The sequence below is a fragment of the Prosopis cineraria genome, unplaced genomic scaffold, assembly GCF_029017545.1.
Source record: "Prosopis cineraria cultivar Desert tree isolate PC_DT_omini unplaced genomic scaffold, ASM2901754v1 PC5, whole genome shotgun sequence".
NCBI lineage: Eukaryota > Viridiplantae > Streptophyta > Magnoliopsida > Fabales > Fabaceae > Prosopis > Prosopis cineraria.
This window is the reverse complement of record NW_026555336.1, coordinates 2,488,204-2,552,644: the sequence shown is the minus strand read 5'-3', so window position 1 is coordinate 2,552,644 and position 64,441 is coordinate 2,488,204. Positions and strand designations below refer to the sequence as shown.

General features: G+C 31.7%; 5 protein-coding genes, 1 long non-coding RNA gene and 1 other non-coding gene across 11 annotated transcripts; 3 read left to right on the top strand and 4 right to left on the bottom strand.

Annotated features, from left to right (window-relative positions):
• Positions 1–8,617: 8,617 nt before the first annotated feature.
• Positions 8,618–8,689, bottom strand: TRNAW-CCA (transfer RNA tryptophan (anticodon CCA)). Its single transcript has one exon. It is a non-coding gene; the product is annotated as a tRNA-Trp (tRNA).
• A 1,660-nt stretch (positions 8,690–10,349) lies between these two features.
• Positions 10,350–12,324, bottom strand: LOC129310696 (uncharacterized). Its single transcript, XR_008593171.1, has 3 exons — positions 12,190–12,324; positions 10,852–10,977; positions 10,350–10,753 (listed from the first exon to the last, which is right to left on the bottom strand). It is a non-coding gene; the product is annotated as an uncharacterized LOC129310696 (long non-coding RNA).
• A 6,955-nt stretch (positions 12,325–19,279) lies between these two features.
• On the top strand, positions 19,280–23,285 carry LOC129311436 (L-ascorbate oxidase homolog). The gene is made up of 9 exons (XM_054953765.1): positions 19,280–19,430; positions 19,557–19,706; positions 19,823–19,932; positions 20,522–20,792; positions 21,050–21,146; positions 21,251–21,596; positions 22,220–22,585; positions 22,682–22,760; positions 22,854–23,285. The coding sequence occupies exons 2-9, from the start codon at positions 19,563–19,565 to the stop codon at positions 23,055–23,057; spliced, it is 1,617 nt and encodes a 538-aa protein (XP_054809740.1). The 5' UTR covers positions 19,280–19,430; positions 19,557–19,562; the 3' UTR covers positions 23,058–23,285.
• Positions 23,286–26,171: 2,886 nt separating this feature from the next.
• Positions 26,172–32,691, top strand: LOC129311077 (SNF1-related protein kinase catalytic subunit alpha KIN10-like). Of its 5 annotated transcripts, none has more exons than XM_054953047.1 (11): positions 26,176–26,469; positions 27,712–27,909; positions 28,185–28,369; positions 28,449–28,631; positions 28,754–28,885; positions 29,522–29,707; positions 30,400–30,489; positions 30,558–30,641; positions 30,951–31,091; positions 31,392–31,625; positions 32,094–32,691. In XM_054953047.1, exons 2-11 carry the CDS (start codon positions 27,720–27,722, stop codon positions 32,205–32,207), a joined length of 1,539 nt encoding a protein of 512 aa, XP_054809022.1. In that variant the 5' UTR covers positions 26,176–26,469; positions 27,712–27,719; the 3' UTR covers positions 32,208–32,691. The 5 variants fall into 5 exon arrangements, with proteins under 5 accessions (XP_054809024.1, XP_054809023.1, XP_054809022.1 ...); XM_054953045.1 differs by having other exon boundaries at positions 27,653–27,909; XM_054953046.1 differs by having other exon boundaries at positions 26,178–26,469; positions 27,653–27,909; positions 31,395–31,625.
• Positions 32,692–32,820: 129 nt separating this feature from the next.
• Positions 32,821–34,907, bottom strand: LOC129311078 (ethylene-responsive transcription factor ERN1-like). The gene has a single exon (XM_054953050.1). It carries the CDS (start codon positions 34,524–34,526, stop codon positions 33,345–33,347), a length of 1,182 nt encoding a protein of 393 aa, XP_054809025.1. The 5' UTR covers positions 34,527–34,907; the 3' UTR covers positions 32,821–33,344.
• A 12,590-nt stretch (positions 34,908–47,497) lies between these two features.
• On the top strand, positions 47,498–50,795 carry LOC129311778 (L-ascorbate oxidase homolog). Its single transcript, XM_054954237.1, has 7 exons — positions 47,498–47,588; positions 47,814–48,001; positions 48,100–48,209; positions 48,318–49,034; positions 49,690–50,061; positions 50,172–50,250; positions 50,334–50,795. The coding sequence occupies exons 2-7, from the start codon at positions 47,858–47,860 to the stop codon at positions 50,529–50,531; spliced, it is 1,620 nt and encodes a 539-aa protein (XP_054810212.1). The 5' UTR covers positions 47,498–47,588; positions 47,814–47,857; the 3' UTR covers positions 50,532–50,795.
• Positions 50,796–51,937: 1,142 nt separating this feature from the next.
• Positions 51,938–53,495, bottom strand: LOC129311539 (dof zinc finger protein DOF1.4-like). The gene has a single exon (XM_054953874.1). It carries the CDS (start codon positions 53,307–53,309, stop codon positions 52,254–52,256), a length of 1,056 nt encoding a protein of 351 aa, XP_054809849.1. The 5' UTR covers positions 53,310–53,495; the 3' UTR covers positions 51,938–52,253.
• Positions 53,496–64,441: the final 10,946 nt, after the last annotated feature.

The following is a 64,441-nucleotide window of genomic DNA, read 5'->3' as shown; positions in this document are numbered from 1 at the left end:
AGCAAAATTTAATTATTATTGAGGTTGATTTTATGATGTTATTATTTTTTATTATACTTAAATTTATTTTTTTATACTTAATGTTACATGTAATAATTTTTTTAAAATTTTAAATATATTTTTAAATTAAAATGAAAAAAAAAGGTTGTAGCTTCAAGATCGAACTATGCAAAATGGAACCTTGAAACGTTATCAAACTTAAAAAAGCCAGCCCATCTAAATTCTAACCTTTTAGAGTCTAATCAACCCTAATTGATAGTTCTAATAAACATCAAGTGAATAACAAATTTTCTTTGGCTCACAATTATTTTTTCCTATCACCTTTGGTGTTCAAAGTAACATTTTTTAACCATATTTTAAAAATAAAATTAAAAAATAAAAATGATTTAATAGTTATTTAACAAAATTGAAAAACTCTTACCTTTCTCATGAACTTATTACTTTAAGATAAAATTAATTATTTGATCATTGTAGTTTTGACCTAATTGTAACTTAGTCTCTGAACTTTATCTCCTACAATTTAGTCCCTGAAATTTTAACCTTTTTAATATTAGTCCCTATATTTTAAAAAATAAAATTATAAAGATTAAAATTATTTTAAACTTTCAATATTTATAATATTTATAAAGATTAAAGGGTTTAATAAATTAAAATATTAGTAATAAATTTTAAAATATTTTTAATCTTTATAATTTTATTTTTTAAAATATAGGGACTAATATTTAAAAAATTAAAACTTCAGGAACTAAATTGTAAAAGGCAAAGTTTAGAAATTGATTTACAACTGGGACAAAATTTTAGAGACTGAGTTATAATGAGTCAAAATTTAAGAATTGAGTTATAATTAAGTCAAAACTAGAATGACTAAATGATTAATTTTTTCTTACTTTAATTAACATATAGCATTCAAAACTAGACCAAATTGAGTTAAATAAATGATGTGCCTGAAATTAGTACCTATAACCGCAAGTGGATGGGTCTAATAGTAATACAATGGTGAGTCTAAGATCGTTCCACAAAAATTCCAAAAATGAATGCTAAGCACTCTATAAACCAAACTTATTCAAGTCAAGGGAGTAAATTTTGAGAGCGTGCTTAGAACAAATAATTGTGAGGTTTACAATTAAAGAAAGCTCAATCAACAAACGAACTTAAGGGAACCAATTGGGGAGTGTTCTAGTGTTTTAATATGCTAATTGCTTCACAACGCTCTCTTTATTGTTTTAATTATTTTGAAATTTAGTTTTGAAAATTAGTAATTCTAAATGATAAGAGTATCTTTGGTTACTAAAGATTCTTATTGAGCCAAACAAAGCAAATTATTATCTTAATTAATTAACTACATTAGAGACCAAAAACCATGAGGATTAACTATGTTCATTAGATATATTATTGTTATAATAGCAAAATTAGCTAGACTAATCATAGGTGTAACATTGCTCTTACCAAACCACAATTAACTCCTAAGATATAGATTATCACAAGACCACCCCTTAATTATTAAGTTTGTAAAATTTACATATGAGGGATCCCAACATTTTAAAAGCATTCAAATCATCCCATTAAGAATTTATAACAGCAAATCAAAGTTAGAAAAGTTTATGCAAGCTTGGGAATCTGAATTATACATAAAAATTTGCTAAAAGGTTTAAAAATCATTATTTCAATCATTATTTCATCATAACATAAAGGCATCGCGGTGCATTACACAAATTTAACAGCAACAAAGTTGTCACATGATAGCTCCTGGGGTGAACTTCTAGTGCTCCCCATTTCTCCATCTAATATTTGATTGAGGTGATTTAGGTGTCGATAAAGATTTTTCTTTGAGCTCTAACTAATGGCACTAATTTCACAGTCAAATCACCTTTTAATTAAAAGTTAAACACTAATTTCCAAACGTACTCTATTTCACAATACCATACAACTTGGGTGTCCATTACATAATTTAAGTACCAATAACTTACATCAATCCTTAGATCACACTCAATGGATTATAACAGATTCACTCAACACACCACAACAAATTATTCACGCATATATCACATTTTCAACACTCAAACCCCCGATCACAAAAATATAAGAAAGAATTAATTTCTCATAAATCATCACATAACTCATAATACTCTTAAGCTCCATTTGGTATAATGGAAGAATTTTTGATAGAATTAAAATTGGAATTAGAATCATAATTGAAAATAAAATTAAAATAAAATTAAGTTTTAAAAATGTGTTTAGTATAGATATAAAATCTTGATATAATTTTAATAAATATATGTACTTAAAATAGGAAAAGACTAAAGTAACCTTTTTAATTTTTTTTAAAAAGCCCTCCCCATTTATCAAGCCCAACAACTCGTCATTGACAACCCCAACACCATCTCCTAGATCAACATCACTAGCATCTTCTCTATCAATAGCTGCGGCAATACCAACTCTAATGGTTACTTTTAGTCTCAAACTTTGAAGACCTATAACATGTTCGGCCATTTTCTCTTCTTCTCATCATCATCATCTCTCTCTCCCGTCTCAGTTTCGCCTACTCCTCGACTTTGAAATCATTAAAAGTTATAATAGAGGTGTTGAGCACCGCCGTTGCACCAACTCTAATGATCACACTCAGTTTCAAACTCAGAAAACCCAAAACGTGTTCAACCATTCTCTCTTTTTCTCAGCATCATCTCTCTTCCCTGTCATAGTTTCCCCTACTCCTACGTTAATGTTGAAATCATTATAAGATGTAGTAGATGTGTCGAGCTCCACTGTTGTATCCTTCCTGGGGGTTGGTTGTTTCCTCATACTGTGATAGCTACGATAATGGCCTATGGGTAGGGGGCGTCGATAGGTGAGGTGAGAGGGCAACAATAGGGGCAAAAGTGGAGAGAGAAAATAATTTCATGGAATCCAACTAATTTCATAGCTATCATCATGGAATCCAACTCTAGCCTTTTTCATGGAATTAGAATTCTTGAGAATCTTGATTCTGGGCTACCAAACATGCTCACATGTGGAATCCAATTCCAATTTCATTTCCAAGATTAAGATTCCTATATACCAAACGGGCCTTACATTTACACATCTCCCTACTTGCACTGATATTTTAGCCCTATGTAAACTCTATAACCACAACCCATATAACTTAAGACACAAAATACACATTTAAAGTAGTTTCACAATTAGTGCAAGTAGTCAAAACTATATGATACCTTAGTTGGCAACTTATTAACAAAAATACACATAAATAAAACTACGAGGCCTACTAGTAGGATTTCAATAGAATCTTATGCCTATAGTCATTTTTCTTGATCCTGATTGATGGGCTAGTCCCTCTAATATTAATAAGAGATGAGTGAGTACAATCACTCAATAACTAAAGTTATTCTAGCCTATATAAATATATGTCAACTAATTATAGATGCAAATAACAATTTTCACTATTTTCATTAGATGATTTGCTTTTCAAAACTTTGCCATGACCAAAATACTAACAATCATGTGGTCGAGCACAAGCATATAACAATTTTCCTCAAAGATAAACATCAAAATACATGAAGGGTCACAATATTAATAACCATGTACCCTTATCAAATCACATCAGACTACAATAATAACAATTATGTGGCTGGAATATGAAATGCATGATCAATGCCATCCTTATACTCTCTTAATACTTTCAATATGAAATTGATGGCTATATAGTGGGCTACATCCATGAACTCAGACTACTTAAGCCTTCTAATTTCAAGAAGCTTCCTGGCCAAGGCTATTATATTCACTTGTGAGTCATGATTTTCTTAAATACTAACAACCATAGGTTGTTGTACCCCTAATATAGTCCCCTTCTGAACTGGTAGGGATTAGTTAAGTTTGAGTCTCTCAAAAATAAGTAGGGCGGTCCCTTAACAATTATGGGACACTGATTATCTCTCGATTTCAACGGTTAGCAGTTTGGCTAGCTTTCATTCCAGTGGTAAGCTACCAAAACCACAAAGATTTATAACATCAACTCCTTTTCTTACAGGAAAACTCCCACATTATATGATCATTCTATGCACAATTATTCAACAGGTGGCGTGCACATTCACAATCATTCAATAACATGCAAAACTCTCAAATCATTTTCATGTGCATCCTCAAACACTTCTACAATCATTCACCACAACATTTACATGTGTGCATACATATATAAACACTTAAACAATCATTCTCACACACATCATTCCTTTAATCTCAACATATCACATGTTTATTTATATTATCACAATTTGCATCAAATATAGATTTACAATCATTTAGTTTTTAAGCCATTCCTTTCAATATATAATCAACTAACAAACAAATGCATAAACAAAATTTTTTGTAATTACATCAAACTTTTAAGAGATTAAAGATTTAACTCTCAATTACAAATATCTCTAAAGCTCAGGTTAGCTTGAATGGTGCCAATTTTGATTAGTATATAATTTAACCATTAGGGTTATCATCAATATCCTTATTTAGGTAAGTTTCAACACTTAAACTTAACCCTTCTAACTCACACAAAATACAATCTCTCCTTTTCAAGCACACCCATAAGGTCTATTAACTTCCTTTAACTCATCTTATCATCAATAAATCATTAAACCACCATTAATGGCCATTCAAAATCTCCCACAACCTCATTTATGACAATTTTTAGATAATTAATGCTCCTACCAATAGAATACTTATGAAATCATTAATATTATATTTAAAAAGCCTAAACAACTTTTATTAATTCTATTTAAGTCAATGTGTTCAGACTTATAACCTCTATGGATTAAAAATCACCATCTCAACATAAACCTTAACTCAAATCTAGAGAAAATGGAAGGAGCATAGAAGTAAAAGGCATAAGGGATGATAAGTGACAATTTTATATATTTTTATCCTTTTAATTTAGACTTTTAAATATTTAATTTAGGCTAATTGAGTTTAATTAGATATTATTTTATTTTTTTAGCCAATATTCAGTTTTAAAATTTTAACAAACTAAATCTGTGATTTCAAAATATAATTATATCTTTAATATTTTGCACAATTGCTATTTAATTTTATTTTATTTGTGCAAATATTTTAGATTCAATTAAAAAAATATTGATAGAGAGTATTTTGGATGAAAAGAATATGGGTATGCTTGAACATTAAATCAAGAATCAAATTTTAGAAATTTTGTTTAAATTTATTTTGGATTGTTCAGTGTAGTTTTTAATTAGGGTTATTTAGAATAGTTTTATCTTTTTTTAAATAAATTATGAGGTTTTACTCGAAAAGAAAGGAGACGCAAGACCTTATGTATGTATGTATGTATGAATGGATGACTTTTAGGGCAGAGAATTGGAAAAAGACAGCGCGACCATCATAGAGATAAAAGGAATGGAGGGGCTGTGACGATCGTCGTCTTTTTTTGTTCTCCAATTCTTTTAGGATGTGTTTGGTTGGGGGGAAAACCTTCCCTCCCCTCCTCTTAAACTAAACAGACCCTTAGGCGATAGCTTCTCTTTTTATTGTCTTATGCTGTTTGATTTTTAATTTTATGAATAACTAACTTTTTAATGTAATCAATCACAAAATATGATCTTAAATTTTAATTAGAGTCTTTAATATTTAGGAAAAATTTTATTTTAATTTTATTTCAATTTGCTCTTATTCTCTCTACATTTAAATTTTATGATTTAATTGCTATTACTAATTAGAGTAGTTTTATTGCATAATTTTTAGATTATAAATTTTATTTGAAATTTTGCTTGCTATAGTCAATTGATATAGCATCTTAAGAGTATTTTGGCTTAGCTTGAGTGATTATTCATGTTTTGTTTCTGATGTAACTAACTCAAAATAATTGTTCGGTTATAAGTTAAGGGATATTTTAATTAATCTATAGCTTAATATATTGTTTAATTCTTGAATGATAATTTGAAAAATCTATAGTAAACTTAGAGTAATAAAGTTAAATAAAATTAATTTATTTGGTGGACGAGGAAGATTAAGTTTAGGTGATTGAGTTGCAATTGATTGGCTGCTTGTATTTGATAATTTTCTCAATTGAATTTATTTTTATTTATTTAATTTTAATTTATTTTTTAAATTAATTCCATCATAAAAAATCCCCCCATTATTTACCTTTTCATAATCATGATTTAAATAGTTACTCTATTAATTCTTAGGAAGACGACCTAGGTTGTACTTTATTATAAAATTTAATTTTATTAATTTTGGTACTATTCGACAGCAGTGTCAAGGGATTTACATTTAATGTTAGGAAATTTCAAAATGTCTCCAAAGGCCCTCAAACTTAAGCACTAATAGAGCAATGGTGTGCCCTAACATTTTGGGTATTCGGGCAAAACTTTTTTAAAATATTTTTTTCTTTATTTTATAAATCAATGTTAATTTTAAAATAATTATATTAAGCATAAAATATTATTTTAAATTTAAAAAAATAAAATAAAAAATAACTTATCAACTTTGTATTTAAGTAATTTTGTTGTTATTTTGTTATATTATGTATAATTTATTCATGAATATTTTCTTTACTTATAAATTAATATTTTAATTATTTAAATATTTTTATTATCATAGTCATATATAAATGTTATATATATATTTTAATAACTTATCCACGCTTACCGCACCATAATGTAATTAATAATATTCCTAAAAGCTTGATAAATGATAGAGCACAATGGCGTCTTGCAATTCATGTAGCCGACCCCACCTAGTGGGATAAAGACTTGTTGTTGTTTTTGTTATATTATTTTAATTATGATTAAATTTATCTCAATTCAATCACAGTTAGACAACTAACTTAAAATTATTATCCCTATTAATTCAAAGTTTTTAATAATTTTTGGGTAAATTATACTTTTTATTTTTATGAATATAAAAAAAATAACCATCATTATATTATATAAAATAAAATTTTTTAATTATAAGTAAAATATTATTATTTTTGAAATTATTTTTCTTTAACTTTTTATATTATTTAACCTTTACATATAAAAATTTTTTTACTAGTTTATTCTTAATTTTTAACCAAGTGTATCATGAATAATAATGAATTATTTAAAAATATTATTCTATTTATTATGTTTTTCTAGTAGTAGAGTCAAAAATTTGTATATGCCTAAATTTTATTTTTTTACTTTAAAATTAATTATTTTATTTTATAAAAATATAAAATTAATTTTTTTATATGCAAATGATGTATAGGATTCAAATTTTTTTTAAAAAAAATTGGATCTAAAATATAAAAATTAATATTAAAATATATTTTAAATATTATTTTGAGACATTGTATTGATTAAAAATAATAAAAATATGAACATATAACTATTTTTAATTTTTTAAAAAAATTAACTATAGTAGTACACTCAAATATATAGTACTTTGGTATAAAATAATATAAAACTTAAAAAATTAATTAATATTTATCATATTTTATACATTTTTTAAATTTTTTTTATTTGGGTGTTCGGGTTAAGCCGGAACCCGATCGAACTTTGCTCGAATTTCCTCGAGTCCTTTTGGGCTACCCAAAAAGGCTCAGACATTAAAAAATTAATATTTTTTTAGACTTGACCCTAAATTTTTTGTATGAGTTCAGATTGATCTGTCGAATTTGGTCTAAATTATTGACTCTAACCATGGCACTCTTACTATGGTGATGCGGCACCAGAGAACAATTTTACTTGTTTTGCTTTTCTTACCATTGGTGCTGTATATGGCACCTTGACTTTATATGCTATGCCATTAGTGAGTCTTTCAGCAAATTTCTGCCTCCACTATCTCTTATTTCTTTGCTTAGGCTTTTCACGGCTGCCTACCAAAAGTCGAATATTTATGAGTGGGTCACTTACTCACTTTAATTTCAACAAACTTAAATCATTTTCTTAAAAATATTACATTCAACCAAAATAATGAACTCAACCTTTTTTTATTTAAACAAGGAAATATTTTTTTTATTGATGACTCCCAAAATATAATAAAAAAACACTTCAATTATAACTAACAATAGGGAGTCATCAAAAAGCCAATAGATCAATTCCTCTTGTTAAACCTTTTATTTAAATATCATTTTTTCTGCCATCGATTTTATTTTGCTTTATTTTTTTAATTTTTTTTAACAAAGATCAAATTTCATTAAATCACAAAGAAACAATTACAAGCAAATGGACCCACAAAATTTAAATTTCGTAGGTTGAAAAAAATCAACATATAGTGAATGTAATGAAAGAAAAACATAACGGCTGATTATGAGATGGGCTTTATAAACCAGATATTAAAAAAAGACTCAGTTGATTCATTAAAGAAAAAAGACTCAATTTAAAATAACAGATTAGTGAATCAAAGACTGTTAAAAAGAAATTCACAATGAAGACATGCAAAGTCAGTTAAAAAGCATGGCAACTTTGTAACAAAAGAAAAGCAACCGATTTTATTCAATGTGTCGGTAAAAATTAAGGGAAGAAAAAAAAAAAGAAAAGAAAAACCATCACTTGGTTGGGATTCTGGGAAGATGTCAGCGTCTCTCTTGGCGGCGGAGAATGAACCTTGAATTTCAGCTCAAAAAGAAAAATAAAAAACAAAAAAGGGGAATTGAACCCGACGTGAATCGAACACGCAACCTTCTGATCTGGAGTCAGACGCGCTACCATTGCGCCACGGATCCACGATTGGTGATGGTGTAATTTAATTTTAATTTATTACTTCATTAGTGATATCAATCTCTTCGATTTGTTATGGAAGCGATAATTCATGATGACAGGTGTGTAGCATCTAGACACGTCGGTAAATTGACTGTTCTGCTTAACTAAAATTACTTATTAAATTTTAAACAAACATCTTGATTGCACTTGGATGAAAGCTTTTAAAAGTGACCAGGAATCAACATATGTTAGGGAGAATGAAAGAAAAATTTAAAAAAATAAATTAATTTAAGTTAGGTTTTAAATGTTAGATTTTAAAATGTGAAGTCAATTTTTTAATTTTACAATTTTAATGAATTTGTAACTTATATTTTAAATTTTAACAGAGAAAATAATTTTTTATTTTTTAATTATATTAAAATTTAGACAATAAATTGCAGATTTATCACAACATAGTTGTAAAATTAAGAGATTGAGTTATAAATTTTTAAAGTTTGGCACCTGAAACCTAACTAAAATTAATTGATTCTTTTGGGGCCTCTTTGTCATTCTTCCTATATATTACAATAACATCAAGTTATATATAAATAAATTAATTATTCCTATTTAGTACTCCCTCTGTTAAAAAATATAAAATATTTTTTAAAAATTAGATATTAACAAATGTAAGGTATTTTTAATCTTTTAATGTAATCATTACCTTTTTTTTTCTAAAAGTGACCATATTGAATAAATTATTTTATATTTTTTAAGGTAAAACACCATATTAAATAGGAATAAATATGAAAAAATAGGATTAGTTTAAAAACAAGTAATTACTTTATTAGGAGTGAGATTCATTTAAAACTGCCTTATATTTTTAAACGGATGGAGTGTGTATCAAAATTATTCTTTTTTTGATCAACTATTGTTTAATAAAATTTCAAAGTTTATGTAAAAATAAGATTGTCTTAGGAAAAAATAACAGTTAGGTTCCAAAAAAACTAATTAATTCAAACTAAACCTAATCAATTTCAGAATGCTAACAAAACCCATCGATTTTTTAATCACAAAATACCAAGTCTAGTATATAACTTTAGGGATTCGCAAGTTTGCCTCACAAATCTGTAATTTCATTATGATGTATTTGTAAATTATTTTTTAAATTTTAACAGAGAACATAAATTTAAAAAACAAGTTACAAATTCATTAAAACGAAATTATAGATTTGTGAGGCAAATTTGTGAATCCCTAAAGCTGTTAGATATTCTATATTACCTTTAATAGACTAAAAGACTTTAATTTGTTGGCAATTTGAAATTGATTGTTATTTAATTTGAATTAATTAGTTCTCTTAAGACTTAAGAGTCATTCTTCCATTGTCTTGTAATACTTAGCTAGATTTTACACCCCATGTCATGCACGAGAATATTAATCCTCAGTTGACAAAAATGATTTTGGTTTATTTTCAAACTGTAATATCAATTTTACTTTTATTAAATATACTTATTAATATATTTTTTCTCAATAGTATTTAATGGAGGGTAAAAATATGAGATAGAAAATTGATAACCCAACTTATAAATGAGACAAAAAAATTCTATGAGATATATTAATAAATATGGAAACTATATTAATAGCTAACAGAAGACAGTACAAACTAATCACCAAGTGGGCGATGATTATAGCTACAAAAGTCACCACTGATCCTATGAGATAATTGAGCTAATAAGTGAGCACAAATTTTTGCTTCCTATACAATCTCTTTTGAGGAAGAGTCTAGTCATTACGATAATATCTATGAGATAAATCATAAATGTTTGCTTCAAATTTTTAATGTTGTCATTAGTGATCTCAGAAGACTTGTAGTTAATCTTCTTTCTAGAATATCGAGCTCCCCAATTCAATCATCATTTTGTCATATACTTTTGGAATGGGGCAGGCTCAATTATCTTCAAGTTCGGACTCTAATATTCATGTAGTTTTATCATATGCTATGGAGATTGCAGCAACTCGTGAATATGACAAAGCAATTCTTGAGCTTCTTACAAACTAAAGCAAAAGTACTCCTAGTGTCCACTAGCTTTCTTTCTCCGCAGTTTCTTCCCCTATAAAATATATAGCAATAGTGTAATAGATAGTCACATGAATTATCTAACAAATCGATCTACAGTGACAAAATAAGTAATCTCCAGATAGAAATTACCTCGTCAAGAGCCCCTCTTCATCAACTTCTGCCGTTTTTTTTTGGACGAATGACTTCGTTCTTTCTTATGGACAATGAAATCTGATTCTGTTTCACCGATATGTTTGCATCCTCCTCCTCCTCTCACTATAGAAATAAGTTTTGGTGACGTTTAAAATTTTAATTTTATGACATTTATAAAATATTATAAAATTTAATATTTTTTTAAATCTTAAGTGACATTTCATTAATTAATAAAATATCACAAGAAGCTAACAAGAGCAGTGGTGTTTCCTCTCTACTTACTTTTTTGAAAATAGAGAAAATATATTTGTAGGTCCTTATAATTTTACTCAATTTTGAATTAAATCTCTACAGTTTTAATTTATTTTAATGAAGCCCTTATAATTTTATCTATTATATATATCGACCCCTTGAGGTTAAAATTAATGATGAATTATTAAATTTTGCACAACAAAATACTCTTAGAGTTTGTAAAAAAATTAATTTAATACTTTTGGCCAAAGTAAAAAAAAAATTAATTTGATCCGATGTTTATATTTTTATTATAATTTCTTATGAATATTCTACATGTATAAAAAATATTTAGAAGACAACATAAATATATAAATTTTGAGTTATAAAAATTATGTAATTAATTCTAAAGTCATGTAATCATTTAATAAAAACTCTTAATTTTGTTTTTTTAAAGGAAAAATGTAAGAATTTTAACTTTCAAGGATTAAAAAAATTAAGTGGTTAAGCTATAAGACTCAATTAAAAAAAATAAACTTCAGGGAGCTGATTCAAAATTGAGTGAAACTAGACTCGCACATATATTTTCCCTAAAAAATAAAAGGAAAGAGGAAATACCACCTATTTTCTTTTATTTTTTTAAATTAGAAAGCAATACTTTTTAATATATATATATATATATATATATAATCTCTTATACATCCAATTATCCATCAATTCATATACATAATTTTTTTTTAGTAAAGGTACAATTAATTTATACAATAAACTTTATTCATACAATTAATAAAAATAATTAATTAATTTCACACTATACAAAACTTCAATAAATTTAGCAAGGTCATAAAAAATTAAGGACAAAGAAAAAACATAAATTAAATATCAATTAAGAGATATAATAAGATTTATCAGTAATTTTTGCAACATAGTTGTAAAAAGCAATACCTACAACAAAAACAAATAAAAAATTAATTTAAAAAAATTATGACTAATGTAAAGAAACATCAAAGTGCTTGGAATAGATACATACCAGAAAAATGGGACAAATTTTAAATTAAAAATAAGTTTCTTCCTCAATAATTAAATAGAGATTATCATTATTACCTCTTTAAAAGTGCAAAACTTGATAAAATTGAACCGTTGATCATTGAAAGCATGAAAATTGAAGATCTCATGATTTGTTCCCCAGATCTCACTAATGCTTTATAACCAAAAAAATTATTTCACAAACAGATGTGCATGTTAGCAAATTAAAAAAAGACAAATCCTTGGAGAGTGGAAAGAAAAATGATCAATTGAAGAGAAATAAAAGCAACATCATGAAGATCCATACATACATACATACATATGGATAGGTAGATAAGAGGTAAGAAAAATAGAAAAAAGAAACATGTTATTGGTGTACTTGTACAAAAACAACCTCAAATGGAAAAGATAATGAGAGCGACTACAGCATTTAGAGACTACATATTTTGATAAAAATAAATAAAAACTATTAGGCAGCATTTCTTATGAGATTAATTAAATAAAATATTTTTAAATATTATATTAATTAATTAATTATTAAAAATAATATATTTTTAAATAAAAAAATAAAAATTATTAGGTTGTGTTTCCTCAACCAGGAAAAGTAACCTAAAATTTATTACATATTTATTATAAAATATTTATTAAAATTTGAATTCTAGAATAAAATTATTAACTATCAAATAAAATAAATTTAAGAGGAAATGTCACTTAAGATTAATTAAATAAAATATTTATTTAAATAATATTTTAATAGTTATTATTTTTATAATATAAATAATTCTTATTAAATATAATTAAAATTTTTAGATTATTAATAAATAAAAATCATTATATCAATAATACAAATAATTACAGTAATAAAAATAAAAATTAAATTGCAACAGTTGTATTATTAAGTATAATAATAATTATAATAACTATAATAAATAAAATTATTTTTTGTAATATTATCATAATTATTAGGTGGCATTTCTTTTTGAAATGCCATGAATTGTTCAATAACAACGAACTGTAACATTTTATAAAAGAAACGTCACCTCTTATTATTTTTAATAAAATTATAAATAAAAAATAATTAATAAATAGTAGCATTTCATTAAAAAAATGTCATTTAATATGCTTCAGCTTTCATATAGTGGTATTTTTTTGTTGTTATAAAATGTATGTTATTGAATCCCATTTTTATAATAGTGTGATCACCCAGTTGCTTTTCTTTAGCAATATCTTAAACTTTTTATTGCAATCTACAATGCATTTAAGTATTGGTTCATCAAATATGTCGTCGTCATCATCATCTAATGCACCGGTTAAAAAAAATCCATTGGATTAAACGTTAATTAGCCACTTCAATCAGCAAATAAAGCTAGAAATCAGGAAACTAAAGAGGGAAGAAAACAAATCATATTGGTTCAGATTATAGCTGCTAATGGCGTAAAATCACAAGAATTACTGTGTAATAGTTTCAAATCTTGATCTTTCATGCATACATGGCAAGTCAACAATGTAACTTTGAGAAAAAAGCCAATTGCGATGAAAAGACAAAACAATAAGCTTGAAGAATCTAAAGATAGTTAGAAGGAACTAAAATTTGTGTGTTGACCTAAGATTTTCTTGTCAAATTTTGCTAATCATATTCTTACCATTTTAGCTAACAAAATAATGTATTTCTTTTTCTTTTTCTTTAATATTCAAAAGAAATCAGGCAGCAGAAAATAAGAAATACTCTAGTAAAATTATCCATGCAAGGATGAGATCCCAATCTATTTTCATGTCTGATAGAATAATTCCCAGGCAGAGCACACGATATTATAACAAACATTAGGTTTGGACTTTAGAGTTTAGAGAATAAAAAATCAAAGAGAAAGGCAACAATAGATCAGATGCTTCTTCGAACAAAGAAATTGCTTAAAGCCTTACAAGAGTTGTGTCTATCTGACATAGGTCAGAGTCCCTTTTTCCTATTTATAGTAGAGAAAGCAAAATTGATGAGCAAGGGTAATCAATAATCAATAAATTTACCTTAAAAATTGAACATTCAGGGGGGTAAAAAAAAAATCAAAATGAAACTAATAGAAACAACTTACTGACAAGGTCTTTTCAGTCCATTTTGGTCAACATAACAAATTGATCTTAAAGATACTTACCTTCGCGCCTCGTCATTTTAATCAGGTTTAGTTTATGCTTATGAGAAACTTTATCATTAAAGCGACGATGGATGAACTCTTGAAACAAAACAGCAGAAAGCGTGCAAGCTTCTATCCTGCCCTACACAACTTTCACAATGTGATATCAAATGGTTGGAGTTTGAATTACATCAATAGACAACCATGTAACATCGTAAAAATATTATGTTTCCAAAATGATGTCAGAAAGAAAGCTCCTAAATTTATTATCTGAACAAATATTGGCAACAAACCTAAATTTGCAGAAATTGTAATGCAACGTCAATAACTTTGGGACAAAGCCCTGAATCGTGAAACCATTTTGAATGGAATACAGGAAAAATGCCCAAAAAAAAAAAAAACAAGCTACAGAGCAAGCATCTTTTTTTTTTCTTGGATACGGGTAATCCAAAACCATCGAGTAGTATAATCCCTGATATTGTTACAACACCCTCATTAAGGCTTAATCAACAGAGAAGTTTTTAAATTCAAGTATAATGAAAACTGTTCTAAGAGTTAAGGTACAATTTTGCTTTTAAACTATTATCAACAGAACAATATTATTCCTAAACTATTCATCATAATAGTATTGCCTCTAAACTAATTAAATCGGAGCAATATAATATTGCCCTCGTCATTTAAATGTCTGTTCCTGTAGTTAGAGGAACTCACTTTTCATGAGTGAATGTGTAATTTTATTTCTAAATTATTCTCAAAGAAGTAATGTTGCCCTTACTATTTAAAAATCATAAAATTAAATAAAAGTAAAGTAAAATAATATTAAATGTATACATAAAATAAATATAAAAAAATTTATATATGTTAATAAAATATCGATACTTTTGAGTCTACTCATATCTAATTTAATCAAGATTCACTTATATTTAACAAGTTATAAAATTATAATTTATATTTTTTATATTTATTTATATATATATATTTAATATTATTTTTATTTAATATTATTATAATTTTATATTTATATATACATTTAATATTATTTCATTTAATGTTATTATAATTTGATTTTTATTTAATTTTATAATTTTTAAATAGTAAGGGCAACATTGTTTCTCTAAAAATAATTTAAAAATAAAATTGTATATTAACTCATGAAAAGTGAGTCCACTAGCTACAATAATAAACGTTTAAATAGTAAGAGTAATATCGCTCTAATTTAATTAGTTTATGGACAATATTACTATGATGAGTGATTTCAAGGTAACATTGTTTTTTTAAAAATAATTTTAAAATAAAATTATACCTTAACCCTTGTTTCAATGATAAGATAACATTTTTTTAAATACATTGTTAATGTAAGTTTATTGAGGGGACTGAAGAAATACTCATCGAGCTATTGTTTGTTTAAAGCGTCTCTGCAGCTTGAAAGGAAACTTTCTTCAAATCAGAGAGGTATCCATAGTTCAATTCTGACATGTACGACAATATAACACCACCACGTGAGCTGTAGAAATTCCAAATAAAAATTATGTAATATAAATCAAATTCAGTGAAATATTCTCACAAAAATTACAGCTACAGCAACAAATATTAATGAAGAGAAACAGATAAATACAGAGTGGTATACGAAATTTGCTATGGCAAACTGAACAGCTGTTGAAGCTCAAAGTATAAAGCAATTTTTTAGTTACCTAAAGAAAAAACATTTATATTACCATCAAAAACCTAGACAAATTAGGTAAAAAGAGCATGACGTTAGAATAGAAGAAGAAATTAAACTCGGAAGAAACACATGGCATAGTATATATTTGAAAACGAAGCCCCATAAATCAAACCACCAGCAACGAAAAATCCAAAATCAACTCCATTTCAAAAAAGCCATTTTATATCATAAAAGAGTGGGATAAAACCAGAAAGCATGATAAAAAGATGATGAAAGGCAAACTGAAATCTTCAGCGGAGATGGCGGTGCAAGGTCGGAACTAAAGGCGCAAAGAGCACTTGAACTTAAATCCAACAAAACCATAAACCCAAAGATTAAAAAAGCCACATAAAGAAGAAATATTGAGATGATAACGTGGAAGGGAAAGAAAGGAGGAAGAGGGAAGGGAACGTAGAAGCAGAGAGAGCGAGAGAGAGACACGAACGTTAGCGGGGGGGGCATCATTTATATTTAAAATAAATATTCATATTTTTCATTAAAATATTTTTAAATATTTATAAAATTATCATTATTATAGAATTAGCTAAATATGATGTCTTATATTTGTTATTTATTTTAAAAATATTTGTTTGCATTTTTTTTTAAACAACCTCGAAATAAATATTTACCACATCTTTTAAATAACTGCTAAATAAGGAAGTCTTATTTAATAGTTTTTTTTTTAAATAACTGTCTAAGTAATTAAGGTCACTTTACTTGACATTTTTTTAAGATAACCATCACATAAGGCTAACCTTATTTTATGTTTTTTAACTTTCAAATAATGTCATGGACTTTAATTGATGTCTTTATACTTGATAGTTAATAAGTATTAAATATAGGCAAAAATAAGGGTCAAATATAGGGATTTTTGTATTAGTGTATATTAAGAATATAACATAACAAAATTAAATACTCATAAAATATAAATTTATGATAAAAAACTATCTTTTAATGGAATAAATATTTTAGTCATTTATATCATAAAAAATTATATGGGATAAGTGCATTTTTCTAAAGGGGCAAGTGAATTTTTTTGAAAAATGAGGGGGCAAATGAATTTTTTTAATGGGGCATTATACAATTTTTTGGGTGTTGCTATGTAATATTTATTTGGCTTTAACGTAGGTCCGTCAATGAGAGAGACATACCATGGTGTGGATATTCAACATTCATTTTTATGTCCAGAATGATTCCTGTGCAGCTAGCCTAAGATCCTTTAATCCCAGCAATAATTCCCTCTTATCGATTAATCCCTATTATTATCAGTAAATTGAGAAGCAAGAAGAAGAAGAAGAAGAAGAAGCCCAAACCAGAACAACAAGAGCTCATATATAGAAAGGAACACATGCAACATGAAGAACAACGACCATGAGAGGGGGAGAGAGCAGTAGCGATAGAACAAAGTGTGGGTAAAGAAAAGGGCAAAAAAGTGAGACCTGTAGACTGGAGAAGCGACCACGGCGAGCCAGCTCCTCGGCCCTGCCATTCAAAACTTACCTACCTACATCGGGGAAGTTGGGAGGTTTTGATTTCATGGATGCTAATGGCCCAAAAACGAATTCAACCAAGCCCACATCCCACCAATCTCCTCGGCCCCGCCATTCAAAACATACCTACCAAGTACCAACCAGATCATGAAAATCATATCTGATTGCTGCTGATTCAACTGTATCTACAGTAATCAGATATACTTACAATTTACAGTATAAGTAGATGGATGCGTGCTTAGTTTGTAAACATATTGGATTGGACGGCCTGCAGCGAAGTTTAATTTGTAGGAACAAATGGATCTGCGACCAATTTGATGGATGTGTCTGCAGCTGTCTGCTGGCAATTTTAATATTTCTCCCAAAAAGCAAGCCGTGAATCCAGTTAAGGCGACAAACTTCAACGTAATCCACGCTCATCACCTAAAGTGTCACAAATTTCTCTCCCCCCGTCATATTCATACACCCATCATCTATTTTTTTAAAAAAAAAAAATCTCTGTCATGTCGTAAGCTATGAATTCTGCCACGTGAGCCACCATAATTCGTTCTTACCTTGTTTTCTAAGCTTCCATATATATATTTGTTATTAATTAATTCCTGAAGATCTTCTGAATGAAAATCAATCCGCATGGATTGCAATTATCTTGGGACCAATGGATAGTGATGATTGATCTCTGTAATTCGCCGAACACCTTCAACAAGCCTCCCTGCAGAAAGATTGTGGCACGTTGTAATAAATTACACCGCCTGCATTATTTAGCCTCTCTGCAGAGACTCCAGAGGCCACATGGCCATTTATATCCTCCCCATTCCACAAAATTAAATTCCACTACCCTCCATTTTACAATGCAGCATTGTCGACCTTTCTCATTGGTTAAGAAAATAGAAAATTATCTCAATAGAAATAATGTTCAAGTCATTATATTTAATTTTTCTCTAGTCAAAATAATTCAAATTAAATAAGTTGGCAATTGAAGTCTAAATGACGCTAAAAATTTATGAGAACGTTGAATGTGGCATCCAAATACCCCTTAATCTATACTTTAACCTTAGAAACTTTACTAATTCAGAATATAAAACAAATTATTACGTCCATACAAAGGGCCATCTCCGCAAACTTGTCACACTATGCACTCATTGCATGGTTAAGCAAATACTTTTCTGTATCTAAGGGTGCCAATGCGCTTGAGTGTAGTTTTTTTTTTTTTTTTTAACTGATACAGAAAAAAAATAATTACTCTCTCTTGCATTTTTTTAAGGATCTAGATATTTAAAAACTTAAAGTATTTTTAATTTTAAATTATAATTAAATGTTTTTTAGAATTGTCCATAATAAATAAATTATTTTATATTTATTTTAAAGTAAAATACATGAAAGATGATGTTAGTTTAAAAATAATTAATTAATTAAGAAATAATTAATTAAAAATTTTATTTATATTTTTATTTTTTATGAAATCGTAATGCACAGCTACAAGGTATTCCCCCCCCCCCCAAAAAAAAAAAACCTCTCTTTTTACTTACATGAACACACTACACTCACGCACAGGTCTAATTCTCACTAATGTGAGGGCTGAGCTATGCAACACTGGATATGCAAATAAAACTGAATCAAAAAGTTCAAATGTCTTAAAAAATTCAGAAAAGGATATCAATGGCGAAAATTAAGGATTCAGTGGACTCTCTGGCTAAAAAGAAATTGAGGTTCAAAAGCAAAGGCTTCAATGGGAAGACTACAATTGAAGACTGAAGGCCTCACCAACTTCCAATGCAGGAAAACGCGTTTGCGGCGCCAAATATCATCAATTGGACAGTTTGCCTTCTTAAAAGAGCAAATAAAAAATTCATATATTTTTCCTTTGCCCCCAAATCATGAATTGTCGCGCACCGACCTGTGCCTTGTCACTTTTCCCGCCTCATTTTATATATCATGAATTCTCCAAGGCCGAGTGGATTTCACTATTGAAGTGGGTGACGGTTTCGGCAAAATCCAGATCTGGTACGTTCAAGCTCGCTTACTTCCATGGAAACTCCACCGCAATTCGTCCTCTTAATTTAATTCCTACATTCCAGTTCTGGCACTGCATCAGTGTGCTTCTCACTGACTCTGGTTTTTGTTTTTTAGATACCAATGGGAAGCATTGGTTTACTCCATCTGTTTTGTGTCCTTGTGGCGTTTTTCGGTGTGTCCTTGGTGAAATCAGAGGATGCATACAAGTTTTACACATGGACTGTGACTTATGGGACTCTTTCTCCTCTGGGCGCTCCTCAGCAGGTGGGTTTTCTGCGCTATCAGATGATCAGATCTAAGATCTATTCTTCGATACTTGTGTATGTCGCTATGTGAGGGAATATTTGGATTTCTTACATTTTCACGTTTGATTTTTGAAGGTCATTCTCATCAATGGACAATTTCCTGGCCCTAGGCTTGACTTGGTAACTAATGACAACGTCATTCTCAACCTTGTCAACAAGCTGGACGAGCCGTTTCTACTCACTTGGTGAGTTAGTTTCTTTTCTCAACGTCATTCTCATAAAAGTACACCTTTTTGCTGCATTCCTTTGATTTGTTTACTGCATTGGCTCTCAGGAATCTATATTTCCTCAAGTCGCTGAATGAATCGCGTCAAATTTAACAATCTGGAAAACAAACGATAGAACAGAGGCTGGCTTTGTCATAATATTCGGTTTTTTAATCCAATAGTTGTTTAGACTTCAATCTTTAACGCAACATTTTCAGTTATTTTATGGCAGTCTTCATATTTACTAGATCTCTTGGAATTCGTGGAAAGCCAGCCAGAAATAATGTAGTTACCTAATTAGCAAGCGACACAAGCACAAGACAGTTTACCATCATTTTAATAAATGCCATAAAACAGAAGAGTGCCCTTGTTTGGTTGTATCTTAGCGGACGAGTTTTGTTCCAATATAGTTTGATCCTGAAAATTTTAAATCATGTCTGATGTAGCTCGCTACTGATGGCATTCTCAGAGCGTGCATTATAATTTCTTTTTCATATTGTCTGGTCCTGAGTAATGAGTCTGACAAGACATTGAAGAATAAGGTTGAAGATTATTGTTTGTGAAATAGGAATGGCATTAAGCAAAGAAAGAATTCATGGCAAGATGGTGTATTGGGAACCAATTGCCCAATTCCTCCGAACTCAAATTACACATACAAGTTTCAGACCAAGGATCAGATTGGAACCTACGCGTACTTCCCATCAACTCAACTGCACAAAGCAGCTGGAGGGTTCGGTGGACTCAATGTCTATCACAGATCTGTCATCCCTATCCCTTATCCTAATCCTGATGGAGATTTTACTCTACTTATTGGCGATTGGTACAAGACCAGCCACAAGGTAAGCATAATGACATTCTGCCTTTTGATTGCTGAGGAATCACTTGAAAAATTATATGCCACATTGAACCTGGGATTTGGGTAGAAACCAATGGTTACTTTCCAAAATGTGCAAGGTTTTTTTTTTTTAAAGGAATGTATTTTTTGAATAATGAAAATATGTAATGTTTTCAGAAACCGAGCAGACCCTAGAATTCCCTAACAGATTCTGTTATGTCATGTTTTCTTTATTCATTCTTCTTCATTTGATGTTTGCAGACATTAAGGGGAACTTTGGATTCTGGAAGATCTCTTGCCTTTCCTGATGGCCTTCTCATTAATGGCCAGGCTCATACTACTTTCTCTGGTGATCAAGGTCAGTTAGTGTTTTCAGAGGATATAGCTGAATTTCTTCTGGAAGTGATATCAGAAAACTTGATCGTATTTTCTGTTACTGAGAGTATTTATTCTTCCTTTCAGGAAAAACCTATATGTTCAGGGTCTCAAACGTGGGCTTGTCAACCTCAATTAACTTCAGAATTCAGGGCCATACCCTGAAACTTGTTGAGGTTGAGGGATCACACACTGTCCAGAACCTATACGACTCTCTTGATATTCATGTTGGCCAATCGGTCTCTGTCTTAGTAACCTTAAATCAGCCTCCAAAAGATTACTACATTGTTGCCTCGACAAGATTTACAAAGCAAGTTCTCACAACAACTGCGGTTTTACACTACACCAACTCTCACTCCCCGGCTTCTGGACCCTTGCCTGCTTCTCCTCCTTCTGAATACCATTGGTCTATGCAGCAAGCCAGAACCTACAGGTTATTTAGCAAATATCTAGTGGACAATAAAGATGCAACTAGTGAATTGATATTTTCATGCCTTTTGCCCTGGAACCATATATTTCATCCACATTTGGTTCGTCAGTTTTTTTTTTGGTTGATAATTTGGTTCACTAGTTTGAGAGTCTCATTTTAGTCTTCTAAAGAGGATTTTGCCTTATTGTCTTCGTGTTTAGTCTATATTAACACATAATTAGGAGAGATGGATGACACGGCCTAAGGTGAAGCTGATACAGCCATTAAATTATTCCTTTGTTATTGAAACATGTCATGATAGAGCGCCAAATGTTGTGTTGTTTTGACAATGTCAAGTGGCATGATGCTCTTATGGCATGTTAATGAAAGTTGAATACTTGGTGACCTCATTAGCTTTTCATTAGGCCTGATCTTCTACCTCTGGTAGTTATCTGTTAATGGCTTGATGTGAAGACAATATTAAGGACAGAATTCTTTCTGGAAGACTAGAATGAAGTATGTTCAGACTCTAGGCGAAATTGAGACAGGGTGTATCTTTGGAGGACCAAAATGGCCATTTGCTCAATAAAGAAGTGAGTTGATTCATAGATTATGATCTGTCTGAAATTAATCGTTCCTTCCTGCAGATGGAATCTTACAGCAAATGCCGCTAGGCCTAATCCACAAGGGTCATTCCATTATGGGAAGATCACTCCAACAAAGACGATTGTGTTGGCCAATTCAGCCCCTTTGATAAATGGAAAACTACGTTATGCTGTTAACAAGGTCTCCTATGTTAACCCTGATACACCTCTCAAGCTTGCTGATTACTTCAACATCCCAGGAATCTTCAGCGTGGATAAGATGCAAATCAGTCCATCTGATGGTCCAGCATTCATAGCTACCTCTGTCCTCCAATCTTCTTTGCATGATTTTCTCGAGATTGTTCTCCAGAACAACGAAAACACCTTACAATCTTGGCATCTTGATGGTTACGACTTTTGGGTAATTGGGTATGACTCTTTCGCTTCAATCTCCCATCTTGAATATTTATATTTCCTATCAGCTTCAGGGAGTTCTAATGAGATTCATCGCAACATTAAATTCAGATACGGTTCAGGCCAATGGACACCAGACAAGAGAAGCACCTATAATCTCGTGGATGCCCTCACCAGACACACTGCTCAGGTAACTAAAACCAAGTTCTGACTATGATTCTCAAGAGCAATCGAATCCTCTTAAGCATGCTAATTAAGGTAGCGGTGGTTCAAATAAATGTAGGTATATCCGAACTCGTGGACAACAATACTGGTGTCGCTGGACAACCAAGGAATGTGGAATATGAGGTCAGCAATATGGGAAAGGCAATATCTAGGGCAGCAGTTCTATCTCAGAGTGTGGAATGCACAGAAAAGTCTTGCTAATGAGTATGATATTCCCAGCAACGCCCTCCTCTGCGGCAAAGCTGTTGGACATCACCCTTAACATGTATCATCCCATTATTAATATTTTTTTTTTGGCGTACTTGATAGTCATGAGAGTTTGACTAGATGAAAAATTAGAGAAGGAAAAAAAAAAAGAAACACAGGAGTTAAATTATAGAATTTTGGGTAGTATTGTGATAAAATTACCAATTGCACGACTGCTTATGAAAACAGAACGCCACCATTTTTAGTGGCCAAATTAAATCCATGTATTTTTAGGTTTATTAAAGTATGCGTGCTTCATAAAATGCCTATATTTTCTGGAAATAATAAATCACATCCTTTCGTTCATGCGTACTATTTTAAATTTAAATTTTAGCTAAAGGCCCCTGTAAAGGTTTAGTTATAAATTAGGATCAATAATAATTTTGCTCAGCCTCGCTGAGTTTTCTTCCTTGTTTAAAAAAATAAATAAATTAGAATCACTGTAATCTGAAAATGCATGGTAAGATAGGGAATTGAATTGAAAATATGATTTTTGGCCAAAAAAAATTGAAAGTATGTCTTGAAAATTGAACAAAATGCCATTTATTTTTTCAATAAGTTAATAAGTATTTCTTCCATTAAAAAATGTAAAATCATTTTTAAGCAGTTGAATGTTAAAAAATATAAAACATTTTTAATTTTTTGAGGTATAATTATTATTATTTTTAAGAGTACACCTATTAACGAACGACTTTATATTTATTATAAAGTGTTTAATATGAATAAATATAGAAAGATGTGTTAGATTAAAAATAAGTAACTATTTTATTAAAGAGTAAAGTTTTATTAAAAATACCTTATATTTTTTAATGAAGGGAGTACATTTCATATTTTAATAAGTTAATAAGATTTAGTATGTAGAAATATTATTAAACAGTTTTTTTTAAGAAATTTTACAATTATATATATTTTTTTTTACTAAATACAATTATATATTATTAAATGACAAGTTGTGTTAAGATATTAACAAGTTTATTTTATATTGTAACAAGTCAATACAATTGACTATATAAAAGGTATTATTAAATATTAATAAGTTTTAATAGTGGCTGGTCAAAAAAAAAAGTTTTAATAATGACTTAACAAGTATGCAAGAGAGAAATGATAAATTAGAGTTTTGATAAGGACACTTCATATCACATTATAACAAATTCACAAAATTGAATATGTAGAATATATTGTTAATAATTGAAGGGTGCTTGATTTAAATGATTGAAAAAATTGAATCATTTTATCTTGAAGTCTTGAGTTTGAATATTGAAATATGTAGTTGTGTTAGATAAAAATGTTAAATGCATTCGATGAGGCTGCTGTTAGTAATAATAATATCAATTAATGCAAGTTTGGATTGGTTTGGATGAGAAAGTATGCTTCATATTAAAAAAAATGAAAAAATGAATTTTACCCAAAAAATGAAAGCATTTTATTAATTTCTTATTGAAACATATTTTCAATTTAATCTCTTAATCTTATAGTATATTTTCAAATTCATTTGGTAATGATTTAGAATTAAGCCATGCAAGGTGCTTTACTAGAGTTCTAAATCTCTCCCAACTTTAAAACTTTCAATGAAAATATGAATATTTTTAATTAGAATAATTCTTGCATTTATAATGGGGTGTCAGAATTTTCTTAGCAATTAAAAACACGTAAAGTTGATAAAAATACAAACTTCGCGGTCCACGGCATGGGAATAGTTTCAACGAGCATTTTTTTTTTAATAATGTATTCTATTTCGTCTTTAATATAAAATAAAAATAAAATTTTTTTATTTTTAATATATCATGAAATTAGAAAAGTTAATGCTCTTAATTTCATTCCTTATTTATTTACTGTAATTCAAATTCGTAAAATAGAATTTATTATGATTATGATTACTAATTATAAAAGGGATTAAGATTAGAGAGTTACATTTTTTTAATAATTTAAAGGATATAATCATCATTACCTAATAAACGTGGAGTTGGTTAATTTTATCTTATACTCTCTCTATTTAAAAATGTAAGTCATTTTTTAATAAGTTGAATATTCAAAACTGTAGAGCATTTTTAATCTTTTGAGATGTAATCATTGTCTTTTTTTTAAGTGTCCCTATTAATAATAAATTTATATTTATTATAGGGTGTTTAATAGAGATAAATATGAAAAGATATGGTTAGTTTGAAAGTAAATACCTACTTTATTGAGGGTGAAATTCGATTGAAAATATTTTATATTTTTTAACGGAGGGAATATTAAGAACCATACTAGTATATTGATGGATTGATATTGTTGATAATAAAAAAAAATTAAACCTAGAACATTACATAAGGTTAAACCTACGTCATTATTTGACTATTTTGCTGCATCTTCATATCTTCAAGGTGATCAAATATATGCTTGATTTTGTTTTGATCAAAATATAAACCAAAACAAATCAATAGGTTTGTACAAAAATTACACTTAATCAATTTTTTTTATTAAGATTAGTTTGGCTTGGTTTGGTTTGGTTTGATTCATATATAAACCAAGATTTAATATTTTTTGACTATTTTTTTTCTTTTTATATTCTAACATCAAGTTATATTTTCAGCTTTATTATTTATAAGTGAAAATAAATATTATATCAAAAATAAAAATATTTGACTTTTTATCATTAATGAAAAGAAACTTGTTTTAAATCAATAAAAAGAAAAGGTGTTTCAATAGTAAGCCATAAAGTATTTGATTCTTCTCAATCAACAATGACAATACACCTCTCCTTAATTTGAATCATTTTTTATTTTAAAAGCAATTAGTAAAATTGAGAAAAATAAAGTTAAGAATTTTAGTAAAGTATTTTGGACTTGGATGGACTTTAGTTGAGATTAAAATTTAAAAATAATAAATACTAATTAATAGTTTAATATTAATTATAAAAAATACATTTAAAATATAAAAAAATATCGTTCAAGTTTGGTTAAGATTTAAAAAAAAACCAAAACTTAAATCAAGCTATTTTATTTTTAATTTATAAAATTAAATCAAACTTTATTAATAATTAATTTCATTCGATTTTAATTGGTTTTGGTTTGGTTTGGTCGCTTTGTTGAGTTTTGCTTACCCTTGTCTTCAAGATGAAGCAGTTCTCAGTTCAGTCTCTTATCAAGCAACCTGGCTTGTGCCCCCTTAGCCTTCTGGAAACCCTTAAAGCGCACCGCTTTACTTTTTTCGGGCCCTATTTGGTTTTGGAATTTCTTGACTTAGCAGCCCGTTGCTCGTTGCGAAAGCATCGAGGGAGAACATGAGGATGTACCATTATTCGTCATGTTCCTGAATTCATGGTGATTAGGTTAACGTACAGGGCATCAATCTCAGGGTCGTAACAGGACAGTTACTTCGAGTTCGATTCTTCATCCCAAACCCAAATCCTAAGAGTTTTGTTGACTCCATCTACGGTTGAATCGGTGGTAACATTTTGGGGTTCTTGGATCGATTTTCAAAATTGCTTTCTTGTCGTCATTGAATTGAAACTTTACACTATCGTCCGTTTTTCTGCATCGTGTTCAATATATAATTAAGCGTTTCAATTGGAAAATTTTGTTTTACTTTTCGGTGATCTGGATTTAGCTTCACCGTGAAAGGAAAGGGCTAGGGTGGAAAATATTGTCAAATGGTTTCTCTTCATATTAATTAAAGATATCAGTCAAGCAAAGAAGATTTATGCTACTTTACTTCGCATATTTTGATTCTATACCCTTTGCGCTCGTTCAGCATTTTGGAGCTTGGTCGTATTTAAGCCTTATGATTCTCATGAGAAATCTCGGTAACTCGATTGTAGTCATGATTCGTCAAATACTTTCTATTCCAATAAATTTAACTGAATTTCATATATCTTTCAAGTTGGATATAGAAACAAGCAAAGTCAGCTGGTGTCAAGTGGTAGATGACAACATTTGACATCGGTAGTGCATGTTTATGGTTGTAATTCGTTTTAGTAGGAAAAAAAAAACAAAAAAAAAAAAAAACTTATTAGTTGGGTGATTGGTATCTTCCTGAGAAAAAAAAATATATGCAACTTTATCCACTACCTGTACATCTAGTGGTATTTTCAAACCCTTCAGGAAAGGGGTCTTATAAGTTTGAAATATGAAAATATGTGGAGTATCAATGAGAAGGAAAGAAAGAATGTTATTTTGCTGCTACATTTTTTTCTCTTTTATTGCTAAGCATAATTTTGGTAGAAAAACTAAATATTGTTGAGTCTCATCTTAGAACACAATATTTGTTGTGAGCTAAACTGGCTTGAATTGCGCATCACGATCTTATCATTTTAAATTGCAGCATAGTATGTTCTTTATATATATATATATATATATATATTAATTTAATGCTTTTTATGAAAACGTCTTTTCTGAAATGCATTCTCTATCAATCTTAACGATATTCCCATTATATGGTTGTTAATATCTATAGCTCTAGAGACTTCTGTATCTGAGACATTTAATTGCCTGTACTCCTAGTTAAGTTGTACCAGATTGTGCAAAAAGCCTTTGAAAAAGCTTGGTGCAACTTGTGACCATTTTTGCTTGTAACACAATTTGAGTATGCTTCTTTCTTTCTGATTAGGGAAAAATTGATCATGTCATGTAGGTATATTCACTTTCATGCATCCAATTTTCATGATGTTTCTTCTGTAATAATGCATCCAGATCTGAAAATGGATGGATCAACTGGTCGTGGTGGTACTGGTGTGGACATGTATCTACCAAATTATAAATTGGGGAAAACACTTGGTATTGGATCCTTTGGCAAGGTGAAAATTGCAGAGCACGTTTTGACAGGTCACAAAGTTGCTATTAAGATCCTCAACAAACGTAAGATAAAGAATATGGAAATGGAAGAAAAAGGTTTGTGTCGCCTGCTTTCAAATTTTCTTGGAAGTCTTCATATCAGTTTGAGGATTGGGTTTCAAGTTTATATTTTTATTTTGGAAGGTTCTGGTTTATAGGCTGAAAAACTAAAGGTGTTTTCCAAGATTTGATTCCAATATTCTTCTACGTATAGAGGTTGGGGAGAAATATACAACTGATTTTTGTGTCTTTCAAATTTTGCATGTTTGCTACTGTTGCTTTCTGTTGATTGAATATTAATTTCTATTTTTTCCCCTTCAAACTTGTCACAGTGAGAAGAGAAATAAAAATTTTAAGATTGTTCATGCATCCTCACATCATAAGACTTTATGAAGTCATAGAAACTCCAGCTGACATATACGTTGTTATGGAGTATGTCAAATCTGGAGAGCTCTTTGACTACATAGTAGAAAAGGGCAGATTGCAAGAAGATGAAGCTCGTAATTTTTTTCAGCAGGTAGGATTAAGTGCAAATTTTTGCATTTCAGCAACTTATGCTTATCATCATTTAAGCTAAATTTCTGTTCTGGAAACAGATAATCTCTGGTGTGGAGTACTGTCACAGGAATATGGTGGCTCATAGAGACTTGAAGCCCGAGAATTTGCTGTTGGACTCCAAATGCAATGTCAAGATTGCAGATTTTGGTTTGAGCAACGTAATGGTTGATGGTCACTTCCTTAAGACAAGTTGTGGGAGCCCAAACTATGCTGCTCCTGAGGTTTGGAATCTTTTTGATTGCAAACAAAAGGATGCTTTTATTATTTAGAAAGAATTTGGTGATTCATGTTTGGTTTCTTTTGGTGATTCATATTTTTTTCCTTGTATTCTGCATTTTTTCAGGTAATATCTGGAAAATATTATGCTGGACCTGAAGTAGATGTCTGGAGCTGTGGTGTAATTTTATACGCTCTTCTTTGTGGCACTCTTCCTTTTGATGATGAAAACATTCCAAATCTTTTCAAGAAAATAAAGGTATTGCTGGTCTGTCTTTAATCCTATATCTTTCCGATGGGAGGTATCCTTAGAATGTTTCTGTCATGTCAAATTATTTTCTTCATGGGTTCTGACTTCTGAGTCTCGTATTGTCCTTGTGATCAGAAGAGCTATGTCTTGGTCAGAAAAGCTTATAGGTTTGAGCCCAATATTCATTGTAGCTTTTTAAGCTTCAATTATCAGTTTTGGTTCCTTCAGTGATCCGGTTGTGTACTTATGCTATTAATACATTCCTGCTTCTAATTATCTATTTTTTCATGAACAATATCATTTCACCAGCGGAATCTGTTTATCCTAGAAATAATGGGTCAATGTCTCGTTGTTATTGATAACATTAGCACAGTATCTGACATCACTGCCTGGGAAAGTTTATATTGAGTTATTTCACTTTTTGATTGGGAGAGAGAATCTGGTGGAGTTCTCTGGTGTTCCCTTTGCATTTTTCTATCTCTTCTGCCACTTCCCTTCTGAGTGCTTTTGTTAGCTTAAAATGTGAACCTACACCATAGTGATTGAAAAACCCAAGATAATAAATGCTATATATTAGTAGTTTTCAAATATAAAATACATGCATTTCTTCTTTTGCTTCCCCATGTGACCTCTTATTTCTTATAGGGTGGGATATACACTCTTCCTAGTCATCTATCACCTGGTGCTAGAGATCTGATCCCAAGGATGCTTGTGGTTGATCCTATGAAAAGGGTGACCATACCTGAAATTCGTCAACACCCATGGTTCCAAGCTCATCTCCCTCGTTATTTGGCAGTGCCACCACCAGATACTTCACAGCAAGCCAAAAAGGTTTTATGCTTACTATTTATACATTATTTTGATGCTTTTGCATTTTGCATATGATTTGATGATTTTTTGCTATTTTATTTTACATCGAGTGATTGATAGCTGGCTTGTTTACATGAAGTGTTTTGTTTGTGATTTTTTTTCTTTTTGGGTTTGTTATTTACTCTCTGATTGCTCGATGTTCTTTTTGTGGATAAACTGACTTGCATAAAAGGAATTTTCTTTTGGCAACATGCTTTGGTAATTGAAATTACAATCTTTCAATGGCATTGGAGGTTAATTAAATAATATGCTGAACCTTTTTAATTTGAGGGCAAAGAGTTTCATAATTCTTTAAATTTCCTAATTTCAATTTCCTTCTGTGACTTGTTCGGTACATAATTCTTCTAGTATTAACATGAGGCAGACATGAGTTCTATCATTCACTCTTTAAATTCTGTATAGTGAAATATGGAATGAAGTTGCTGGGTTGCGGCCATTGCAATCCACATATCTTCATGCATCTGGTTTGTTTGTGGATTTCTGCAGCATACAAAGAGTTTCAGCTGCCTTCTGTCTTTTTCCCCCTTAATGACTTATGCTATATATGTATATATACTTGTATGTTTGGAATATTAAGTTTTGTGTGGTATTAATTATCGGAAAACTATGATCTGCGCAAATAATTAATTTCAATCAGCATTATGGTTTTGTAGATTGATGAGGAAATTCTTCAGGAAGTGGTTAATATGGGATTTGATAGGAATCAGTTGGTTGAATCTCTTCGCAACAGGTTACAGAATGAGGTATGCACTCTTTATTCTTTTGCTGTATATCTGCCACATTCTCTCTTCCTTCCTTCCATGTATTTCAGGGTACCGTGGCATATTATTTGCTATTGGACAACCGGTTCCGTGTTTCGAGTGGCTATCTTGGTGCTGAGTTTCAAGAGAGTATGGTGAGTTTGTCTTCACCTGGTTTTAGGTTTCATTAGTTTATATTATTTATTATGATATGACGTATATGTAATGAATACATGGTACATCTCTGGCATGCTTCAAGCTGCAGTCCTGTGTGAACAAGGCATCAGTCCCATACCCTGTATTGAAAACATTGAAATTTATTTTATTTCCTGGACATTGTATACTATGGAGTTTATAATTGTGGAACAAAAGGTGTTACATACCTTGGTATATCATGTTTCTTTCTTTATTTTTAAGACAATTTTGTGAAGCTCACTAGCTTTGATTATCTGATGATTGATTAGGATACTGGTTGTAATCGGATGCATCCTAGTGAAGTTGCTGCTCCAGCTGTTGGGAACCGCTTTCCAGGGTACATGGATTATCAAGGAACTGGGTTGAGGCCACAGTTCCCTGTGGAGAGAAAATGGGCTCTTGGGCTTCAGGTACAATGTTTTGATTGTTATCTTTTCTTTTTACATGATGGAGCTGACTTCCTAATGAGCATTTCCGCCTTATATGCTACCTTTACTGGTGATGATGCGTAACTATTTTAAGAGGAAATCCTTGTTTGATGTCTGGGTTTATCTATCTGATTCCCTCTCTTTTATGGAAGTCTGGGTGATCAATTTTGTTGATTGACTCTAGTTATGCACAAATAAAAATTGTTAGTGTCTATACTGTTCCTTGTTGATAGCTTTGATGGACTTGCTTTGTTAATTATTGTCCTATAAATTATCTTGTAGCAGTCTCGAGCCCATCCGCGTGAAATAATGACTGAGGTCCTTAAAGCTCTGCAAGAATTGAATGTGTGCTGGAAGAAGATTGGACACTATAACATGAAGTGCCGGTGGGTCGCTAGCATTCTGGGTCATCGTGAAGGAATGGTGAATGATCATAATCATTACTTTGGAGATGATTCTGCTATTGCTGAGAATGACACTGTTTCTAAGTCAAATGTGGTCAAGTTTGAAATGCAGGTAACATTTCTTGAAAACCGTAGTCTCAATTTGTTGCACTTGGCTAAAGAAGAAATGCCAACAGAACAGGGTCTTTTAACTGCAAGTTTTCACTGTCATGATCAGATAAGAATCCGTATATTTAAATTTAATTATTTAAACTACTGCTGGGGTTACAGAATATATTTCTCTTAGTATTTGATATGTTTGCGATAGATAAAATGCAACTGATACGTTACTTGCCATATATTTGCTTCTGAGTTAAGTTAGGGTTAGAATTGCATTGTGTTCCGTAAAGTGTTTGTTATCCTAGTTTTCTCCTCTTAAGTTACTGCATGTATTTTGCATTCTCTGGACATCATGATGAGAAGATTCTTTATCGCTGTCTGTTGATAAAGTCATTTAGTAACATGGAGATACAATGTACAATTATCCGCAGTATTCTTTGACTCCAAAGGTAACATCTACTTTCTTTCATGAATTTGACAGCTTTACAAAACCCGTGAAGAGAAGTATCTGCTTGATCTTCAAAGGGTCCAGGGCCCACAGTTTCTCTTCTTGGATCTTTGTGCTTCTTTCCTCGCACAGCTACGTGTCCTCTAGAGCGAAGAGCTTAGGCTGACAAGGGAGACTCTGAGATGTGTTTTGTGGAGCTTGTGGATAAGGTTGCATTGTACATAAGTGCAATTTCAGCTTCAGTCCTTCAATGTAACCCTACTTTTTTTTTCTTGGCCTGGGTGACCATTATTGCTGCAAGCTAACCTAAATATCAGAGTTGCTTCCATAATTTGGTGTTCAACTGGGTGTGCTTTCCCGCAGAGGAACTGAATTTCTACCATGTGAAAGTGAAAAATCTGGGAACGCTGTGGAAGAATTAGCGTTAGTCTTTAGTATGTACATGGTTTTTGTTGCTGTAAATACTGTTGATAACTGGTACTTGAAACAAGGCTTTCTGTCCATGCAGCATGTAAAGCTAGCAAGGTTAGCCTTTTGCCCGTGCATGAAAGTGTTGATTGTGTTGTATAATCAATTCACTCTTCCTGCTTACTTTGAGGCAAGGAACGAATCCAGGGTTGGTTCTTGACTAGCCCTTTCTCCTGGTTGCTATCCACATGATCCGCGAAATGCAGAGTTGATCATTAGATTGAATTTTTTTTTTCCCAGCCAATCAGTTTTTCCATTTCCTGATAACGATATCCATTTTTCCCTTGAAAATTATTTCTGCACTAAGCTGATACTACCTTTGCCCTCTGGTGCAGTAGGTCAGATCAACTTTGCATGTACGAAGCCTGAGTCGTGTGTATTTATATATATATATATATATTGGGTTGAAAGTTGAAAGCATGGAAGCATTAGCCACCTGGAATGCATGTATATATTTATTTATTTTTAAGAAATAGGGGGGAAGGAAACAATTATTCTTGGCATGCATCTCGTGTTTCCTTTCTTTCTAAACCTTGGCGAAAGCCATAAAATTCTCCGATTCATGATTTTGGGATATCTCTTTTCCGATTGCCTCGCAAGAGCCACCTCTCGTTGTATGGTTTGGTATTCATAAACAGATGGGATTGGGGTGGGGATAGAATCAGTTATTAGAAGAATGATGGAAACTCACATGGACCTAGGGATGATTAAGTCATAAATTAACTAAACATAATTACTACGAAATCTGACATGTGTCACTTGGCAAACATTCGATTTACAGAAATGTATGTTATGTTGGAACCCACGGTTGTTTAGTCAGTTAACGAAACATATGGGGGGAAGGTCCAGTGAATTCCAGAGCAACAATTCACCATCCACACCGATGGAAGATGAAGAACACTCAGCCTCGTTAAATTTCTCTGGTTTTTCTTCTTCTCTACTTTCCATTACTCCCATGTCTTCTCTGCCCTCCTTATTCTCCTCAGATTTCTCCTTGCTGCTACAAGCTTTGTGGATGTTGGTTAAATGATCAGAAGCCCCTTTTCCCTTGCAGTTTGCTGATCCTAGCTTCAGCTTCAAGCATTCAGGTATTCCATTGAATGCATAGAGGGAAGCTGAGAACTTCCTCTCATACTTCATCCTCTTCATGGCGGCTCTGAGCATGGAAGGCTCATCACTGTAGCTCTCTGCTTCCACCACAGGATCCTCCATCTCTTCAGCCATCTCAAAAGGTGAATAGTAACATGATGGAGCAACCTTGTCCATAAACTCAAAATCCTGCGCACCCAGATGCCTCATTACTTCCTCATTTACTTCCTCTCTTTTTCCTCCTGAATTCAAGTCAGCAATGTTGCTGACATCATTTTCCAACCCCATTTCTCTTCCCCTGAACTCATCTGTTTCAGTCAAACATGATTCAAGACTGCCGGTAAAGAAGTCAACTTGCGCACTGTGATTAGTGAACTGACTAAAGTCATTGTTGCCTGCGCTGTAATCTTCAGGATCATTAAGGAAATCAGTCAATTGGTCAATAGAAAAATCCGCAGCTTCTTCTTCATTATACACATCTGCTTGCTGCTTTTCTTGTTGATCAACGAGAAGAGAAGCAGAAGAAGAAAAATCAGAGCAAGAGTTGTTTCTTGCTTTAAGCCTTTGAAGGAGGAGATTGCTGATCTTAGAGGAAAGAACAGGGGTTGAAGAAGAATAAGAACAGGGCCAAAAATTGGTCCTAGTATTGGCACCACGAAGGAGACAAGCAGCCTCATCATAAGCTCGAGCTGCTTCCTCTGCAGTGTCGAAAGTTCCCAACCAAACCCGAATCTTCTGAATGGTATCCTTAATCTCAGCAACCCATCTGCCTGAAGGCCTTTGTCTGACCCCAACAAAACGCTTCCTGGCTCTTCTGCTCAGTCCCAGTGCTTCAGCTTCCTTCACCATCTCATCCCATTTCATGCTTCTCTCTTCCTCTATTTCCACAGCCTTCCTCCTCCTCGCCATTTTCACCTCTTCTTTCAGAGTCTGGGCTACTTTGTTCTAAGACCTATGAAGCTTGTATCCTGTGTGTGGTGTGTACACACGCATACATACATACATACATATATATATGGTGGGGCAATTTGTGCAGAAAGATACTGACAAATAAGTCCTGAGGCTGAATGGGTCGCATTGGTTGGTTCTATTCTTTTGTGTCTTTATAATTTCGGCTTCAATATCCAAGCATTTGGCAGTTCTTGAGACTTCGTAATTGGTGCAGCCTTCTTGTTTATTTATTGATTCTTTTGTTTTGATTGACCAGGACTTAGATTTCACCTGGGAGTGTGAACCTGACTTGGTCATCGCGGCAAATATTTTTCTTCGAATGTTTTTGCAATTCATAAATTTGATTTAGTTCCAGGTTATTAATCTTTTTTCTAATTTAAATTAATGTGTGTCAGAGGACTTAACAGGATTTAAGGGTTCTTGTTATTTGAATAAGTAGTTAGTAATTTAAGAGTTTTTGTTATTCATGTATGCAGCAATTTAGTTAAGCGTGTGTTATAGTCTTCTGTTTATCAAAAGTTAATTTATTAAAATTTAATTTAACAAAAACTAATTCAATAAAAGTCAGTTATTATAATAAAATTTATATTTAAATAATTTTTTTAAAATTTAGTTTGATATATTAAAAATTATTTGGATTATATATAATGAAATGAGTTTTTGAATGTATAATTATCAAAAGGATATTCATTTATGATGATTTGTAATTTTTATTATATAAATATAATATATTAAAAATGTTTAAAAATGTGATAAAAATTTTAAATAACAAAAAATTTGATATGTTAAATAAAAAAAAAATAAAAAAAATATAAAGTTTGATATATTGAAAAAATATAAATAACAAATAGTTTAGATAGTGTGTGTGTATATATATAATATGAAATCTATATTATTCACTTCAATATTATTATTTTAATTGTTAAAATATCTGAATACATATGAATGCAAGCTTCAATATTGTCAATTTCTTATGTTATTTAATTAAAAGATATATATGGACGACTTTGAGATTCAGAAATAATCGAAAGGCTAAACACAAATTAAAAAAAAAACGATTTTTCATCTTGTGTGGCGTGTTTTTTTTTTTTTTTTGGGGTAACATAAGAAATAAGAGGACAGTTAAATTTCATTGGCAAAGTCAGTTTTAAAAAGCCTGAGAAAGGACACTTACTTTCTTCAACATAACGTAGAGAGGGTGTGGGACGGTGACACAAGGCACGGTCACTGGATCAAAGAGCTTGTTTTAAAAGATTTGATAATAAAGACTCTTCTTTCTTCGTCTGCATCACTCCCTCCCCAATGAATCCAAAGTTTGTTGCTGATCCAAATTTTAAGTTCTTTACATCACCAAGCATCAAAGAAGCTAAGGATCCTCCTGCTTCGAAAGAAGAAATCGATTTGATGAACCGGAACGTGATGAAGCTAGATGAAGCACTGATCAATGACGGCAAAGACAATTTGCCTTCAACTAATATGCAGAAAAAATCAAATGATCATCAAACTGAGAATGAAGAGATATCACCTGGTATTCAACCTATGGAAATCCAAGAAGGAAATCCAGCTACTAAAGACAACATGATCAAAGGAGTTTATGCTTTTAAAGCCAATATCCTATAAAGACTCTCTGATCGGATACAATGGCTGCTATGGAATCAAGGAAACTAAGGATACCAAATACATCAATGATGATCTTGCAAAGAGCTAGAGAAAGACTGAAATCCTTCTAAATCAACAAGAAAACTAATGGAACGCTACCAAATGGTTCCCATCTCAAATGATGAACGGAGAAGCATCTGCTTACCTTGGATGGACGCACTAGTGATTAACACCCTCAGCCTACATCTTCACCTGAGATCACTTAAGCCAAGGTTAGCTAAAATATGGAATCTTAAGGATTTTGAATTAATTGACTTAGTCAATAATTATTATATTGTGAGAACCAGCAACCCGGATGCCTATGAGCATATTCTAAATGGCGGACCATAGACCATATTTGATCATTGCATTCTTGTACAGAGATAGACCCAAATTTCAATCCCAACACCAATTCATTAGGCAAGATTGCCCTACGGGTTAGGCTTTCAAATGTACCAATCCAATGCTATGACAAAGACATACTCTGGAGGATGGGAACTGTATTGGAAAAACTTTGAAGGTTGACACTAATACTCTCTCAGAATCAATTTCTAAGGACACTGTCGGCAAAACTGAGAGGGAAAAATTCGTCAGGATTAGTGTAGAAATTGATCTACAAAAGAAACTTGTTCTAAGGTTGCTTATAAGAGATGAAATCTATAACGTGGAATATAAAAGCCTTAGTCTCATCTGCTTTGGGTGTGGTTGTTATAGGCATAATAAGAATATTTGTCCTCATAAACCACAAAATACCCAGAAAAAATAGAGTGACAAGGAAATGCAGAAGGAGCCAATAGAAACCCAGAACAGCCAAAACAAACAGTCGAATCCAAATCTCAATAGCTCATCGGAAAGCTTACTGAAGGAAGATTACGGTGAATGGAACAAACCTCAAAGACCAATCCGATCACAAACCACGAGGCTTCCAACGGGCAAAAACTCTGAGTATCCAACGAACAGAAGCTTCAATCAACATCAAGGCCGTCTTCACGTAGGTCGAGGTAAAATTTTCTTCACTAAATCTCGATTTGATTTATTATCTAATCTTGAGCAAGTTAGTGGTGGCGAGTACAAAAGGTACAACACCGAGAGTAAACAAAACAAGCCCTCAATGAATCATGTCAGTAATATTGTCAGGAAGGTGTGGAGAAAGAAGGACCTATCTGGGTCTAAGAGGGCGAGACAGAGTGAGGTGAATGATGATCGGACAAAGCGGTATTGCAATTATAGAGAAGAACCGACTGAAGATATGGAAACTCTTTTCAGCACAGCTAAGGGAAACAAGAGGAAACTAGCTGGGCCACGATTCAATTGGGAAGGCCTAAACTCTATAAGTATTGAAATTATGAAAGACAACGAAGTAGCAATAACCACACTAACTAAGCCCAATAGCGTATCAGGAAAGTCCACAAAAAGACTACACTTGGTCATTAGAGGAAATAGAAAGAATTTAGGCTCTCATTCTCAGCCCATCAATGAAAAATACAAGGAGAAAGCCATTAGTGCTTCTGAGCCCATAAACGACACTCTGACTACAGCAAATAATGTTTACCCGCCGAATTTAAAGGTCTGGAATATTAGCAATGTTGATAACCAAACACTGACTCTCAATCATTCTTAAAGAAAGCCTCCTGATCCTGACTCCTCCCCTAGCTTTATTCCAGAGACACAAATGAGCGATGACACCATCATGGATAACCATAGTAAAAATTCAAGGGCCTCAGAATACATTAAATCTGTTGAAGATGAGTATATTGAAAATGAAGACATAGATGATGATTTGCTTGATCAAGACTTTGAGAATACTCCTATTAATGAGGATCTTGAAGATGATGATTTTAGCGATGATTAGAATGAGGAAATGCAATTTGATATCCACAGTTAATCAACATTCCAGGTTCTTTCTTCCCTTTTATTTATTTTTTCCATGAATATTATTAGTTAGAATTGTAGAGGTTATTGTGCTAAAAGTTTTCCTTCCAAGCTTAAAGAAATTTCTAATAGATACAATGCTCAAATTTTTATTTTACTCAAAACCAAAGTTAGTGGTACTAGAGCTGATAAAATTGTTAGAAAATTGGGATTCTTTAACTGGATTTGTGTTGAGGCCATGGGTTATGCTGGAGGTATTTGGTTGCTTTGGAATAATGATGTAGTTGATATTGAATACTTATACTCTAATGTCCAGTTGCTTCATTGTAAAGTCAACATCCCGTTTGACAACACTTCCTACCTACCTTTTATCTTGTATTTATAGGGATCCTAATCCCTATAATCATGATGAACTTTGGCAATCAATTATCAACTTATCCAAAATCACTAATGAACCTTGGCTTTTTGTTAGTGACTTTAATGCTTATCTATCTTGTGAGGATAAACTTGGTGGCAATGGTTTTAACTGAAAATCTATGAAACTCTTTAAACAATGCATCAACCTTTCCAACCTTCTTGAGCTCAATTTCAGTGGAGAAAGGTTTACCTGGGAAAAAGGCAACATAAAAGAAAAGCTTGACTGAGCTTTCTGCAATACAGAATGGAGACTTTCTTTCACTAATGCAAACAGCCATCATCTTCTTAAATTTGGTTCTGATCATCGACCGATTCACATTCAACTCAACAAGGATTATGTTTCAAATCTGAATCTAATACCCTTCAAATACCATGCCGCATAGTCTTTAAAAGCTTCCTTTAAGGCTCTTGTCAAAGATTCTTGGTGTGATAATGATTGGACGAACGGAACTCTGAAGTTTGCTAAACTTGCTACCGATTAGAATAAGAATAGTCTCAGTAGTATCTCTGCAAAAAATAGAAGAATTTTAAGAAGACTTGAAGGGATTGATAAATATAGAAGCTCAAAGGACAGCTATTTTCTCAAGAAACTGGAAAAATCTCTTAGGGAGGACTATAATAAAGTTCTCCTTCAAGAGGAATTAATTTAGTATCAAAAATTTAGATGCAAATGGTTAAAATAGGGTGATCGGAATACAAAGTTCTTCCATGCCTCTACTATCATCCAAAGAAAAAAAGAATCAAGTCCTATCTCTCAAAGATAATGATGGCAACTGGATTCACGATCAATTCTCTCTTAAGAACTTGGCAGTCTCTTATTTTGAAAACTTCTTCAAGGAAGATAGTCAGAGAAATCTCAAGCTTTGTACTGAAAGAACTTTCCCTCCATTAACCTATGACCAATCTATTTCTTTCCATAGGGAAGTGACTGAAAAAGAAATTAAATCTGCTGCTTTTGACATTAGAGCTTTTAAAGCGCCTGGTCCTGATGGCCTTAATGCTAACTTCTTTCATACTCATTGGGAGGATCTCAAGGAAAACATCTTCAAACTAATTAAGTCGGCCTTTAGAGATCCTAATACCATTGCGAACATTAATGATACCTTCATTACCCTTATTCCTAAACTTGATCATCCTACTTGTATGAAAGACTTTCGGCCAATCTCTCTCTGTAACGTGAGCTACAAAATCATAACTAAAATCATCTCCAACTGTCTCATAGCTTGTATGAATCATCTTATTGGGGACAACTAATGTAGCTTCATTTAAGGCAGACAGAGCAGTGATAATATTATTATTGCCCAAGAAGTGATACATTCCATGAGAAGTAAAGTTGGGAAAAGAGGCTTCATGGCTCTCAAAATTGATCTTGAAAAGGCTTTTGACAGACTTTCTTAGGCTTTCATTGAAGATACTCTCCAAGCCATAGGCATAAATTCTCATTTTAAGAAGATCATTATGGCAGCGGTCTCTTCTCCTCGCATGAAAGTCCTTTGGAATGGTGAACCATCTAAAGAATTCAAACCTACTTGTGGCATCAGACAGGGAAAGCCTTTTTCTCCTTACCTTTTTGTACTTTGCATTGAACGCTTAAGTCATTGCATTTATACTATTATTGATGACAAAGATTAGAAGCCTATTAATTTAACAACTAATGGACCTCCTATCTCACATTTATTCTTTGTTGACGATCTGTTGCTTTTTGCAGATGCTTCTCTCACTCAAGCTGGGATCATTCGCAAATGTCTTAATGATTTTTGTATTGCTTCTGGACAAAAAATCAACTATGATAAATCTAAACTCTTTTGTTCCAGAAACATCAATATCAATAGAGCCTTACAACTCAGCAATGAATTGGAAATTCCCTTTATCGAAAATCTTGGCAAATATCTTGGGCTTCTTATTCTTCATGAAAAAGCTTCTAAGTTAACTTTCGCACCTCTTATTGAAAAAAAAAATTCCCGTTTATCTTCTTGGAAGAGCCGTTATCTCAATATTGCAAGAAAATCTGTCCTTATTAAGTCTATGCTCTCTTCTCTTCTAAGTTATATTATGCAAACTATGCTCCTCCCTGATAATGTTCTCTCTGAATTAGACAAAAGCTCCCGAAACTTCCTCTGGGACTCTACTAATGGAGAAAAAAAACTGCATCTTCTCTCTTGGGATAAGATCACTAAAGATAAGAAACATGGCGGCCTTAGGTTTAAGAGAATAAAAAACCAGAATATCGCTTTCATCATGAAGCTGTGCTGGGGCATTATTACTAAGACCAACTATCTTTGGGTTTGAATTCTCCGCGATAAATACAAATGCAATAAACCCCTTATCCCTATGGTTTACAAACCAAATTCACCATCTTACACATGGACTAGTGTTTGTAAAGTTTGGGACACTTTTAAAGCCAATGTTGGTTGGAGAGTAGGCAAAGGAGATCAAATATCTTTTTGGTACGAATGGTGGTCACCTCTCCCTGAGCCTCTTGTCATATATGCTTATCCTAAAGCTGAAGCCATCCTTTATGCCAAAGTCTTTGATTTTTGCGCAGCTTCAGGAGGTTGGCACATTGATAAATTAAAGCGTTATCTCCCCTCGGATGTGATTAAATCCATTTTGCCTGTCCAGCCGCCTAACCCTCATGGAGATAATGATATTCTCGTTTGGAGACCTTCTTCTAACGGCAACTTCTCCATCAAGTCAGCCTACAAAGCTATTGAGAATCAGGATGGGAATTGCAACAAAAAAATTTGGGATACTATATGAAAATGGCCCACCTACGAGAAGATCAAATACTTTCTATGGAAAGCAACTGGGAATCAACTACATATACACTCTAATTCTTCCAATTCTGAATGCCCTTTTGGCTGCAATTCTCCTGATAACTCTATCCACATTCTGCGTGATTGCACTAAATTAAGGGAAGTATGGATGAAACTTGTAACACATTCTAAGCTTAATACTTTCTTTTCTCTTTCCTTTTAGGATTGGATTCTCTGGAATGTGAAAAACAATGTTGGTAATGCTAATACCAGAAGAATCCCTTGGAAGAATCTTTTTGCCCATATTTGTTGGAACATTTGGAAAGAGCGCTACAAATCTATCTACTCGGAAGACCACACTCTTGAGAAAGACATCATTTTCACTTGCACACAGGACATAATCAATGACCTCTACCTTTAATCTCAACTTGGAATTATGCAGATGAATCAATACAGATCTTTCACTAGATGGATTCCACCAAAACCTGATTGGATCAGATTGGATACTGATGGTTCTGTTCTCACTAATGGAGACGCTTCTTATGGTGGCCTCATTCGTGATGATTTAAGGAACTAGATTAAAGGCTTTACTAAAAGTCTAGGCTAATCATCCTACCAATGCCGCTAAGCTCTTGGGTATTTTTGAGGGATTAAAGCTTTGTTGGGAAAATAACTTCAAGCAAGTTAATATATACACTAATTCCTTAGAAGCCCTAACACTTGTTCAGAAGGATCATGATCCGAATCATCCTCTTGGCGGTATCATTAAGAAGATCAGATGTCTCATCATGAAGGATTGGGCTGTCACCTACAACCATGCGTTTAGAGAATGTAACAAATGTGCGGATTGGCTTGCTCGATAAGCTACGAGAGAAAATTCAAACACTTCATTTTATGGCATTCCACTTTCAGGGTGTCATCAGCTCATGGGTCTTGATTTGACCTAAACTATCCTTTGCACAGTTCATCTGTGGCCTTGTATTCAAAAAAAAAAAAGCCTAAAAAAGCTCTCACCTTCTTCTACCCTTTTCATCTAAGGAATTAATTTTAAACATATTTTATAAAGTGATTTCTTTCATAACTTTTTCCTTGCAATTTCAATTGTTCATGTCAAATTTTAATAATTTATTTTTTATTTTTAAAATAACAATAATTTTATAAAATATTAAATCTAAACGGTTAAATATTAAATCTAAAAGTTACAATACCACTATTTAAAAAAAAATTAGCGTTACTTTTGGATACCCTTTTAGGGACATAAATTCGCGGGGCATATAAAGTTATTCTGAATTCCTATACTTTTCCCTCGATACCCTAATACCTAGAAGAGAATAGGCTTTGCTATATACCGCACTGAAAAAAGTATATAATGTTTTGCATGACAATTAATTAACAAACATTTTATCGGATTCAAACAAAATCTATGGTATTAAAGTGGTATGAATAATCTTGGAAACAATTAATTGATAAAAATCAATTTTTAGCTATAAGTTACTTTATTCAGGAGATGTAGGGAATAAAAATAAGAATTTCTTAGTGGTTCTGCCATAACAATCTTTTAATCCTAACCCTGACAGTTCATTCAAGTAAATTAAGGTTCACAGATTTTTAATATGAATCGATAAATAATACCAGAAATTCACTTGAAATTACCAAATAATAATAATTATTATTTCCAGTGAGGTTTCCTCTTGTCGTTGTTAATAATGGTCTGGAAAAACGATCACTCCAATGTCCAACGTTTCCCACTTGAGACATGATGTCCCAATGGAACTGCTTAACTATGTGATTTTTTTATAGTGTCACTATCAAACTTCGATTGATTAAAATTATATTATCAGATAATTTCTTTTTTCTTTTCTCTTTTTAGTTGTATACCCTCAACTACACCTAGACGGTGACATTTGTGGACAAACGTGAGAAGCTGTTTCCTTTTGTGAAATATTGAAGATGATCATATATAAGATGTGAATAGAGTGCGGATTACACTAGAAAAAATTTAGAAATTCACTTGATTTGATTAATTAAGTGCAATAAGCTTATATAGTTTTCACAGATGAGACAATATTTGTTAGATATATCGATGATATCTGCAATTTTCACTAAACTCGTTCTTAGTAAAATATAGATTTGGATCTTTTATATTAAATTTTGATTTGTTTGAACTAGATCTCAAACTCCTAGTTTATTTACATGAAGTGGAATTGCAAAACGTATACAATATGTCAAACCCTAAATTTAGACAGTAATGGACGACGTGAATACTAAAGATCAAACACAATTTTTAATGACATAGTTTCTTTAATTCGCCCACAAAAAAGGTGCGTGATCATCTTCTAAAAAGAAACTAAATGGAAATGTGAGAGATCAAACCATGCAACGTGGGATAATTAATTAAATTAATAGGAAAAAAAGAAAATTATAAGATCCAAGTTGAGACTTTGTAAGGAAAAAAAAACGACTTTGAGAGACTCATATTTTAAGAATTGAATTAAAAAAATAATAATTGAATTAATTATCTATCTACTGTAGTCTCAAATATTTAATGAATAAAATATACCTTTAGACTTGAACTCTTCGAACAATGACCCAATTGCATTGGCCCTCTTTATCTATGGGTTGGGCCACCCCGCCCAATACTATTTAATTGACCACTTTGTTCGTTTAGTAAAGCTTTAATTTGTGACCCAAAACAACAGTGTACTTCAAGATGAAAGTCTAATTCAGCATTACAAATTTAAGCTTGCATTATCATACTTGATTTGTTCAAAACATGTACGTGCATATAACATGATCACACAATCATAGAGCTGCTATAAAGGATAGTTTGTTACATTTTTATTATCCTTGACTTTGCACTAGTTTAGTTTTAGGGAAATTTTCAATTATGGACTAGGGATGTGACGTAATTATTAGTGGATTCTAAAAAAAATATATGAAACTTCAATTTAATTTAGGAGGATTGAAATGAAACTAATTTCAATGGTGAAATGATCAAAGTATCCTTCACTTATTAATTTTGTCCAAGATGCGGAATCATTAATTAGTTATCAATTTTCTTATTTTACTTGTTAATTTATCAGTTATTATAAATTACATGACTTGACATTTTGAATATCAATTGTTCAATTACAAGCAGTAATATCAGTTGTTAATTTATAATTTATAACTATTATTAGTAAATTAATAAGAGAAAATAGCAACCAAGGACTTCAGTAGTAAATTAATATTATTAGTCAAGGACCAATTGACTTCAAAATTGCAACATAGTCCCTTGATCCTTGATTGATATTAATTTGTGAGGTTGTAAGATCAAATTGCCCCTCAATTTACGCTCCATGGAAGTTGGCTGCTCGATCCCTATTATAGTCGTCAGTCCGGTCACGATGAAAGTCGGCTGTTTGGTCTCCATCATCCCAATCAATTTGATCCTGGTGAAAGTCAGCCGTTCAGTCTCGATGGAAGTTGGTCATCCTATCCCCATCGTCGCATCTGTCTGGCCTTGGTGGAAGTAGGCTGTCTAGTCCTCATTATTGCCGTCAATTCAGTCCCATTAGAAGTTAGCTGTCTGGTCCCCATTATCTTTGTCAATTTGGTCTCATTGAAAGTCGACCATCCAGTCCTCGTCGTTGCTATTGATCCGGTCCTAAAAGAAGTCGACCATCTCATCCTAATCAATGGTGGTAGCTTGTTTCCATCAACTTTGGTGGTTTGGCCCAATTACCATTAGCAAGTCGCTTAAGCCTTCATGCATTTGGGTCAAATTACAAAAGAGCTTGAGTTAAGATTTAAAATAATAGGGGTTTAGAAAGAATTTCAAATTATAACGAGATTAAGAGAGAACTTGGATTTAAATTTGGGTAAAATTTAAATTCATACATTTTTAATTATCTAAGCAATGAATTTGACTCAAATGCAAATCTAAATTCAAATCCATGTATATCCAAACATAACATTAAATAAATCAGGAGAATGACACATAAGGACCGTGGAAAGAAATTAATCATTAAATAATGAAGGACTATAAATTTTTAAAATCACAAGGAAGGATCAAGGCTTAAAAAAGAAGAAGTAAATGGGTGAAAAATGCATTTATTAGTTTTGACACATAATCCAAATTACAGAAGATCAATTAAAAATATAGAAATATTAATTGTGAATGTTTGAGTATAAAGTTGAGAAGTTTTTTTGAAAGCTCACTTGCAAATGTTGCAAGTTCAATGAAAAATACTCCATTTGGTCCTTATAAATAAGACATTTTTAATCGTTTCATGTATCTTAAGAAAAGTTAATTTTTTTTTTGATATCATAAAAAATTATATGTACTTTCATTTTTATCCTTAATTATAAATAATGATATAGCTATATTAAATACCGTCACACTAATTAAGCAAGAGTAAAATTGAAAAAAGTAATTTAATTATTGTAAAGTGTTCTATATTTTGGACTAAGAATTACTTCTAGAAGGTATCCTATAAAAAGGACCAAAGGGAGTAATGAAATTAAGATTAGTTGCAAATGATTGTTTAATTTAACTTTTAAGATTTCTAAAACTTTAACAATCTATAAGTGGTTTGCAACTGATTAATCTTCCTCTATTTCTAGTTCTGAGCTTCTAGAATTTATGAAGCTTCGACAATTTATAACTCATTGGCAAGAGATTTTAATTTCTAGATTTGCAATTGAACTTTTCCGATTTGGAATTAATATTTTGCCATTTGCAATTGAGCTATGTGTTAATCACATATTTAAAAATTCATGGTGCTATAAAATTTTAGATCGTACATTTGCGTATACTTCTGACTTTCAATTCTCTTTTAATTTATAAATTTGTGCGCATAGTTTTTCATTAAATAAATTAAAGCATTATTTCCATCAATGACAAAGAACCCCGGCTCTTAATTTTTTTTTTTCTTTATAACAGATAACCATAACACTTTGTACTATGGGCAGATAACCCATTATTGATGTGCTATTATAAAATTAAAAGCAGGAACTTCAATGCTAAATTTCGACAATAAATCATCTGCACATGATAGAATCCTATGATTTTTTTTTTTAAGTCAAACTCCCAATTTCAGTATATAATAAGAGTAATCTTGGAGTAAGTTATTCTTATTATTATTTAATTGTTTCTCAATAAGAATAAAAAAATAGTGGAATGACTAGAAGTCAATATTGAATACGCAGAGTAAGCCAATAGCTTGTGATATCTAAATCTAGAAATTCTGGAGACCTGAGTATTTAGCAAAACTCAACGCCTCTTCTGGAAAAAGCTAAGTCTAATTAACTAAAACCATTCACAGTATGTTTCTTGCTGCATTCTGTGCCGCTGGAGATTGTAACCCTACGACAAAAATATATTTCATTCAATCTTATTTATAAGTTTCTTTCAGTATATTTTATTAAAATTAAAAAAAATTTTAAATATTATAACTTTGTTTTAAAATTTATACTAGTAATAAGTTTTTAACTTTATCTCTATTAAATATGCATGCGTTAAAAATAAAATATTTTAATATTTAATAATTTTTTTGGCATTCAACAAGGAAAAATAAGGTAAAGATGGATATAAAAATTACAAAAATACTTTATAAATAAGAACAAAAAAAATACTCTTTCTTTACCCTAAAAATCCTAAAAAAGACTAGAGAAGTAATCCCTTGATGAAAAAAGTGACAAAAACAGCAGTTAATAAATCCAAACTAGTTTTGAAGTTTCTCTCTGTCAGCATCTGTAATCAATCATATGAATGTCATATCATCATTAGGAACGTGGGCGTTTAATTCAAATTCAGGGCAAAAATAAATCTAAACGAAGATCCGCTTTCGTCTGCGTCGCACCCGGAGGTCCTTATTTCCCACACAAAAAGACAATCCGAAATTAGAAGCAACCCATAATTAACTCAATTCATAAAGTTGTCAAATAATTTTGCTTTGAATATATCTACGTACGCGGTTTTGATTGGTTAAACAAATGCTGGTCAAATATTCAGCCATCAAAACATTACTTTGTGATGCAAGTCATATAGAAAAACCAGCTAGCTGTGAATGAGAACTAGCTAGTCGGGTATGTGCAAGATGGTTCAAGTAATTAATAAAGCATACCCATTAATATTATACTGTATTGTGATAATTATCACGAGCACGAAATGCGCTATAGCACATTGCCTCCACTCTGGCTTGCTTGAGCCAAATTTGTTGTATATATTCTTTCATGCATATACTTAGTTATAAATACAGACACGTAAACTTCGGAGAATCCTCGTCCTCCACACTTCACCACTCTCTTTCTCTTTCAGTTTCCTGGGCTCTTCAGGGAACTAGCTAGAATACTGGTAGAGTACTTCTGTCTGTCCTTTTTATTTCCGACTTTCTCGTTAAGATATCTAAGCTTTTAGAGAATTTTTTCCTGTGTGTGTTTATTTTGGTTTAACATATTTGAGAACTTCGCCAACCAACATTCCGCTACCCCATACTGTGGATTGGTCCTCATATACTTGTCTTTGTATTTGTCCAATCCAAATTACATGATCATTTAAGAGATTGCATTTCATTTTCAGAATTACAGTTGAAATCGGACAGAGTATATCATTAAACATAGAAGATGAAGCGGGCCACTTTCCAAGTGGTTCTTGTTGGAGTTTTGGCTTGCTTGAGTGCTCTTCATGTTGGAGCTGAAGACCCGTACAGGTTTTTTACGTGGGAAGTGACTTATGGAACAATTTATCCCCTGGGATTTCCTCAACAGGTTGCCTATAATTTCTTATTTAATTCTGTGACATGTGTTAATTATTCTCATTATATTAGAAGAAGTGGATCTGGATTAATGGTAATGTATGATCCCAGGGCATCCTTATCAACGGCCAATTTCCAGGCCCTACTGTTGAAGCCGTCACTAATGACAACATCATCGTCAATGTCATCAATAAGCTCGACGAACCGTTTCTAATCACCTGGTTAGTCCTCTATTTAACCAACAAAACTAAAAAAGAACTTTATGATAATATTGAGTTAAATTTAAATATTACGAGAAGTAAGAATGTAAAGGGTGTGTAACCCTACAGGAATGGTATACAACAGAGAAAGACCTCATGGCAAGATGGAGTGCTTGGGACAAACTGCCCAATTCCTCCAAACAGCAACTGGACCTACAAATTCCAAGTCAAGGATCAGATTGGCACATACAATTATTTCCCCTCCATCAGACTCCACAGAGTGGCTGGTGGTTTTGGTGGCTTCAACATTGCCCAAAGGTCTGTGATCTCTATCCCCTACGACGCACCTGCCGCTGAATTCACCCTCCTCGTCTCTGATTGGTTCAAGACCAGCCACAAGCTCCTCGCCCAGCGCTTGGGTGCCGGCCTCACTCTACCTTATCCCGACGCTCTTCTCATCAATGGCCAACGATCCTCTTCTGTCTTCACAGGTCAACCTGGGAAGACATACAAGTTGAGGGTATCGAATGTGGGAATAGCAACGTCAATCAACTTGAGGATTGAAGGGCATGCGATGAAGCTGATTGAAGTTGAAGGGTCACACACGATGCAGGAAATGTACGACTCGCTGGATGTTCATGTGGGCCAATCTGTGACTGTTCTGGTCACTCTTAATGCCTCCCCTAAAGACTACTACATCGTGGCTTCTGGCCGATTCATCAGGAAAAATCTCACAGCTGTGGCAGCTCTTCGTTATGAAGGGTCCAACATCAGGCTTTCCGGCCCATTACCCCCAGCTCCATCTTTCCAATTCCATGGCTCCATGAAGCAGGCCAGGACCATCAGGTACTCAGAGGCCCATATAATATAACTTTTTTATTTACCAAAAACTATTTTTTTAAAAAAAAATACTTATGTTTTATTTTTGTCAAAACTCGTCAGGAATTTTTTTTTGTTTGGGAGAATAACAACTAAAAATCTCTATCAAATCAAGATTTTTTTAAAAAGATCTTGAGAGCTTTATAATATAAAAAAAAAAAAAGCCTTGAGATTCCGATGTGGCATTAATTTATTTTATGATGTCCTTAGCTGTCATTCTCCATTTTTGTTTTAAAAATATGGGACAATAAAATTTTTGGTCCCTTAAATTTGTTTCAATTATCAATTTTATTGTTGAAATTTAATATTTATCAATCAATAATCCTTAAAATTTCATAAGCATACACAATCAATTCTCTGGGATTTGTTTTTGCTTCAAGGCACAAGGACTAATTGTGCATGATTATCAAACTTTAGGAACTTAATTGATATAAAATTAAAATTTAAGGATCGAATCAAAAATTGAGACAAACTTGAAGAGTAAAAAATTTCATCATCCTTAAAAATAAAAATATAGGGAAGATTGAATCTATTTTCTTAAATAAATAAATAAAATTCTAAAATATCTTGCGAGACATCAAATGACCTTAAGCTGATTAACCTTGCTCGTGTATGTGGAAAGATGGAATCTGACAGCAAATGCTGCCCGGCCTAATCCACAAGGGTCATACCACTATGGAACCATTCCAGTTGCGAGGACAGTCATATTGGCAAATTCCAAAGCCAGTATTGATGGAAAGCAACGATTTGCTGTGAATGGAATTTCCTACGTAAATCCAGACACCCCTTTGAAGCTTGCTGATTGGCTCAACATTTCCGGTGTCTTTAACTTGAACACGATCAAAGACTTCCCTCCTTCTCCTGATACTCCTGCTACTCTGGGCACTTCCGTCTTAGGATTCACCCTTCATGACTTTGTCGAAATCATTTTCCAGAACACCGAGCACAATCTTCAGTCTTGGCATATGGATGGATCAAGCTTCTTCGTTGCCGCGTACGACGTTCCTCTCTCTCTCTCTCTCTCTATCTATCAATATAAATAATTGCAGTGAAACTGCATATGACTATATACTGATTGAATGATAATCCTATGATGTTGATCAGGTATGGTTCTGGCACGTGGAAACCTGAATTGAGAAGACGCTACAACTTGGTTGATGGTGTTTTTAGACACACTGTTCAGGTGAGTGAAACTAGATAAGATTTAGATTATTTGATTTTGGTGTTTTGATTGCTTTCTTAACGAATGGATGGATGGATATATAGGTGTATCCAAAAGGTTGGACAGCCATTCTAGTGCCTTGGGACAACAAGGGAATGTGGAATTTGAGGTCTGCTGTATGGTCAAGCCGATACTTGGGACAGGAATTGTATCTAAGAGTGTACAACGATGAGAAAAGCCTCTTCACTGAGACTGACATTCCTCCTAATGCACTGTTTTGCGGCAAAGCTAAGCCGCAATAGTTCCTTATTAATTAGTTACTCATAATTAAGGACTTAATTATTCCTGCTTGATTAATTAGGTTGGTGTGTGACTTCGAATTCATTCTTAATATTTTCTTTTAGAGATTCCAGTTACGAGGGGGTGACTGTACGTCTACAAATTTACCAAGAGACAAGGGGTTTCGGATGCATGTTGCAGCTTGTTATGATTCCTTGTCATTGTATTAATTTATTTGATTATTTCTTGGAATGATTATAAATGAAGTTTTCTTTTCACTCTTATAACCAGTTTCCAGTATCACTTGCTGCGCAATTGCCAAATTTAGATTCAAGTTAGCTGATTAATATCGTTTGACTTTTTGAACTACTATCTGTACCTTCGAATCCTATGATGTGATAAATGGATGGAATGGGTCTCAATAATGGAAATTTTAATACTATCATTGGGACGTACGTTTTTTTTTTTTTTTTACCAACAGCGTACATTATTTTTCATAAATAAACAGCTATAGACAGAAGATAAGAGAGAGAAAAATATATAAATTAAAATCAAATAGTGTGGTTATGGATGTTATCATTGGAGCTTAATTAATATTAGATAATCTATAAATATCTCCATAAACACTCAACTTTGATACTTTTCTGGTAAGTGCTGGGAATTCAACTTAATTTTTTTTTTTACACTAAAGTATATATGCTGAAACGACATGACTTGAATTGATTTGAAAATAGGAGCAGCTAGCGGGGTAAAATCAAAACGAATGATTGATATGTTCAAATCATTTGGTTTCAACCCACCCTACCTCACTTGTAAGTGTTAAGCCATCATTTCAATCTAGGCGTAGGTGAGTGGTTTCTTTTGAGATTCCAAGATGGAGCCCGACACACTGTTTTAAGTTCTTGCAAAACCCTACACACTTTGACCCAATTAATTAATTTATTTAGAATTAAGAGAAAATCCGGCTACTTCAAGCATGATTTTATGGGGTTTTATACTTAATCTTATTTAATTAAATTAAACCGTAGGGATAGGTCTTCACTTCGATGTCATAAGGCTACGAGTTGAGATTCTTACAACCAACAGCAACAATAATCTAATAAGCTGTTTGAGGAAACTCTTCTCCAAAGGCTGCTTTAACTTTACATTCATCGATTTCTCGCAACAAACAAAATCTTTTGCATATGCCACCCACCACACGCGCCCCCACTATCTTCACCTCTTCTTATACATCAAATCCCAAACCCTAGTTACACTTTCCGAGTTTACCAACATGATAGATTCTTCTACACAGACAAGCTTCAATTTACTTTATTTCTCGTATAAAATATATAGCTTTAGAAATAACTAGGAACTAAGATTATATGGTTGGATGCTGATTATGAAGCCACACGACACATATATAAAGAGAGAGGGCGGGGGGATAAAGTTTTGAAAAGGAAAAAAACAGATTCACATCGATAAATCAAGAGATCTGACGACTGATAAGTAGCATCGAGAAACACTCCGCTTTTACTATTCAATTCTAACACTCTCTGGTCCTTGTGAAGAGAGTTTAACCAAACACACATTAAGCAAACAAACCCAAGAAAAGGGGGAAGAAGATGCTACAGCCATATCCATATTAATTATACCACCCAAACCAAACAACCACAGTAGAAACAAATCCTAAATTACAAAGCTTTTCTGATGGGAAGAAAATTAGAGATCTAAACGCTGAACTAAAAAGAGAAATTATAGTATGGTTACGGATGAGCACCATTGGTCGTGGGAAGATCAGACCAGAAAAGAGGTTGATTCCAGTACCCCAATCCAATTCCGCTTCCATTAGCTGGAGTTGATGATGACTCCAAAATGGCTACAGAGGAAGATGATGATAAAGAAGAAGAAGCCATGTTGCTTAGAAACGGCGATGATGAGTCGTCACTACAATAGTTAGCCGAAGAAGAGGACCTGAGCCTCTGGTAGAGTTCTTGGATCCCACTGTTCTGGTGTTGGTGCTCGCCAAATACAAAGCCTCCATTTTGTGGCTGATCGAGATTGTTGTTTCTCCAGAAAGAGCTCGTGAGACCGAGTGAAGGATCAAAGCCCGAGGTTGCAGGAACATTCAGAAGGCCATTAGAGCCCATTGGTTCAGTCACCATGTGGGATCTCATCAAGTTCCCTTCTTCCTTCGGATTCACAGCATTATTAGGCATGAGATTGTTTGGACAAGGGCTAGGGTTAGGGTTCTGGCTAGCTCTCAGCAAAGCCAACAGGTGAGAATTTTGTGGCGAGCCCCACAAAATTGGGCTTGCCGGAAGATCCGGATGATCGAAGACGCCGCCGCCACCAAGTCCTGATGACCTACTTCCAAGCTCAGACGCAGCCGTTTTCACCTTACCCACGGCCCCACTCGTCTTCGCCACAGAGTTGGTTGACGCGCTGACGCTCTTGTTTTTCCGGCAACCACCTCCGATTGGAACGTTTCTTAGAGATCCTCCTTTGGTCCAGTACCGGCGACATGTCTTGCAGAAGTGGCGAGGCTGAGTGAGATTGTAGTTGTTGTAGTAACAAAATTTTGTGTTTGATGAATCGCACCGGGGACACCTCAAGTTCTGGTTTTCTGAATTTGACGAGGCAGCGGCGGGGGCAGCAGCTGGGGTAGCGGCGGCAGCAGCGGAGGTGGTGGCAGTGGTGGTGGAAGAAGGTAGAGGAGGAGATGGTATGTGAGGTGCAAGAACACCAGCGGCGTTAATGGAGATTTTCCTTTCTCCCGTTGAAATGAAACCAGAAGAACCGCCCAACAGTTCTTGGATCATCTTCTTCGGTGGTCTTTATCTTTGCAGATCTACAACAATCCAAAAACACGAAAAGCAAAAGGGCGAGTCTTTTTGTGTTAGTGGGAGAAAAGCAAAAGAAAGTGGGTTTTCGCTGTGTGTGTGAATGTATATATGCTTGAGTGGGAGAGAAGTGTAGATATAAGGAGTAGATCGATTATATATATGTGATGACTCGCCCATGGGAATTCTATTGGTCTTCCTTGTTCTTTTTATAATGTTATTAGTACAGCTTCTGCGTCATCGGTCAGGTTCCTTGTTGATGCAAAAGAATACATGTACACACAAAAATGGAGAAGGAATTATATTGGAGGCTGCTGAAGAGGGCGAGAGAATGCGTGTAAGAGAGATCAAAGGCGTGTTGATTCTGTTTTTTTTTTTTTTTGGTTTGCTCTCAAAATAAGTTTGTTGAACAATTTTTGAAAACAAAAATTGAAAAGAAAATCTTTTTAATTATTATTCTGAAAAGATAAAAAGAATTATTTATTTGATTAACAAAATGGTAATATTTTTTGAATTTTCTCTAGTTAATTTGCAAAACAAGAAGCAACAAAACATTTCAAAAAGGCCAAAATATACTTTCGGCTCTCTAATTTTACATAAAATTTTATTTTTATTTTTTAATTTTATAAAATATATTTTTAATCTTTTAATCCTAACATTTTTGATTTTAAATAATTTTTTATGTCAATTATTATTATTTTAAAAAAATAAACTTAATAAATTAACATTTAAAAATATCTTATTAATCTTTAAAAGTTTAATGTAAAATTTTTGTTGTTATAAAACTAACGGTGTTAGATTAAAAGAATAAAAATATATTTTTTAAAATTAAGAGATAAAAATAAAACTTTATATAAAGTTAAAGAATTAAAAGTATATTTTAGTCTTAACAAAATTTTATTTTTTTAATTTTTTAAACTAATTTTTAACTTTTTTACTGTTCTGTCAAAACAGCTGGCAAAAACCCAAAATGTGTTTTTACAGAAGCTGTTTTCACCGCACTTTTACTATTTATTTTTTAAATCAAATTATACTAATATAATTATCTTTTTCTTTTTTAAAAAAATTAAATTCAAACCATTAAATTCGATCAAATGGTCTCTCCACCTAGCTCGAAGCCGCTTCTTATTATTTGGGTTAGGGCTATGCAGTGAATAGATAAATTTAAATTTAAATTTAAATATAATTTTTAAAATGTTTATCATGAGAAATTTTAACAGGAATTTTAAAAATTCCATTTATTTTTTATTGTAATATTTAGAAGTTTAAAAAAAGATAGTTGCCCACATATTTCAACTTCATTGCCATAACTCTAACTCACATTGTTTAATTCAAATTTGAATTCAGTTTGGAACATATATATATATATATATATATATATCCATGTGTGTTACACTTGTCTCTCCTTATCTTAGAAGTGTCCCCCAACCTCTTTTCAATCTAACCGAATGTTCATTACGCTGCTTAGCAGGTTTGGATAGAGAATGATTGTTTCCCGCCTTTATTGACCATGATAGATAATCAATTTAGAAATTTGTGAAATGGTGAAGAAAACATTTCAAGCCGTCTAAAATAGGTAATAAACAAGGTGAAATGACGTGTTTAACCTGCTAAATTAGTGAATTGAACTGATACTTTTTCAAAAAAATTATTTTTATTATAATTAAAATAAACTCAACTTAAGGGAGCCAACCCATGATCAGTAATGTGAATTAATATATTTAACACAAATGGCGCTCAGATTTCTTAAGGGATTAATATCATGAGGATACCTTGGACAACCATAAAAAGAAAAAATATATATATTTTTAATTATTTTGATGAAAGCCAACTTGTTTAACTCGACAACTTTCGAGGGTTTAATTAGCTGCCTATTTATCCCATCCTATTTTTGTTTTCACGGCGTTACAAACATTAAGGTGATTGATTTGAGTGAGTAGTTGCAAATTGCAAATGTTTCAAATTATTGTGTCTATGTGTTGGAATATTATATTCGACTAGAAGTAGCTAGTGGTCCTGTGGGAGCTTGTTCCTGAGAAGATAATTTTTTCTCAAAATCCATTATTACCGTGATGATTCAAATAGAAGCCAGAAGTGTTAATGCAGTGATTATTGAGAGAGAGATATACTCAAATTCTATCAAACGTGCGGGCTATATATATATATATATATATATATGCAGAGTCAATGGTGATTATTAATCAATGTAAGGGAAAGACATAATTTTGGCATGTCCCACACAGTACTAATGAATGCCAATAAAACCTCATCATGATTTTCTAGGCATTCAAACAGTCTGATTTTCCACCGGGCGCAACATCAATTATTGATTATCTTTTCTATTATGCGTTGATGTTCTGTGGCTATTAATCATTTCCTTCTTCGCTAATTGTTAGAAGCCTGGTAGTGGATTCGTGCATGCGTAATTTGATTAAATGATGACATAGTAATTAATAATGGAGTTTTGTGAGAGAAGAGTTGTTAGTTAATGCTTGATTTTGTTGTGGTGGGAGATTTTTTTTTTGGGTTAGTGAAAATGATGTGAGAAATCATGATTATGAACTAAGGAGAGAGCAAATCACGTGGAGGCACGTGTAAAGCTGAATTAATGTCCCTTATACCCACAAAAAAAAAAAAAAGAATTAATGTCCCTACTAAAAAGCCAGTGCCCGACATTCCAATGTCTCATGGCCATCATCAATTTATTGGTAGGTTACATTCGACTCTCATTAATGTTGATTCAAACTTAAACTTCCTCATCAATATCAGAGGTTGCAAATCAATTATAGTACCATTTATTTGTTTCATTTTTCATCTTGTTATCTGTTGATTTTTACGTGATGATCTCATTTTTCTTTAAACTTTAACTTAGTATATAATCTGAGAAAACTGTTATGCCACTTCTTTCCCTTCTTTAAACTTTGACTTAGTCTATAATTTGGTCATATCATGCATACATTTTAAATATGCTGAAACGTAGAGTGCGAAAAATTATTAGTAAGATTTATGATTTATAAATAATATAATTTATGTGTCATAAACTATATACTGTTTAGAGATTATTGCTATGAGTCTCATGTCGAGGAGTTTAATAAGTCACAAGTAATATATAATTTAAGAGGTTCTTTCACTTGATTATAGATTAGTCTTTTGGAATGAATACTCTTTTTAAATTTGTGCTAATCAAGAGGCTAAGTGAAGTATGTAATGGAATAAAGTTGACGGGGCATTGGCTCATGAAAGGGGAGTGTTGATATAAGTCATATATTAGGAAGGCTGCTTATAAGAGAGAAGTAAAGTTTATAAATTTAAAGAGGTCAATATAATGTCCATTCTCAAATAAGGGTGCGTTGTTATGGAAAGCCTTGCAATAATCCAAATGTACATAAGTTCAAGAATTTTCTCACATAATAGGCTAATATTTTAAAATGAAAAAATTCACAACCATTAAAAAGTATCCTTTCTTAATTTTTTATCATATTATTCTTTCTTAATTTTTTGAAAGATTTAGGAAATATTTTAAGGAGTGCTTTTAACACATATTTTTAAGGATATAACCGTATTTAATCTTAATATTAAAGATATTTTCATAATAACTCTGAATTTTATTTTTCAATATCAAAGTAATTATATTTATTTCAATATTAGTTAATTTTACGTATCTATTATTTAATTCATTTTAAGTTTAAATTTTATGAAAAACATAATATTTAATTCCTATAGTTTCATTAAGCTGGTTTTAATTTTAGTCCTTATAGTTTTTTTTTAATGTTTTCAATCTCTATAGGGATTAAACTACTAAAAAATGAAAATTATAAAGACCTGAAAAACAAGGCTCACTTATTTTTTTTTAAATTATAGGGACTAAAAATATTAAAAAAACTGCAAGGACTAAAAATAAAACTTGATAAAATTATAAGGACCAAAGATTATATTTTTCCTAAATTTTAATAATATATATATATATATATATATTGTTTTAGTGAACTTTGGCTTCACCAACAAGCATATAATTCAACTGGTAAGGGATTGTGCTAGCTAACTTATTTTACTTGAGTTAACTCATGAATAATGGATAATTGTATAAATAAAATAAAATAAAAGTTTGGTTTGCTTCTTAATATATTGATATATTGAGGTGTGTTTGCTTTGACATCCTCAAATGTGTAAATATTTCCCTAGCCAAAAGCAATTATTTGTTGCATCTATAAGGTCTTTTTTATCGATCCACATTTAACTTCAAAATCCAAGGTAATCTTAAGACTAATCCAATTGAATTATCAAGTCTATAATTTCATCAATGGGATTCCAAACCTTCAAACCTATAAAACTCTTAAATATCATCTGATAAAATAAAATTAAAGTAAAATATGATTATGGAAGTATGAGATACCAAAAAGTTTCAAAGCATTTGCATTTAAGGTGAAAAAACATCATCAATGTTGAAAACAAGAGGTGCACCATGGCATTCCTTTTGTGCACCGTGGCACATCCTTCTCTGTGCTATTGTCCATGGTGCATTACATAGAATGATAGCTTACTAAACTTTGTCTGAAAATTTATTCACTCTTAAATAATATAATATATCTATTCATATACTCATTTGATTATATTTATAAGTCACTTTCAATATATTTTATTGAAACTAAGGAACTTTAAAACTTATTAACTTTATCTAAAAATTTAATAAGTTCTCAACTTTGCCCCTATTAAATATATACATAATTTAATAATATAATTTTTCTAACTAACATTTAATGGAAGGTAAAATAAAAAATTTATGATAAAAATTTAATGATAATATGATTTATAAATAGAACAAAAACACTTCACTTGTGAGTAGTACAAGATGGAGTATTCTTATAAAGTTTTGTATTATCCATAAATTATAAACAAATCTTATCTCATATTTCCTGCAAACATAATACAAGTCTGGTCTTGTATGAGTTACATGATTTATATATAAGAAAAACATAATCTTTAATCTCTATAGTTTTAACTTCTATAATTTTTTTCCAGTGTTTTTAGTTTTCACATGGACTAAACACTGAAATATAGGAATTATAAGACTTAAAAAATCAATATTACCTAATCTTTTTAAAACTATAGAAATTAAAAATACTGAAAAAAGTTATAAAAAATAAAATTAAAATTAATAAAATTATAAAAATTAATTATTATATTTCGCCTTGCGCATATAGATGATATGAGATGAGATTGATGGACAGTTTACTGAAATAGATACTGATGCGTCCTTAATGAGATTCCTACTGAAGAATATTGTATTTTCTTGAGAATTAAATCTCTCTGAAATGATTTGTCAATTATCTGAGAAGTCTGGAATTGGCGGCAATTGCACAACAGAGACAAGAGCAAGACTTCGGTGTTGATTAATTAATTAATTACTAATTAAAAGGTGTTCACACCAGCCTCAGTCTTCGGAATCAATTAATACTATACTGAAGTAATAATTACTATTCTAACTAATTACAAGAAGAAAAAGACAAATCGAACATACTCGGAATTAAACTTTTACTCAGCCTGTCAACTTTTCTCTCTCATCATAAGACTAAGATGACACGTAATGTGAGCATATTATTGAGCGACCAAAGGCTAAGTTTTTTCCTGGGAAAAACACGAAAAAGCAACGACTCAAATAGTTAGGCGATTATATATCTAAAGGAGCTGCTTCAATTTGCGTATACACGTGGTCAAACGTACACTTTTACCACTTCAAAATCCTTAAAGAGTAAAGACAAGTTAAAAATTTGAACTTTGATTGTTTTGTAGAGATCAGTATCAAATAAAGAATGAAAGCTATTAAAAGATATCACTGGCAAGAGAGAGGGGTCTATATGTCTCAGATTCGCAGAACCGTTTGTCAATCAAATCTTGATTGATAAGGTCTTGATAAATTAATCTTACCACTCGTGTTGCAACACAGCTTCACACAAGCAATCAACAAAGCATTATATGGATTCTTTTAACTAAAGTATTCTAGTCAAAAAAGTAATCAAGATATTAGTTTAAGAGTTAATTGTAAAAATCATAATCAAGCTACGGTTGAACCAATCATGATAAACCAAACATTTAATTGAATCGATTAAAACATGTGTTTAACAGTTTACAAAATCAACCGATGGGGTTGGCACATATTTTGATATTACGCTTTTAACCCTATTTTTTAAAAAAAATTAAGTTCATTAAAATTTAATTTCTGTTGGCTGTTAATGTCATTGGCAATTGATGGACCCCTCGGTTCTAACTACCAATGACAAAATAGTGTGCCTCATTTTATTCAAACGAAAACATTCCAGGCCTAGCTCTTTATATGTTATGAACATCACGTTCGCTTTCACACTTGAATTCTAATATTTGGAAAAAGAACAAACCAAACGTTACGTTTCACACACAAACGTTATCCTTGGGATATATATGTATATTTAATTGGTGAAGTAATAACAACGTTGAATTGAGTGAACATAAACAAGGATGCTATAAACTTTTGAGAATTCCTGGATCGCATAGGCTGATCTGTACTTTGTTTGACTACGCTGACCAGAATTAATTAATTAAACATTCTGCAAACATTTGTAATAACATAGTATTCTACTAAGGTACGGTGTGCGAATCTCACTAGCTACTTAACATTGGATGACATTATTGAAATAAAAAAAAAACAGAGAGAGAGAGAGAGAGAAGCTTGTGTAAGTTGAGAAGCCCAATGAGATCAGGGAAAGACATGTACACCAGAGGTGGTGGTGTTTGATGCCTAAGAAAAGGAAACATGAAAGGGAAAGCAAACAGACACAGAGAAACGAAACGTGCATAGGTATATGTGAGCAGAAATGGAGACTAAATGTTGACTACACATGGCTTTGAATTGCTTTGTGGTTAGGGAGCGACGTACATAGTAGAAGTGGTAAATTATGAGTGTGCGTATAACAGGGATGTGTGACTGTGTTGAGTCGTCCTTCTATTATAATGGAGAGGAGCGCATATAGGAGAGGCCTGAACGCGCGTGCCGTCCGGAGCGAAAGAGTATCAGACAAACCAAAGCAAAACATCACATGACCAGAAAACGACAACACCTGCGAGAACGAACTTTAATTTCGTCTTTCTTTCTTTCCTCTTTCTTTTTTGATTTTTTAAAAATTAAATGCTGGCCTTTTTGATGATGACCTGGCTCATATCTCATACAGACTGAGTTGAAATGTTGTTAAAAGTACGATATGAGAGCTCTGTAAACAGTTTTCTGAGATGTGAAATTTATTATGAATCTGGTCTTTGCATGGTTCTTTAATAATAATAATAATTCACTTTAAAAAAATTGAAAGAAGGAAGGGGACTCCGCTAGACCACTACTCCAGGTCTTGGATTGGCTAATACGACAAAAACCTGAGGGAGACATGTTGGGCAACGCGGGCAGTGCGGGCACTCATATTATTAATGTTACAGTCGCCGTCAAGGGTTCTGCGTGTGTGATGTGGGCCCTACCACTGTTTCCCAGTCCTTGCTTGTCTTTTTTTATTATATTTTATTTTTTAACTAAAATTTGTTGACATAAAAACATAATTGATCATTGTACATTTTTTGTTGTTGTTTACCATAAGGGGTTTAAGACATGTTTATACCTGTAAATGGTAAAATTTTAAAAAAATATAACTTTAAATTTTTATACTTTACTCATATTTTATTATAAATTATTATTTTTTTATATTTTAAATTTTTATACTTTTATTTTTTAAGAACTTAGAACATAAAAAAAAGTGCAAAAGTTTATAGTTAAACACGAGCAAGGGTACAAAATTATATTTTTCTTAAAATTTATCAAAATTTGTTTAGGCCATGTTTATACTTGTAAGTGGTCAAATTTATGAGAAATATAACTTTAAATTCTTGTACTTTTTTTTTATGTTTTAGATCCTTACAGTTTTATTTTTTGAGTGTTTAATGTCCTAAATGAATAAAGTGTAAAAATCTTAGAAGTATCTCAAATATCAAAAAAGAAAATGTATGGACTTAGAATACACAAAAAAGTATAGAAATCTGCAGCAAAATACAAGCAAAATGTAAGGATTTAAAGTTATGTTTTTTCTAAAACTTAATTAAAATTTGTTTCTATATGATATTTTATCCATCTCAAATTATAAAATATTTTTATAAAAAATTACACATATCAATAAAACTCATTAAATGCAATTTACAACTTTATTTTTTAAAATAAAAATATATAAACTTTTAAAAATACTATTTATTTAATACTTTATTTATAAAAGAATATCGAAGAGAGAAAATATAATAGAAAAGATAATATTAAAAAAATATTATTAATAAAAACTTATTTTTATCAAAGTATCTCATATTTTAAAAAATTAAATATCTCTTAAAAGTATCTTATAATTTGGGATGGAGGTAATAATATATTAGTATATTTAGGGTTAGGAAAGTAATGCATTGTTTTGACATTTTAATTAAACATGATTTATACTAAAAGATAATTCAATGACTGGAACTAAATTAAAAATGTATAAACTTTAAGTCCTTGATTTTAAATAAAAAAATTGCAAAGTAATTGAGACTATTGAACTTAAAATAGAATTTTTTTTAAAATAAATACTGCGCATGAATTATTAATATGTTTAAGACGATAAAAAGATGGATACATATTTTGTTTCGTTTCACATGGATATAATGTAAGAATTAATTTTATTTTTTTGACGTGAACATAATTCCTTTAGTTTAATACTAGTAGAAATTCCCCAGAAGGATAAAAAGCTTAAATATTTGGCTATAAGTCTCCAATGTATAAATAAAACTTATAGAGGATCACGATCCTCGGAGGATAATGTTTTTTTTTTTTTTTTCTGTACTCGTTTCCATATTGAAGATTTATGGATGACTTCAACAAATCAATGGAATTTTCTCTAAATACATAATGTCATTCTGGGACCATGATTCCTTACTGGTTTTATTTCTGTATTTAAGACTTATGGCTCAATATTTTTGGCCTTTTTATCCTTGTGGCGATTTTCCCTTAGTATCATTGAGACGTAGGTAGTTGGTAAAAAAAAAAAAAGAAAAATAGCAACCAAAAATCTTTATATGAAATTTATATTAATTAAAGATTAATTATTATCAAAATCTAAATGAAAAATAAATTTGAATAGACTATTATTAATTTAGAATGAATGAATATTTATTAATAAAAGACTAATTTGAATGGACAAGTATCCATTCAAGTTTTAATAATAACTAATCCTTAATTGATATAAATTTGATATATAGGTCCTTGATTGTTATTTTTTTGGAGAATCGCATTGCAGGCCTCAGAAGAGTAAAAAATTGCACTGTAAATTTGAAAACTCAGATCATGCAGAACAGAATATTTATTATGTCTATGCGTGTTTAGTTAATTAGTAGATTTAATAAAATATACAAGTGATGTAAATAATATACAATATAATATCCATGGATACACAATACAATGTTTATGTATTCTTAATAAAACGTCAATGCTTGGATACATAGGGACATTATGTTGAGAATTCATGGACATTATGTTGTATATGTTCTATGTGACTTTATTAATTAACTTATAGATCAACTGAACATGTATGGTTATAGTGTTGAGAATTTATGAATATTATGTTGTTCATTTATAGACATTATGTTATATATGTTCCGTGTAATATACATTTTAATTTTCAGATCAATTGGACACGTATGGTATCGTGTTGTGCATTCATGAATATTATATCATATATGATTTGAATTTTTAAATTATATAAAGATAAAATTGTACTTTTGCGTTTAAGAAAAATTACAACAAAACTTTTAAACTTGCAATATAATATCAAAATGTATTTGATTTAATGTGAAATTTTTTGTTATTTTAGGATTCTCATTTTTTTATTTAAAAAAAAAAAGAGGTTGGTAGAGATGTGAAAGGACATGGATATACAGTAAAATAAAAAAAAATGCATGGGATGTGAGATAAGATAATAGTCCTTCATTCTCACGTGGGCCCCTCCCAATGTCTCCTCCTTATCCAGCATTACACAGCTTTTTTTCCACGGCTCCACCCCTCTCCTTTCCTCCTTTTCTTCTTCTTTTTCCATATTAATTAACCCAACAGTAGATTTAGTACGCGACTGCATATGGCTGCGAATTCCAATGTTTTATATATATGAAAGATGTCTTCTTTAGTGGATCACTTTAATTTGAAACCCTAGTTAGATTTCATTGTGAACCGCGGAAGCTATAGTATAAGATAAGCCTGGATCTAGCCATAACTAAAGATATCAGAGAAACATGTCCATCAGTACAGGTTATAATAATATAAAGGAAGAGATGAAGTGAGACTGATGAGAAAGAGAAATGAAAAAGGAATGATGGAGGGTTGTTTGTTGTATCTTTCTCTTCCCATAATGGATGGTCCCCTCCTTAAAAGCATGAAACTACATGCAGAGGTAGGTCATCCACATTCTACAATGACAATATTGATTGATAACCCCAACGAAAGCAACCACAGTGTTCATCAAACCTGACAAAAGCCACGGTGGACAAGATTCTTTGTGTGTGTGGAGGGAGATAGATCATATATATATATATATATATATCATGTGTCTGTGCAAGTGAGAGGATTCTAATCGGAGTTAGACCGATGTCTGACAGCCAAATTACAAAATCACAAAAAACCATGAAGACCAATGGTGACTGTTAATAGAATTTTCTGTTTCCAAGGTTAGCTAGATATGTGCAAGTTGATTCTCCTTGGGAATTTCATGTTTAGTCAGGTTTTATTGCAATTACTGCAGATCACTTATATATACAATAATAATTAGGTAAACAGTTCAATTCCCATGTGATTATACAACATTGAGGATCCCCAAATGAAGATATGGGGGGTAATTAAGATATGATATCTGACTGACACTTGTATCAGTTCATTTGGAGTCTGTGAGCATGAGTGAGTTCCAACTTTCAAGTATATATATTATAACAGTTCTCCCTTTTTAATTACATGCATGTGCTTTTTGTTTCAGTGATCCTTCAATAAATTCCGACCCTAGCAAAACTAAAAATGCATATATGTGATTAAGCTCATT

Bases quoted from the DNA above. Each gene is read 5' to 3' on its own strand.
- LOC129311436 (XM_054953765.1), top strand. From the start codon at position 19,563: ATGGGAAGCATTGGTTTACTCCATCTGTTTTGTGTCCTTGTGGCGTTT. The intron at 19,933-20,521 runs GTGAGTTAGTTT...TTTGTGAAATAG, and splicing joins GAGCCGTTTCTACTCACTTG to GAATGGCATTAAGCAAAGAA. The intron at 22,586-22,681 runs GTATGACTCTTT...CATTAAATTCAG, and splicing joins TACGACTTTTGGGTAATTGG to ATACGGTTCAGGCCAATGGA.
- LOC129311077 (XM_054953045.1), top strand. From the start codon at position 27,702: ATGCATCCAGATCTGAAAATGGATGGATCAACTGGTCGTGGTGGTACT. The intron at 30,490-30,557 runs GTATGCACTCTT...CATGTATTTCAG, and splicing joins GCAACAGGTTACAGAATGAG to GGTACCGTGGCATATTATTT. The intron at 31,626-32,093 runs GTAACATTTCTT...TGAATTTGACAG, and splicing joins TGGTCAAGTTTGAAATGCAG to CTTTACAAAACCCGTGAAGA.
- LOC129311078 (XM_054953050.1), bottom strand. From the start codon at position 34,526: ATGGCGAGGAGGAGGAAGGCTGTGGAAATAGAGGAAGAGAGAAGCATG.
- LOC129311778 (XM_054954237.1), top strand. From the start codon at position 47,858: ATGAAGCGGGCCACTTTCCAAGTGGTTCTTGTTGGAGTTTTGGCTTGC. The intron at 49,035-49,689 runs GTACTCAGAGGC...GTATGTGGAAAG, and splicing joins AAGCAGGCCAGGACCATCAG to ATGGAATCTGACAGCAAATG. The intron at 50,062-50,171 runs GTACGACGTTCC...GATGTTGATCAG, and splicing joins TCAAGCTTCTTCGTTGCCGC to GTATGGTTCTGGCACGTGGA.
- LOC129311539 (XM_054953874.1), bottom strand. From the start codon at position 53,309: ATGATCCAAGAACTGTTGGGCGGTTCTTCTGGTTTCATTTCAACGGGA.